Raw genomic sequence first — 72,089 nt, 5'->3', positions numbered from 1 at the left:
ACGTACTAAGCATGTGCCGTAAGAAGATTAAAAAGATAATAAAAAGTGATTTGGTTTTGTCGATTACTTTTTTTTGTGAGGGAAAAGGTGCTTCTGCTTGAAACATACTGGAAAATCTTTTTAAGGATTTCAGCCTGTCTCTTTTCTGTTTAACTATCCTTATTTACATTTTGTCTTTAAGACTATCACACTGTTGCCTATTCGTATCATTGTGTTTTAATTTCCTACTGTCTTACTGACTCAATGTCTTACTGACTTAATGTCTTAGAGTCTTGATGATTTAATGTCTTAATGTCTTAATGTCCTAATCTAATGTCTTAATGTCTTAATGTCTTAATGTCTTAATGTCTTAATGTCTTAATGTCTTAATGTCTTAATGTCTTAATGTCTTAATGTCTTAATGTCTTAATGTCTTAATGTCTGAATGTCAAAATATCTTTATGTCATAATTTCTAAATTTCCTAATTTTTCCTCGTTGACATTGTCTTTGTCGATTTTGCTTGTTGTTTTTTCTTTCTTTTTTTATTTTTTGTTGATGAAAACTGGTCCTCTAAAACTAACCCCGTTCCCAGCACTGCTCTTACTCTTTCCATAATCTCCATCGCACCCATGCTGTTACCTTTTCGGAGTTTATCCACCAGGTTCCTAGCGAAAACCCGCCGATCGTTACGTGTCGCCAAAGCGTTGTATGAAAGAAAAATTCACCATCCTGCGGTGGCTGAAAAAAAAAATCACGGAGACAGTCAGCCTTGCGGCAGTGTTGCCAACCAGCCAACCACGGTGGAGCAAGTGCAACCAGAAAAAAATATCAATTATTTATTTCTTTATGTGGCTTCGTAATTTCTTTCCAGCAGTTGCGCCGAGCAGCTCGGTAGAGGAAATGCTTGTATTTTCAGCTTAGTCTTATTTTCATCTTATGAAATTGAGAGTTTTCCAGAATCACCCACCTCAACCCTTTAATCGTTTCTCGGGCCATGATTGCGGTACCTGGCAGTTATTTTTTTCATCCTTCGCCGACTTGTAGGCGGATATGCGCTCGGGGTTTATTTTTCCTCATTTTCCTGCTATTTGGGCGAAATAATTACATGAATTAATGAAAAGCAAATAGAATCCCGTGTGCCATTCTGGCGAAGAAAAAAAGGTAATGGCATTTTATGTGCGGTGGCTTCCCATTGCGAGGAAGAAAAAAAAAAGAATGTCAAGCGGGAAACCGAGGTGGAAAATAGCACAGTTTGTGTGTGTTTATGTGTGTTCGAATCCATGAATGCGATTGAATGTACGATTATGTGCTGTGAGAGGAAAATTATGTGTTTGTTTTTATTCAAAGATTTTCGTGTTGATATTGTGAAGACAATTAGGATCAAAGAATGCTAAAGTGATTGCTTGGTTGAGATTAACCCATTGATACCCGAGCCTAAAGTTGGTAAAAAAAGTTGTTGATACAAAAATAACTTTTTTTTAAAAAAAAGCTCATAACTTTTCAGCTGGGTGCTGAATAGTGGATTGCAAAACGGTCTCAATTTTGAACTGTCAAAGCGGAACCAATTTACTGTTCGCCAAAACTAGGGAGTATTGTTATCGATCATTGAACATTGTTTTTTTGCAAGAATGAAAAATGTGTGGCTTTTGAGGACCTGAAGTTGAAGTCAACAAATTTTAAGAAAGTTGAAGGCGAGATCGTCATTTTTTTAAATTATGAATGGAAGTTGTTTATGGAGACGATGCGGTTGTATCCATGCAGAAGCTTCTTAATTATTTGATTCTGTTTGAAAACCAACTGGGTTTGTAAAAATCTTCGCTAAAATTAGTGATGTTTTGTTGCTGGAACAGGAAGAGCTGTAAGATTCCAAAATTAGCCAGGGAATTTATCTGCGACATCGCAGAATGACACTCTCGCCGCAGTTCTTCGTCACCCGTAAAAAAACCTTTTCTAACCGAACAAAACTTGAAAACACACACAATTTTCCAGCAAAAAAAAATTAGAAGTCTAGACAAAATAAAACACATACCACTAATAATAAAAGAGCTCATTTACCAGTAAGAAAAAAGTCATGCTTGTGCTTGAACAGCCCCCTACTTTGTAGATGTAAACAAAGTGGGAACATTCGAAAATCACGTTACGGATTCTCTCTATTCATCACCCAGCTTTTCAGCATTGAGTTTTACAGAGTCTACAAAATTGTAGAGTATTAAATTTCTAATAAGAATCACACTTATGGGAACATTTGAATGAACAAAGCACACCGTGCAGACTAAACCGTAAGAAACTTGGGGTTTTCATACATCTTTTAGATTTTTCCCGTATAAACTTTACCTTCGAGTATCAGTGAGTAAATGTTGATCGATTTTGCTAGGGCAAACAAATTCCTATAAAAGCATAAGAAACAAAATTCAGCTTGTGGAGCGAGATTTTGAAAGTCGGGAATTTGGGATTTTTATTCAAAAAGGCGGAAAAAGTTCGAGATCCCGAGCATACTAAGCAGCATAACAAGTCTTGTTTGAAAATTGTTTTTTTTTTGTGTTAAGAATAATTTTGCATTTTTTACTTTATATTTGGTTACACCAAAGAGTATTGAAATGTGGTCAAAGACAAACTTATGGGAAATTGGACGAGCTTTTCGGTAAAAATATTTTCGAAACTGAAAAATCAAGTCCGTCATATAGAAATTGCCAAAAACCATCAAAAAACCTATTTTAACATTTTTATTTTAAAAACCGCTGTAACTTCACAAGGATTGGACTTAAAACAATGGTCAATATGGAGATTTTTATGTAAAATTGTCTGGAGAATCGATTCCCGTATTCGGCTTTTGAAAATTTTGACGTTTAGAGCACTTTTCAAAAAAACAGTTTCAGTAAATGATTTTTGTATTTTTTTAGGTGAGTTGCTCCATCCTGCATTTTTCGTGAGTCTTTTTGTAACATCTTAGGCTATTTTCACAAAAATTTTGAGCGAAAAAAAATCGTGAGCTCACCTTCAAATTTGACTTTTAAACTTAAAAATCAAAAAATATCATAAAAAATGAGTGTTTTTTTTCTTTCAGTGTATTTTTTTCGGAAAGCCCGTCAAATTTCCTACAAGTTTGTCTTTGACCACTTTTTGATACGATGCAACGGCTTCGAGATACAGCAATATTTAAATTACGAAATACAAAAATATTTAAAACACTTACGCCCTTCTCAAATGTCATTATCGAGTGTAACTGGCTCCATATACACAAAAATGGCTTATATATGCCTAGGATAACATGTCTACAAAGTTTCATTGAAATCGGAGAGGGTCGGGTACAACCGATTCCCTATTTGACATGTAATTGCTCTTTATGGTTTTTATGTTAACAGCTTAAAGAATGCTACACATAAAAAAAGTTGAATTTTGGAATGTTGAAAATTTGGTAGGTTGAATACTACCTCTTTTTTGAGTAATATTACATAAAAAATGGGTAAAAATGTAAACCTGATGAATATCAATCAAAAACTGATGAAAATTCATCATATTCTGAGGTAAAATTAATCATTTTTTTTGCCACAAAATCTGTCACCATTTCCTGATGAATATTACCATCATTTTTTTCTGTGTATTCATTAACATTTCCTTCCAAAATTGTGCGGTTCATAAGAAAAATCGAGTGTCCGGAATTCGAAGCAAAAACGTCCAGATTTCGAATCAGCTTTTATCAGTGTCCGGGATTCGAAGCACAACAAGTCATTTTAATTTCAAAATTTTTGATAAAAGTTTATAGAAAAGACATATTTTGCATGCATTCTCTTAAAGCTGACTGTTTGTACTACAACCTGATAATATTTCTATATTTCCAACTTGTTACTTATTTTTTTGCCAGCTATAACAAAAATAATATGCTACTAAGAGTCCGGATTTCGAATCATGACGTTACCAGAAGTGTTTTTTAATCTGTTCTCAGGGCATTAAAATATACTTCTTCAACTTTTAACACAATAAATTTCAAGACATTTGATACAGTAAAATCCAGTTAAAAATATTTAGCAATTAAAAAACAGGGTGCCTCGATATCTCAACACTTTTTTGAACAAATATGTTCGACATTTTGGGGATGACTCGTTCAACCGGTCAACCATTTCGTATTAAAAAAAAAAACAAAATTTCAAAATCGGGCTTCGTCATGCACACAGGATATCCCAAGTAACCGCGAGGCACTAAATAGCGGCATTAAATCAGCATTATATTGGCGTTTAATATCAGCAAATAATGCTTCAAGACATTTAATCAGCACTTTTCCCAAAAACAAGAACATACTGAAATTAATAAACTAACGTAAATTTTTAGAATTAAATTTAAAGTACCGTAAACCGGGGTGACTTTGAAAGGATTTCAGTTTGTTTTTGGAATATTTTCCAACAGGTAAGGTTTTTCTCAAGATTATTATTTTTAAAACATGTACTGGGGTAGGCCACACAAGGTCCATGCACTATTTTGGAAAAAAGTTGTTTCAATAGTGTTTAGAAAAAGAGTTACGTTAAAAATTCTTAGTTTAAATTCCGGGGTGACTTTGGTAGTCATAGTTTTTCTTGTTGAAATCATATTTAAGATGTTCAAACTTTATTTGTACGTTAAATGTACCATCACTAAAGTAGCTGATATAGATTTTAAGAAAAAAAAAATCAATGTTTATATTTAGTTAAGAAGTTTATAAGCTTTTTAACAAAATACACTTAAATTTTAGGTAAAATTGTTAAAAAGTCGGAATTTTGTCTGAAATTTGTTAAAACTATTTTTGTTTATAAAATTATCGATTAATATTGCATTTTATACAGAATTCGAAGCACGAATCACATGTTTTCACATTTTGTATAAAATTTGTTCTACTGAAAATGCCTATAAATCAGGAGATTTTTTTAAATTATTTTTCAAAAACACATATTATTTGTTATTTACAAACTTATTTAACCTTCTTCTAGTGGAAAATTTTCCAAAGAATCCGAAAATCCATTCCGCTTTCCGATTCAAAATCATGATCATTGAGAAAATTATGACACTTTGAGAAGCTTAAAATAATGACTTTCATCAACATTTTCTTAACTATGGTAAACTAACTTTTTAAACTTTTCAAAATTTTATGAAAAATTCTTTTTGATGTACTTTGCACCCTTCTCTACCACGGTCAGTATGGTTCTTAACCATTCCGTACGTATTTTAATTGTACTCTTTATTTGCGGAAAAATTGCAAACTTATCAAAGTTACCCCGGCTATCAAAGTCACCCCGTTTTACGGTACATAAAATTAAATAGGAAACACGGAAGAAAGAAAAATACATGAATTCTTTAATATTCAATTATTTTCCAAGAATAAAGCTGTTGAATATTGTGTCAAACGATGATATTTGAAATTTAGCTATTTTTATCTTTTTTTCTATAATCGGAACAAATTCAAAAAGGGGATTTGAGTTGCCGGCCACCCTGAATTTGTTAAAATTTAGGAACAAGTTTTAAAGTTTGAATAATATTTAACAAACTCAACAAACTTAAAGATTTACAGTTTGAAACTTCTACATTTTAAATATTTTATCGTTCATTGATTCAAACTTTTTATAATAAATTACTGAAACTAAAGATCCTTATCAATGCAAGTGCCCATCTCCTAATACTCTGGCCAATCACACCAGATATCACAACATCAAAGCCGAGTACCAGTATCGCAATTAAAAAGTCAACAACCACAGTGTAAGTGAGAACCGTTTAACAACTTTTGTGTTCATCTTTCTTTTGTAAGCGATACATTATACTGGTTTCGGAGGGCTCTTCAAACGGAGCTGAATTCGCCACTTCCTGCCCAAACAGCATCGACGACGATCAGCCCTCAAGACTTGAAAAAGTGCATTCAAACGCCGACCACAAGTACCTTTATACTTATTAATTTAAACTAATTAGCCACGGCACATTGATCATATCCCCAGCATCCAGCAGCCACCAGGCAAGTCATGGATCATCATCCGCACCGGGGCTAGCAAACAACAATAAAATCATAACAAGTCCGATCAAAATCAATGAAAATGAGAAATAAATGCGATGATAATGATGAGGGCGATCTGACACTGATTGAGGCGAACCTTCGCCAACACATGGCTGAAAACTGACCCCGGACAAGGGTGGTGTTAGGAAGGGGGCCCCATCAAAGGACAAAGTGAAATTTTCCTGTGCAATGATTAATGGATGGCGAACGCGGTGTGTGTTTGTTTCTCTCATATGTGTGTATGGTAATTGTGGGACAAAAGTTGTTTTTCTTTGTGTAACATTTTTTTTCGCATATTAACTACCAGGCATTTGAGGAGGCAATTGCTCAGAAAATGGGACCCTCAATGGGCTCGGTAGCGCATAGTGTGTACAAGAAATGGTCAAAATTTCCTCACCAAAAATTTTATTTGTCCAAATCTTCAAGTTAAAGCCAAATGTGCATCTATCACAGTGCTTGTCAAACGGTGGCACAATACGGGAAGAAAGTGAGAGTCTCTTTCTCTCGCTCCCAAGTTGGCGGAGGCCACTACTTCAGAAGCATCCTGACTGGAAACAATTGACCCTCGTTTCGTAGTTTAAGCATGGAGAAAAGAAGAAAAAAAGCACTGAATGAAAAAAAAAAAACGAAACGCTAAAGATCCAGAAGTGGCCCCGTTTAACAATAAGAGCGAGAGCATCGGGGATAAAAGATTCCCATGATTTTCTTCTTTATTCTCGTCATCTTGTCGTGTGACATCATGACGGGTCTAACGCTGCCTTCGTCCTTAATTAAACGATCTGTCAAGCCAGCCGAAATGTCTAGCTGTGGGATTAACTTGTGTCAAATTATGAGCAGCAAGCAGTCGGCGAAAGTGAGATCCCGAGTGGGATCAATGGGAAGTGGTTGCATCACCAAATTGAAAAGAAAAAGATAAAAAAAAAAACAAATAAAACTTACCACAATGACACGCCACATAGTGGTGGTGCGTAATTTGGAACAAACAATAGAATTGTGAGTTTGATTGTAGTTCTTATACGATGTGTACTCTCCAGTTGATACGAGTCACTTTACTGCCCTTATTTTGAGTTTTGTGGTTGGCTGAAGAAATCAATTCTTTCTTGAAAGGGATGAACTATTTCAATTATCAAATCAATGGAGTTATATTCAATGCATCTATTTTTGTGGTTCTAAATTATTTTTGGGGTACTTGTTTGTAATCTTATGGTATCCCTGGGTTTGTTTATTTTGTTTTAAAAATAGAGTTAACTGTTAAAGAGTTTAACAGTACTTTATGGTTTGCATTTTTTGGTATTGGACGCAAAATAAAACCAAAAGAATACAATACAATACATCATTAATTTGTAGATTTATGATTTGATTTCAAGATTAAATTTTCAAAAGGTCTTATTTGCTTAAAAACCCCATGACTCATAGGTTGTTTTGAAAATTTACTCTAGATTTGTAACCCGCAGCTCACAACATGAATTGGGATTATAATTTTATGAAAAAAGAACAATTTTAGAGCTTAAGTGTCCTCGGAAGTTTGTTGCAAAGGTAGAATTATCATTCTTGGTTTTGTTCAATGCTCAAGGTTGGAGTGCGCATTAAATTGAAAGTTGTTAGGCAAGTCAAAAGAAATGAAATGATTAAAGCAATTCAAGAATTTTTTTAATAAGTATTTAATGTTACAGCAGTTTAATCCTCTACAACCGAACCCCACCTCATGATGGGCATATATTTTGACTTAAATTATGTGACTTTTTCAATGTTTTTAAAGATGTCACTCTCTCTGGGGTCAACTTTGGCTATGTTTATTACTAACATTTTGTGCATTTTATGTAAAAATTAATATGTAGTAATTTTTGTAATGTCTAAGATTATGTCTCTATGCATTTGCAATGATAATGGCAAAAATAAGATAAATGCAAATAAAAATACTAAAACTTTCGTTGTGAGACGATTTAGGGGATCCCTTTTTCAGCCTATTTCTATTATCGGCCTATCAACACTTTGATCATGAATTACAGCTTAAATAAAGTGTTTTTGACTGTTCCAAAGTAATAAATAGCTCAAATAAAAATGAGCAAGCAACTCATCATTGTTGATACTTCTGAAAATTTTGATTTTATAGCGGAAAACGGCAAAAGCGATGAGAGTTGGTCGATCGTCTTAGTGTGATTAAAATGGGTATATTTCCCTTACTTTTCCTATCATTCTCGAAAGACGAAACGGGAAAAATATATTGAAAAGTACTTTGATTCTTTTGAGTGATGAAAAGTTCATCTTTACGGCACTTGTATCGAAAAGTTAAAGTTATTACAAATTGACACTGATCATGACGGTAAATAAAATTCAAGTGGGGAATCAAATCTTGAGTTTTTTAAAAGACATTTGGGTAATTCTCTACCAACTCACACGAAATCGGGAAAAGTTGCCCCGACCCCTCTTCGATTTGCGTGAAACTTTGTCCTAAGGGGTAACTTTTGTCCCTGATCACGAATCCGAGGTCCGTTTTTTGATATCTCGTGACGGAGGGGCGGTACGACCCCTTCCATTTTTGAACATGCGAAAAAAGAGGTGTTTTTCAATAATTTGCAGCCTGAAACGGTGATGAGATAGAAATTTGGCATCAAAGGGACTTTTATGTAAAATTAGTCGCCCGATTTGATGACGTACTCAGAATTCCGAAAAAACGTATTTTTCATCGAAAAAAACAATAAAAAAGTTTTAAAAATTCTCCCATTTTCCGTTACTCGACTGTAAAAAATTTTGGAACATGTCATTTTATGGGAAATTTAATGTACTTTTCGAATCTACATTGTCCCAGAAGGGTCATTTTTTCATTTAGAACAAAATTTTTCATTTTAAAATTTCGTGTTTTTTCTAACTTTGCAGGGTTATTTTTTAGAGTGTAACAATGTTCTACAAAGTTGTAGAGCAGACAATTACAAAAATTTTGATATATAGACATAAGGGGTTTGCTTATAAACATCACAAGTTATCGCGATTTTACGAAAAAAAGTTTTGAAAAAGTTACTTTTTGCGTTTCTCTTTGTTTCGTCGTCCGTGTCTGTCGCGGGTGACCATGAACGGCCATGATCGATGACGACCAACTTTTTTAAAACTTTTTTTCGTAAAATCGTGATAACTTGTGATGTTTATATGCAAACCCCTTATGTATATATATCAAAATTTTTTGTAATTGTCTGCTCTACAACTTTGTAGAACATTGTTACACTCTAAAAAATAACCCTGCAAAGTTAGAAAAAACACGAAATTTTAAAATGAAAAATTTTGTTCTAAATGAAAAAATGACCCTTCTGGGACAATGTAGATTCGAAAAGTACATTAAATTTCCCATAAAATGACATGTTCCAAAATTTTTTACAGTCGAGTAACGGAAAATGGGAGAATTTTTAAAACTTTTTAGTGTTTTTTTCGATGAAAAATACGTTTTTTCGGAATTCTGAGTACGTCATCAAATCGGGCGTCTAATTTTACATAAAAGTCCCTTTGACACCAAATTTCTATCTCATCACCGTTTCAGGCTGCAAATTATTGAAAAACACCTCTTTTTTCGCATGTGCAAAAATGGAAGGGGTCGTACCGCCCCTCCGTCACGAGATATCAAAAAACGGACCTCGGATTCGTGATCAGGGACAAAAGTTACCCCTTAGGACAAAGTTTCACGCAAATCGAAGAGGGGTCGGGGCAACTGCTGTGTGAGTTGGCGGAGAATTACCCATTTTCAATTTTTGCATTTTAGTTGTTTTGAAACCGCTTTGTGCCAAGGGTATTCAGAAACACTCAAAAAGGATGACAATAAAATTAAAAAACTCTAGAAATGTTTCATTGAAAAACTCCAATTCAAATGTTGTTTTTCGGTATGTTTCAACTCATTGCAAAACTTATTTTTTTCTCGACACTCGTTGTATTTTTATGACTTTTAAGGACCAGAAAGGGTGTTTTATGTTTTATTTGAGGGAAAAGCCCGTTTGAGTGGAACGCCTACCGATGGGTCCTTCTCAAATAGGCACAAAACCTCTTACTTTTTTATTATCAACAGATTTTACAATCCAAATGACATAGAGGCTATTTACAATCAAGCTTAAGTTAACAAACTAAACTAGCACAATATATGTTATTCAATGTTTAATGCAAAGGATGATTTCTTCTTACAATCGTTTTATTAAATTACAATATTAAACATATTAAATGTATTTAAAATGCTCTTAAAGTTATTATTATTCGGCAGCCATGCAAATCGAATTCATTTTATTGAATTTTCAACTGATTTTTTTTTTTGAGTTGAATATGAAGCAATTCCATGTCAAATAGGGAATCGGTTGTACCCGACCCTCTCCGATTTCAATGAAACTTTGTAAACATGTTATCCTAGGCATATATAAGCCATTTTTGTGTATATGGAGCCAGTTACACTCGATAATGACATTTGAGAAGGGCGTAAGTGTTTTAAATATTTTTGTATTTCGTAATTTAAATATTGCTGTATCTCGAAGCCGTTGCATCGTATCAAAAAGTGGCCAAAGACAACCTTGTAGGAAATTTGACGGGCTTTCCAAAAAAACAAAAAAATACACTGAAAGAAAAAAAAACACTCCACTTTTATGAGATTTTTTGATTTTTAAGTTTAAAAGTCACATTTGAAGGTGAGCCCATGATTTTTTTTCGTTAAATTTTTTTGTGAAGATAGCCTAAGATGTTACAAAAAGACTCACGAAAAAGGCAGGATGGAGCAACTCACCCAAAAAAATACAAAAATCATTTACTGAAACTGTTTTTTTGAAAAGTGCTCTTAATGTCAAAATTTTCAAAAACCGAACACGAGAGTCGATTCTCCAGACAATTTTACATAAAAATCTCCATATTGATTATTGTGCTAAGTCCAATCCTTGTGAAGTTACAACGGTTTTAAAAATAAAAATGTTGATAAAATAGGTTTTTGATGGTTTTTCGCAATTTCTATATTGTTACCGGAAAGCTCGTCCAATTTCCCATAAGTTTATCTTTGACTACATTTCAATTGGATGTATGGGCTTACAGATATAAGCTTATTTACTATCTAGGTTACTATACTACACTGGAAAAATATTATGTTTTCATTTATGAGCAATGTAATTAGCTTATATCTGTAAGCCCATACATCCAATTGAAATGTGGCCAAAGACAAACTTATGGGAAATTGGACGAGCTTTCCGGTAAAAATATTTTCGAGACTGAACAATTATGTCTGTCATATAGAAATGGCTTAAAACCATCAAAAAACCTATTTTTTCAACATTTTTATTTTTAAAACCGATGTAACTTCACAAGGATTGGACTTAAGACAATGGTCAACAAGGAGATTTTTATGTTAAATTGTCTGGAAAATCGACTCTCGTGTTCGATTTTTTTAAATTATGACGTTTAGAGCACTTTTCAAAAAATAGTTTCAGTAAATAATTTTTATATTTTTTTGGGTGAGTTGCTCTATCCTGCATTTTTCGTGAGTCTTTTTGTAATATTTTAGGCTATCTTCACAAAAATTTTGAACGAAAAAAAATCGTGGGCTCACCTTCAAATTTGACTTTTAAACTTAAAAATCAAAAAATCTCATAAAAGTGGTTTGTTTTTTTTCTTTCAGTGTATTTTTTTTGAAAGCCCGTCCGAAATCCTACAAGTTTGTCTTTGACCACTTTTTGATACGATGCAACGGGTTCGAGATACAGCAATATTTAAATTACGAAATACAAAAATATTTAAAACACTTACGCCCTTCTCAAATGTCATTATCGAGTGTTACTGGCTCCATATACACAAAAAAGGCTTATATATGCCTAGGATAACATGTCTACAAAGTTTCAATGAAATCGGAGAGGGTCGAAAAAAATGTACCTAAAAAATTTTTTTTTTTTGGGCTGGATTTGCTCAATGTTTTCTAACGTATTTTTTTTGTTTTTATAACTTATTAAATTTGTCTAAAGATGACACAATGAATTTTTTAGATTTTTTACCTCAGTAAAATTGTATTTCAAAGAAAAATATTTTATGAATCTGTACTGTTGAATTGTTTTTTGATTAGATTTAAAATTGTAGATTCTACTTCTAATTAAAAAATGTTTTGAGTTATTGTAACGTCAGTAAAATTTTATTTCAAATAATATTATTATAAAAATTTGTACTACTGAATTGTTTTTTTATTTGATTGAAAATGGTTGATTCAACGAACTCGTTTAAATATGGATTCTTTTTTGATTTTTTTATTTAATTTTTTGGGTTCAATAAAATAGAATTTTTTACCCTTTCAGGCATTTCAGTCTATTTTGACCCAAAAATCATGATTTTGAAAAATAGCCTATAATTTTCGTATGTGAGGGTCATAGTCATTTTCCATTCATTAGATAAAAAAATATATTTTTTTAAACGTTCGGCTTGAAAGGGTTAAGTGAAACAGTATTTTTATCCCTTTTTATATGTTTCTTGAAAACTTTTTCTTTCTCTTATCTATTCAATAGTTATAAGTAATAGTACCTTCGATTGAAATACGACGTAACACACAGCTGAAAGGAACTGCAAACTCTGTTATGTACCTAAATAAGCTTCTTGTAGCTTTATTATTCATAATTATTCAGTTTTTTTTGGTTTTTTTTAGCGCGGAGCGCTGAAAGTCCCATTTTTTATTTTCAAAATTTTTTATCTCATAATCAGGAATCAGATAAAAATCCAGACTTGGTCAAAACGGTATTTTAAAGTTTCATACGAGTTTTTCAAATGTTTGGCTGATTTTTTTTAATTTGAATTTCAAGTTTGGATACCTTATTAGACACACATATTTCCAAAATTGTTGCTACTTAGCCCCTCCAACAAAAAATCAATTCAAGTGACTTCGTCGCCCAGGCTGAACACGTGCGGGGGCGTTCACTGTGGTGACGACTACGACGACGACGTTGTTCAGCCCAACCCTCACACACGTGTGCCGGGGACTGGCTCAACAGCACTCATCTTCAGGACCTCGAGTGCGCGCGTTTTAAAATGATTTTTGATAGACCACTAATTACACACTTCATCGCATCTTCAACGCTCAGCCGCTGTGACTGTAATCTCTGCGTTCGGTTGGATGGCTGTTTCTGATTTATGCTGTGATTTTGCAGGCAGCATCACCTTCTCCTAGGGGGAAACATGTGCGGCGCACTTGAGGTTGAGATTTGCTCAATGTTGCTGCTGCCGCCGGGGGGAAATGGTATAATAATTAATTTCTCTTCCAACTATGTTGCTCAAACATTTTTGCCACCACGTCATTAGAGAGGACTTCCACCTCCATTTACCCTCTTCACCAACCTTCAACAGAATCGCGTGGCCACGAGCAGGATAATAAATCACGTGGCAGCAGTGGTGGTGGGCCATTAGGGAGGCCCACGTGGAAGTGGCTTGGGAAGGAACGAAGGAAGATTATTTTTCACCCAATTTGTGTGTGCCAAACAAAATGGAGCATGCCAACGACGACCCTGTGCTGCGAGTTGCCAAGACGATTTCCCGGGCACATTTGGATGGTCGAGGAGTCCTTCCACGAAGCGTGGCGTGGGCGCCGAGGACACTAATGTCACCTTTTTATCTTGTCCGTTTACAACTTCCGTTCATTTGTCTCTCCTGGTTGGGGGGGGGGGGGAGATCTTGGGCTGGAGTTTCTTTTTTCCTGGTCCTTTGGAAGGTTGTTTTTTTTTCTTCAAGGGGAAAAGCACAAGTCTTGAATTGGACCTGTGGTGAATTTCAATTTGAAGCTTAAATTTTTCTCGTGTTATCTCGGGTAACTTTTCAATCCATCTTGTGAAGTTGGTGTGATTTTGTTTCAGATTTGTTTTCAGTGCAGATTTGGGGTGAAGTACGCAAATTGATAAGGGAAAAACATCTTAAATTTGTTTTGTTATGTGGAACGGTAATTTTCTTCTTTTTTGCCTTCCTCACGTTACTGAGGAAAGGCTATAAAATCACTCGAAAAATGAACTTCTCAATTAGACCTCCTTGACCCATCTTCATGTATACCTATCGACTCAGAATCAAATTCTGAGCAAATGTCTGTGTGTGTGGTGGGATGTTGATCAAAAAATTGCAACTCGATTATCTCAACATTGGCTGTACCGATTTTGTACGTATTGGCCTCTTTCGATCCGTCTTGTGGTCCCATAAGTCGCTATTAAAAATTATGCAGTTTAGTTAAGTACTTCAAAAGTTATGCTAAAAAAACGATTTTAACAAAAGTCCGGAAGATTGTTAAAAGGGTGGTTTTTGTAAGAAAACCCGTCATGCTATACATTTTCAAAAAGGTATTTAAAAGACCTTTCCAACGCGTCCAACACATTGAAAATCTGAAAACTCTATCAAAAGTTATAAGCACTTAGGTGTTATTTATACGCTTTTTGGAGCCCGGATCTCAGATATGTTCATGAAAACGTAGTCCGGATCTCGCATGCGACCTGTCGTTGGATAGGTTTTCAAAAGAACTTTCCAACGCGTCCAAGGCATTGAAGATCTGACAACCCTATCAAAAGTTATAAGCACTTAAGTGTTATTTACGCACTTTTAGGATTTTGGATAGCATCCTTTAAATGTGAGGAAGGCGCCAACCACCTAAGGGTGGATTAAATAACGTTTTTGCCTTCCTCACGTTACTGAGGAAAGGCTATAAAATCACTCGAAAAATGAACTTCTCAATTAGACCTCCTAGACCCACCTTCATGTATACACTAAAACCCCCGTTTACGCGCAGGCGTTACGCTTTTCGTTTGGTTGATTTCTCGAAAACAGTGTAATGTTTCTACATTCCTTTGAAAGCAATTTGTAGATCTGCATAAGACGTATAAATCTTTTTAAAAAAATTGCAAAAATATTGCGTCGTTCCAGAGAAATCGACGAAATACAAAGCGTAATGCCTGAGCGTAAATCGGGGTTTTAGTGTACCTATCGACTCAGAATCAAATTCTGAGCAAATGTCTGTGTGTGTGGTGGGATGTTGATCAAAAAATTGTCACTCGATTATCTCGACATTGGCTGAACCGATTTTGTTCGTTTTGGCGTCATTCGATCCGTCTTGTGGTCCCATAAGTCGCTATTAAAAATGATAAAGTAAAGTTAAGTACTTCAAAAGTTATGCTAAAAAAACGAGTTTAACAAAAGTCCGGAAGATTGTAAAAATGGTGGTTTTTGTAAGAAAACCCGTCATGCTATACATTTTCAAAAAGGTATTTAAAAGACCTTTCCAACGCGTCCAAGACATTGAAGATCTGACAAATCTATCAAAAGTTATAAGCACTTAAGTGTTATTTATACGCTTTTTGGAGGCCGGATCTCAGATATGTTGATGAAAACGTTGTCCGGAACTCTCATGCGACCTATTGTTGGATAGGTATTCAAAAGAGCTTTCCAACGCGTCCAAAACATTGAAGATCTGACAACCCTATCAAAAGTTATAAGCACTTAAGTGTTATTTACGCACTTTTTGCATTTTGGATAGCACCTTTTAAATGTGAGGAAGGCGCCAACCACCTAAAAGTGGATTAAGTAACTTTTTTTAATTGGATTTAAAGGGCTTAATAATAAATTTGTGCTTACAAATGTTCAAAAAATCTTTGATGGAATATGAATATTTTAATTTCAATTTAAATTATCAATTCTTGCAAATTAGTTTCAAAAAGAAATAATTTAAAAAATATAATAAAATTGCGTAAAAAACAATCATCGCAAATATTGTAATTTTAAATTCGATACATATCACTTAATCATAAGACATATGATAGGAAACACAGCAAAGCCCTGCCTGCAAAGCCCTGCCTCCAATAAATAAATTTTGAGTTTTATTACTTTTATTAGGGGTTAAATGGCAAAATCTGGATTAAGGCAATTGTTTTATGGCGCGGAAAATGTTTAATTTTTAAGCACTCACCGTGAATATACTGCTGCTGCCGTTGTTGGTATCCCTTTCTTTACTGTGCTGTGGTTTTGGCACACCATAAATACAGTCCTTGCAGCAGCAGCATGGAGCCCTTGCCGCCATTCGCACATACTCATAAAATGCTTCTTATTGTTTTCCGAAACATTATTCTAGGTAAGTGGGGTAGGGCAGCAGCAGCTTCAGCTAAAAAAAAAGTTGAACTCGTAAAAATACACGCTGTCATGGTGGCTTAAGATTTTCAGAAGGTTGAATTTTGAGTGAGAAGGGCCTATTGTAAAAATTTCATCAATTTCAAAAATACATAGATTTTAGGATGTAAGAAAACATGAAAATAAGGTTATATTTCAAAAAAAAAAATGTATTTTTAGACCTTTTTCGTTTGTAAGACGAGAAATTCTTTAACCCCTCGAAGGGTCTGAATCTACCCTAGATGACTATACCGAGGAAGGAAACCGAGTTCAGAGGGCACTCTCCCCGCACCGGAAGAAGCCATGCGAGGAGAACACGGTTTTCAGCACTTTGTGCATCCTGTGGACTGCGGGAAAGGGGTTCAAAGTATCGTAACGGGACTTCGAATTGAGAAAAAATTGAGGAAACATTTCAATTTTCAGGATTTTTTGCATAAAAATATTCGTAGATGATCACCGTCATGTGATCTTCACGAGCCCTCTGAATATGTCCTTTGTTTTGAGCACATCCTTGCCAGAAATTTCTTAGGCCGTTCCGCGGGAAACTTCACTCGTAACTCAATTTCTTCATCTTTGTTAGATAATGCAATTTTAAATATCGGCGAGGTTTTTAGACATTGATAGCTACTACTGATTTTATATCGACTGAATTTTCTTAAGTGGCATTTTAAAAAATCTGATCAAAATCAAATTATTCGCTCTACAGCATTGCCTTGGCGTTCTCGATTGCGAGATTCCTACTCGAAACTAGGTGTTCGAAGGCTTGATTGATGAGGCAATTGCAATCCTCTTTTTACATCTTAGCTGCCATCCACTCCGGGATTCGAACTGATGACCTTTGGGTTGTTAGTCCAACTGCCTACCAGTGACTCCATCGAGACAGGATCCAGGGAGACGACTCCTAAACCTGGACTGAGCTAACGACCTTATCCCTAGGTTAGACCGGGGTCAACATTTACTTCCCCGTCCGACGGAAGGCGTGATCAGACAATTCTCGTCTCGAAAAATACTACCGGGACCTTCTGGGATTGAACCCAGGCCGACTGGGTGAGAGGCAACCACGCTTACCCCTACACCACGAGGTGGCATTCTATGGGCATTAATTCTAACCATAAGAAAATAAATCACTCATCTTTCTAGAATCATACACTCTAAATATTTTTATATATTTTTTGTATACATCTATAAATTTCAAGTCAGTAAAAACATAATCTTTTCCAAGGACGCGATGCCCGGATCATCATAATGCAAGCAAAAGCCTCGTCACAACAATCAGCAACTTCTTATCCTTACTCGAAACCCTCACCACGGATGGAAACTCGACGGGGGGATAAGTTTTCCTACAACCCCACACTCCATCACAACAAAAAAGTGAGAGTGTTCCCAGCAGATAAAAGTTGACTCCCCCTCGGCGAACCCTTCTCAACGACGCGTCGTTGACGACGACAAACCCAACCCATCTTCCTCAAAACCCTGAAACTTCAGTCATCTTGTCTCGTGCCGATAACACTCGAAAATCCATCAATTTTAGCATCGCATCATCCGCCATATCGCCGTCGTCGTCCTGCCAAGTTTTTGTGTGTCCCAGCGAACCGGTCTCGGTGCTTATCACAACGCAGCAACCCAGTGCCGGTGCCAGTCATGAATATTTTAGCCCCCAATCTTTCGTAAGCCATAGGCGAACTCCAACATGGCCCCAGGTTCCATGATGGCAAAAATAACGCTCGCGCCTCAGCACGACCAACTCGAGCGGTTGTTTTATGCCACTTCCGTCTTGAAGGTGGTTCTCCTTCTCAGGATTATTCCGCTAGGGTAGTTCACTTTAATTTGCAAAAGGTTAAGGATTTTGTTGAAATAATCATTGAAAAAAAGGAAGGTCTCGTACCGTCTTAGCCCCATTTATTTATTTTTTTACATGCAAAAATATATTTTGAAAGTCGTTGACGATTTGTACTGCCCTATCCCTCAACCCACCCAAAAGTTAAGGCCTAATTCATTTTTGCACCATGTCTGACATAATTGAGTTTCACGCAGCTAAGGCAACATTTTCCCTCCCAATCGCTGTCCCCCTGAGAGAGAGAGCGCTGGAAAGAAAGCAAGAAAGAGTCTACCTTTTTCTTCAAAATCCTGATGGGTTTCTGGCGGCGGCCACCACCACCACCACCACCGTCGTTGTTGATAAGAACCGGCGCAGACGCACAGATTTTCGTGGGACAAACCCCCGGTCGGATTTTGGCCGCATACGCACACCTACGGGCTTCGCCAAAGTACGCACTTCAGCGAACCTGGCGTGCCCTTCACAGGAGAAGTTGAGGGTGGTTGGTTGCAGACAGCATTCTCGAGGGTTTGGGGAGTTTGGGAACAGTTTCGTCTATTGGGGTGAGGTTTTGAAGTCAGGAGGACGACCAATCAAGATCTAGAACAAAGAACGGGTGAGTTCGCCGGGGTTGCCATATGAAATCTGGAGTTTTGGGGAATTATGTTTTGAGAAGGTTGGTCGCGCTTGAAAATTATATCACCACTGCACAGTGGTCCAGATCGCAAAATGTAGAGGAAAATTGATTTTCCGAAAAATGGTGAAGTTTTGGTGCTTTGGTGTGTTGAGAAGAGTTGTTGCAAATGGAAAATGGTAACTTTTAGTTTGGTTAAAAATTAGGGTGATTTTGAAAATCTAACTTTTCAGGAATATTTTTGGGAGGATTTTTTTGTCTTCTAGAAAGTTGTTGGGCTTGCCAATCCAAGCAACTTTGTCGAATACACCAACATTTTATCTCGCAATCTACGCCTTGTACGACCAAATTTAGAGAAAGCATCTGAGCAAACCTTAAAAAATCAGTATTTTTAACGTAGCAATTCAGGATTCAGTTTTAGAGAAAATTGATGTTGAAGGCACTTTTAGATCTCTGAAAAACAAACGTTTTTATTTTTTGACATGTCAATTTGGACTCAAGCGTCTAAAGTGACAGCCATTCTAAGGTAATAAAGATGCAAATTTAAAACTCAAATATATCTCAAAACCACCAAATTTGAAAGAGGAGATCTTGCACTATAAACGCTGTAAAAATTCCAAGGGTATTTTTGTTTGAACTTGAGATATCTTTATTTGAAAATGTCTAATTTTCATGAAAAGTGTATGGGACCACCCAAACGAAGTTCGAAAATTGTCCTAAAAAGTTTTTCTATTTAATTTGCCCGATGAATCTGAATCTCCCTTAAGAATTGGCCAAATGTCATAAAATTTATTTTTGGTCATATTTTGGGTTGATTTGTAAAATTATCTCAAAAGATCTCAAAATATAACCAAAAAACGAAAAAATCTAGGAATAGAATGGATGGTATTTTCATCTGATACTAAAAAAATGGCCATTTCAGATTTATTTGGTAACTTGGCAGCATTTAATTTTGCATTGTATTTTTGCCTTCCTCACTGAGGTAAGGCTATGATCCTGCTCTAAAAATGAACTTTGCATAAAAACGTCGTAGACCCACCTTGATGTATACATATCGACTCAGAATCGAAAACTGAACAAATGTCTGTGTGTATGTGTGTGTGTATGTATGTATGTGACCAACAAACTAGCTCATGTTTCTCGGAACTGGAAGAACCGATTTGACCCGAACCTGGTGCATTCGACTTGGTTTAGGGTCCAGGAATTAGATTGTACTGTCCAAATGTATCGCTAGAACCGAAGTTAGGAGTTTCGATAAGTAGTTCAAAAGTTATGTATAAAAATGTGTTTTCACATATATCCGGATCTCACTTAAATGTATGTAAACTATGTCCGGGTCCATCATCCGACCCATTGTTGGTTAGGTTATCAGAAGACCTTTCCAACGAGCCTTAATCATTGAAGATCTGGCAACCCTGTCTCGAGATATGCCCACTTAAGTGATATTGATGTACTTTTTGGAAGCCGGATCTCACTTAAATGTATGTAAACTATGTCCAGGTCCATCATCCGACCCATCGTTGGTTAGATTATCAAAAGACCTAATGATATCAAAAGAGTCTAATGATTACAGGTTTCGCTTTATGAGCGGAAGGTCGTGGTTTCAAACCCACATGGCTCGGCACATCCTTTCCCCTGTACTCTTCACATGTATAAGGACCAGGGTTAACAAGTAGGCACAGCGAACATTTTAGTGGGCGCTGTGACATTGTACTGCACGCGAAAAAATCTCGTGCTGTGCAAGTGCTTGTCAGTTACACGCAGTGCATTAGATTTTGAGTGCTTATGGCAACCGGTGTTTATTTGAGCTGTTTTCCTAAAATTGCGTCTGAAGATAACTGAACATAGTTTTTTTTTTTTTTTTTTGGAGCTAATGAAACTTTGCCAAGCCCAGTTGAAATGAATGCTAAATAAATCCTGAAGGAATACCTGGTGATCAGGCGCAAACTGCCCTCTGAGAGGGATCTGAATCCGTCGCTGTTCCTGCGGTAGTTGCGTAAGTTCAGGAAGGCCACCGGCGGATCATCTCCGTCAAGCTCATCCCGTGGAAGACAATTCTACGCGTCATCTTCGATTAAGTTAGTGTTTCAATTTCCGTTATGGAACTTACTACCGTGGTCCGTGAAGCAAAAACCTGGTTGTAATTTGTTGTTCAAATGAAATAACCTTGTAAAGCGGAAGAAAATTGAGACATTTTTGCGTTTGTGTGCTGGAATAAAGCTAAATCTGATATGAATTGTATTTTCATCCAGAAATACGCCACAGAACTCCATTACGGTTGTGTCCAATTCCCATAATAAGGACATTGATCTAGAACAAACTGAGATTTTCGTATGAATACAAAGAGACGAGTTCGGATGTAATCACTTTTTAGAAGTTATTGCAAGGATATTATATTTGGGAATCCCAGCCAGTGTAAAAGTGTGACCGTTGTCCGTTTGTGATCTTACAAACTGCTTTTTGCCATAACCATGTCCGGGGAAATTTTACTACAATCGTCCCGTTAGTTAGATTATTTGACTTTTTATGAATCTTCTTATGGAAATTATCCGCTCAATAAAAAAACCTCGAGAAATTTGCCGAAAAAAAATAAGCACGCGTGCAGCAACGTGCTTATGATGTGACGTGCTTACGGGAATGTCAAGCACGCCAAAATCAATGTGTGCTGTGTTCAACCGTAGACACTAAACATTGTGGGTGCTTTGATTCAACGAAAGCACGGCTTCTATGGTTTTTGCACTGCACTGTGCTTAAACATCTACCCTGATAAGGACCAACTGTTCTCTGTATAATTGCCCTGCAGAGCTCCACGGCCCGATCGCAAAAAGTGCTTTGAAGGGACGAGTTTTTCAGAAACCAGAATTTAAGGGCTAGCTGGGTATAAGTAAACGTAAAATGTGCACTTCGGTTCTAGCGATACATTTGGACAGTACAGAGTGGAAAAGGCAGAGCCAAAGAGGATTGAAAAAACATTCAAACCTCTTCGGCGGCGAAGTTACGGTAGTGGATCGCTCGACACACTCGCTCAACAATAGCGTGTGTGCGTGTCCCATCTGCCTAATAACAGAAGAAGCCTTTGTGATTCTATAAATAGAATTGCAAGTCCGCAATAGATCTAATTCCTGGTCGCAGTGGATAGTGGCATCGAACAAAGAAGAGGAAAAGACCTTTCCAACGAGTCCAAAACATTGAAGATCTGGCAACCCTGTCTCGAGATATCCCGACTTAAGTGATATTGATGTACTTTTTGGATGCCGGATCTCACTTAAATGTATGTAAACTACGTCCGGATCCACCTTACAACCCATCGTTGATTAGGTTATCAGAAGATCTTTCCAACGAGCCTAAAACATTGAAGATCTGACAACCCTGTCTCGAGATATGCCCACTTAAGTGATATTGATGTACTTTTTGGAAGCCGGATCTCACTTAAATGTATGTAAACTATGTCCGGATCCACCATCCAACCCATGGTTGGTTAGGTTATCAGCAGATCTTTCCAACGAGCCTAAAACATTAAAGATCTGGCAAACCTGTCTCGAGATATGGCCACTTAAGTGATATTTATGTACTGTTTTATTCCGGATCTTAAAAATAGATGAAATTTTTGTACAATTCCATCATATCAGCCATTGTTGGTAATAAGTGAGGAAGGGTCCAACCACATAGGTGGATTAAGTTAGTTTTTATTAATAATAAGAGAAAAAAGATTTTGTACCCTAACTTAAAACTATGATAAACTTTTCATTTTGCATTCTAAGTTGGTTGAGCTCAATTCAACTGAGCTGGTTTTAATTTAGCTTCAACAAGTAAAAAAAATCCACTCTCTTCTCACGAATAATAGTGTTTGCCTATTAAAATAGATAAATAATTCTGCAATTTGCAAACGTATAGCGTTCAACAGTTCATCATGGAAATTGCTGCCACAGTGAAGCAACCCTTGAAGGAGCCTGGTGGAAGTGGTGTATAAAATGGAAAATTTTTACAACCTCATTCCGGGGCCCGACCAGACCGACCCGGCAAGGTGGAAGGGAAGAAAATCATTTCACAAAAATGAATGAGCGGGAAAAATGTAAAAATGTAACTGAAGGACCGTGGAAAGCGTCGTCGTCGTTCTGGTGCAATGTATACTTAATGAATCATCATTATCCCGGGTGCGGTTTGCAAATGAGCTTCGAAGAAGATGGCTCTTCTGGTGGTGGGGAAAAATTGTGGCCATCGCGCGCCTGGATGCAGACCCAAAGTTGGTTGGCAAGGCCTCTTCCGAAAGATTGACGAAGCTCCATGAAAAACTGGAAGAGCCATTCCATAACGACGTAACCGCAGACTTGTGAGGCTTTTTTAAGGGGGGTGGAATGGGTGAAAGAAAATATCCTTCTGTTTATTAATATTTGCAAAGTTGGATTTCCATGGTGGAAAAGTACTGAATGCAGATGAAACTCATTTAACATTTGTTTTCAAATACAAATTAAATTAAAAATATTTTCAATTTAAATTATCAATAATTATAAATAAAATAATTTATAATTGAATTAATCCATCTTTTAGGAGTAACAACTAAAAACTACTAGTACCATTGGATAGGTGGATGGAACTCGCTGAAAACCCTGTTCCGAGAAGTTGGCAAAACAAGAGTACCTCACTAGCAACAGCAGAGGCAGATCAGCGTTGGAGTGTGCAAAGAGACGAAAGGAACCGTGAAGTTTTGAAGCGTGGCTCCGACCTCTTGTACCGACGCCACAAAATGCAACCAGAAGAGATAAATGTCACTCATTACGAATGCACTGCTCTCCGTTGTCACCGGTGGAGTTGTTGCAGTTCTTGTGGTTTTGCAGCAGCAGCAGCAGCCGACCCCGGCACTCGACGAATGCACTCGTGCATGGTTGACAACCTTCATCATATTTTTTTTTGTTTATCGCTGACAGTAACGACCCCGAGCAGGGGTTCTCATGCGGCAGTGTTGAGGTGCCCCGATTTGGGTAAAAATTTTAGTGTTTTTTTTGTCTATACATGAGATGAACTCATGCTACATATGAGCTCTCTATGACAGAGGAGAATGGGGTAAAACGATCGTATTTTTTTTTTAAATTGCACGCATTTTCGTAAAACTTACCGTTTTGAGGGACTTTGAGTTCATTTCATGTATAGACAATTAAACGCTAAAAGTTTTGACCAAATCGTGACACCTCGAAACGACCATACTCATAATACTAATTATCTGGGGAATTCATTCGTAGTCCGTGGCGCACGCCTGTGGAACGCTTTGCCTCATCGTCTGAAAAATCTTACAAATTTCCAGTTTTTGCTTTTTGGGTGTTTTTGAACCGCCTTGAGTCAGGGGTATTAAAAAACATCCAAAAAGCAAAAACTGAAAATTTGGTTTATTGGACCTTTTTAAAAAAAACTCCAGAAAAACAAATACAAATACCTGTTATGCACTTAAAAAAAACTAGCTCTTAACGGAGCACATCAACTAGATCTTTTATACTAAATTAAACTTACCACAATGTTTGACTATTTTTGAAATTAGATTGTTGCAGGATTGAGCCCGCAGGCTCTACAATTTTGGAATTAGAAGACAATTTTGTTGGTTGCACAAAGAGAATTTGAGTTGTAGTTAGAAAAAAGGAATATTTCAAGTGCTTATTGCGTGATTTAAAAAAAAAATCGGTCTTTTTATGTCAACTGAGTACATTTTTGGACTCGACCTTCATCGATTTGTACCAAACGTGGAGTTAACGTTCATCTATCGATAGTTTTAAGAGAAATTCCAAGTTTGATGCCACTTGGATCATCCCTCTATTTCCGATGATTAAAAATAAAATTGCCCATAGTTTTGGAACTTCTAGACCAATTGAATTGAAATAGATACTGAAAAAAAATGTTTTTGCAATTCCGTCAGAAAACTTTTTATGATTCTTATCATTCTAGAACGACGAAACAGCATACTTTTCTCTACCAACAATAACAGATTCGAATAAAAACATATTTCAAACAATAAATACCGACTAGTTCTCCTTTTAGCACTTGTTTTGAACAGTAATACTTTTCAACATTGTTTTGATTTAAACCGTGCACCGCGGTGGATTGACTGAATACAGGGACATTTGACTAACAATTCCATTCGAAGGGTGTTTTTCGGAATTTAAAAAATGTTTATATGAAACTTGTTGCAAAGTTTGATTTTTTAGCACTCGTCGTATTAATTCAACTCGGTGAACCTCGTTGGATGATATGCGATTCGTGCTGAACAATTCTAGTTTTTCGATGGAATTTCGTACCAACCCGGAATATCGTTGTTGGAAAATCCGTCGGCATCCGAACCGGTCCACGATTCACAAGTCAACCTATCCCGAGCATGGGTAAATAACAAGGGAAATGTGTAATAATACCTTTCTCTGGTGTCAATACCAAATTTTGGTATTCCTGGACTCTTTCAAATTTGTTTTAAGGATCATGCAAGAGCAAAATTTGGTATCATACAAATTAAAGGTATTGTTTTGATATTGCAAAATTGCACAATTTGTCAATGGTAGGACACCACATTTTGGTATTCTTTTGGTATTACAGTATTTTACCAAATTCCTCTGAAACGATGGGAAAACTTTGAAAATTTTTGACAAATAATTAATAATGCGCTAAAATGACTTGAAACCCAAAAATGTTAAAGCTGATTTTCAATTTTTGTTTTATACCCAACAAGATTTTTTTTTTTAAATCGTTGAAATTTCTTTAAGTCGGAATAACCATTTTCTTTGAAAAACGAGTCAATTGACAGATTATTAAATTTTAGTGAATTTTAATCCAATCTCATTTTAATAACACCTATTTTTCAATCTTGTTATTTTTCAGAAGCTTCAAAAACTTCAAGCACAAGCCGTTCATCAATGACAAATGCATTCGATGTGGTGAAGAATATCACCAAAAATAACATGGAATCATCAGGTGAGTAGATTTGGCTGTTGCATATGGATCATTTCCGTTTAATCACTAACTGCAACTGCTGCACTAAAAAATGGCATGAAAATACCACATTTTGGTATTACTTGTGCAAAAACCAGCGACCAAAATGTGCCCTTGGTTGCCCAAAAATAGACGGTAAAATACCATGAAATCATACTCAATCCTGCAAGGGCACATTTTGATCCCTGTCATGCCCAAGTAACACCAAAATTTGATATTCCCGTGTTATTTACCCCTTCTCGGGATGTGCCATAAAATTTCCGATCCTTTGGTACCCAAATATGTAGATTTTCTATTGATCCCACGTTTTTAAACCTGAGCAAAAAGTAAGTTTCATCCACCAGAACAAAAAAATTAGATAGTCTTCATTTTCCATACATTTTTTGAAGGTTGCTGTTTGGCTATTAAAAGAACCGTGGATCGGTTCGGATGCCGGCGAATTTTCCGACGACGAAATTCCGGGTTGGTACGAAATTCCATCTAAAAATCAATTATATCGATACAAAAACCTCCAAAACGGCATAACATCCACTTCAAAATGTTTATTTGGCAACTCTACGGTAATATAGCGACATTTAGATACATTAAAAGTTTGAAAAATTATGATTTATATAGAATTTACAGAGTTATCTAGACTTTTACACTAAGTAGTTTACTTTATATTCAATCCAAATTATTTTTTAAATCAGTCAAGGATGCCTATTTGGAGTTGGGACACACGATTATTGATGATTTATCAACAAATAACTGTATGTATGTAACTTTTTCGAAAGGTGTAAAAACTTTTTTTGCATCTTTTTGATGTTTGTAATATTTGTTGTATATTGTTATATATTGTTATATTGTTATATAACTTTTTATAGCAATTATCTTTTCATGAGCTATTTGTAGCAAAATGTACGGCTTGAAATTCTGAACAAAGCTTATTACTAGGATTCTGTCAAACTGTAAATTGTTTACATGTTTCATCAAAAAAGTGTCCAAGGGGTGTTAATACTTTTTAATATATACTGTAAGTAATTTCAAAAAGATGAAAATTAAATAGATCTTAACTTTTGGGTAAGTTGAGCCAAACAACATGAGCGTAATAATAAGACTAGATCAATACCAAGTTGTTATGCTAGCACAATATGATACTCCCGTGTTGTTTTCCCCTGCTCAAGATATCAAGATATTAATATCTTGATAATAGCATGGTTTAGAACCACTGACCTAAAAGACCTACCTAGATACTGCAGGTTGCAGTCTGGCGAAAAATAAATGGGTGTATCAGGGCAGGGCGGTAGATGCAAAGCAAAGGCTCGAGTCGAGAGAGTGACGGGCGATTTTCACCATCCATCGCGTCCCATCATTACGATCAACCTTCCCCCGGTGCGTTGATTTTTCACCAGGCAGTGCAAAAGGGTCCATTTGGGTGACGCACGGCACAAATTGACTGTGGATCGAGGGGGAGGGGGGTCTCATGACTTCATGACCATCGCAGTGGAGTGCATCGTGTGGCCTCAGTTGCAGCTCATTTCAAAAAATGATACCGCGACTGCACCTTACTTGGCTGTAGGGGCGGCGTTCGACTGGAGTGCATTCTTGGCACCCGCTGAACCGTGCCCAGACGGCGACATTGACAGGTCGTCTGCTTCAGGGGACATTTTCAATCGTGTGACTGCGTAATTCAGTGTGAATTTTTAAATATTTTGATTTTGTTAATTCTATTTATTGCTAAAAACACTAACCTATATGATCTGCTAATCGCATCATCCTTCGAAGGGAAACTCATTTACGACCATGTTGCTGTTTATCGGCTTTTTTATTCGACCACGAACCCAAAAGCCATCCCCAGAGGCTATCTGGTCCCAAAAAGGTTGTCCGAATTACGTAATACTAATATTCTGTTTTATCTAAATTACAGTGCACGAAAAAAAGAACTTCTGTTTCTTCCCCTCTTGGTTGTGAAGTTATCTTCTCTGGAAGATTCGGCCTCTGCACGCCCGGATGCTTTCCTAGATCCTTTCAGCAGCTAAGAAGTGCCGGGGCCAGCGGAGAAGATGTTTTTCGTCATCTTGCGAGCGCCCCCTCCACCAAGAGGAAGCAATCTCCCTGGCCCTGGTTTCGGATCCAAAGTGACAGACAGGACAGGACAGCGCCGGCTTCTTCTTTTGGCTAGAAATGTCAAAAGGGATGAAATTCCGCCGATGCGGGGGAGGAGGAGGGGTCCATTTCTTGAATCGATAACCGGAGACCGGAGCAAGAAGAAGACGACTATCGGGAGGGAAAACTTGCAGGAAAATCAGGGCGGCTAAGAGAAATTTTGAGCAGAAAAAATACGGTCCAGAGGAGGGCTGTAGAGTGATGAAAAAAAAACATCTTTTAGCTTCTTGTGAGTGGCGAAGCGAAAAATAAAGCAGAGGAACTCAGTCACCGGATATTGCAAATGTCCTTTCGAATAGATAGCCATAAAAGTCGCCATTCCGGAGACTGGTCTCTCGGCGGATGGCTTATTTGTTACGGCCTGCCGGACGTTGTGTTTCAGACGTTAAGATGCCACAGGAAGAACTGGGATGAGACATTTGGATGTTATATAATAAGAAAGCATATAATTTTCACTTAATTGTGTACAGAATATATCATTTAGTTTTAAGAAAGTACAATACTAGTTTGGTAGATTGCAAAAGGTCATAATGCTTAATCCAAAAAGTTCGCAAATGGGGACATTAAATAAAATTTGAATTGGCACTACAACCAGAATTGTCTCATTTTATGATTATTTGATGATTCCGAACTAAAACATGTGAGCAATTTTCCACCAAACCCGGCAATGGATTTTACTTATATTTTTTTTTATTTTGCCCAAACTTTGTTGGGGTTTTTCCTATGACCAAAGAAGATATTTTGTGTCATTGGTTCAACCATACAAGTCTCCATACAATTTTGGCAGATGTACATACAAAAATGGTACGTAAATATTTAAACAGCTGTATCTTTTGATTGAATTTTCTGATCAATTTGGCGTCTTTGGCAACGTTGTAGGTATTGTTGAGGACTATTGAGAAAAATTTGGCACATGGATAAAACATGGCCGATTTTTAAAATAACTTTTTTTTCACAAAAACTCAATTTTCCAAAATACGTAATTTGGATTTTGGAGATTGTTTTGATATACTTTAGGGAACAAAAGGAGTATGGACCAACATTTTGCCAACGAGTTATGATTTTTTTAAATAGTGACTTTTGCAAGAAAATTAAATCTTGTACTTAAAATTGTTTGACCTTATTTTTGGAAAAGTACTACACATTTTTTTTTGATGAAGTACATCGTTTTCAAAATATAAATTCAAAGATAAATTTTGTCCGATAAATTCCGGTTAACTGACTTTTTAAAATATTGTCCATGATTTTCCTGAAAATATTTTAATCGAAAAGTTCACAAAATTTCCTTCAATCGCCTGAGAAACATTGGACCTCTGCTTGCTGAGATACAGCGGCTTAAAAAAAAGAAACAGGAAAATTGAAGTTTTCTAAGTCTGACCCAAACAACCCTCCAATTTCTAATGTCGGTAGCTCAGCAACTAATGGTCCGATTATCAACGTTAAAAAATTAGACATTCGTGAAATTTTTCGATCCTATCAAAAACAATATTTTCAAAAAAAAAAATAATCCAGATTAACATTTCAAAAAAAGCGTAAAATTGAATGTTTAGCCCTTTTAAAATGTTGAGTTGAATTCATAAAAAATGAGGTCACAAATTTCAATAACTAGATTGAATTTTTATTAAAAATTACTACTTAAGGGGTTACATACATGTAGAAAATCACAAAATTTCATATTTCAGAAAATTTATTGAAACTTTCATAAAGAGATTTCGTGATTAAACTGAGTTAGAGACGATTTTCAGCTCAACATTTTGCCGTGCGCAAAGCGGACTGTCGAATTTTCTGAGCGTTTTTCTCGAAACACCGAGTTGATTTACGGGTGCCACGATATCTCGAGATGGGATGGACCAAATTGGCTGAAAATCGGGGCGAAGACTCTCAAGAACTATCCCGTGTGCATGACGAAGCCCGATTTTGAAATTTTGCTTTTAAAAAAAAATACAAAAATCAAAAACTGACGATTTTTTATACGAAAAACACAAAAATATTTTTATCTTTTTTTTAAATAAGTTTTTTGAAAATCGGCCTTCGTCATGCACACAAGACCGGTTTAAAAAGTCTTCACCAAAATTTTGAGCCGATTTGGTCAAGGCAGGGTTGAGATATCGTGGCACCCGTGTTTTGAAACTGCTAACTTCAAATAGCTACATCTTGGCAATGTACAACCAAATGTCTTCAAAATTGTTTTGATAATAGATGAAAATTTATATTTTAATTCCCTGAAAACAGATTTTAGATAAAATTTAGTTTGTGCTCACACCAGCCTCTGACTTTTCTGTCGATTTACATGTATGTAACCCCTTAAAGAAAATCATAACTCGTCGGCAAAATTTTGATACATACTTCTAAATTGCTTAAAAGATGCGTCTCCTAAAGCATTAAAAAAAAAAACAAAATTTTTCAAAAATATAGATTTTGGTAATTGAATTAAAAAAAAGTTAATTAAAAATCACCAATATGGTTTCAGTGTAGCTATTTATTTTTGAATAGACCTCATCAATACCTACAAATTTGCCGAAGACACCAAATCAAATTTCGAGAAATGATATCATTGGCCAGGAGTGGATTGCTTCGATGACAATTTTGAGCCGAGAGTTATACATGAAGCTTGGTCTCCGAGCTTTTCATAAAAAGTTCATTTCAGCTCTTAATATTTGCAAATACGTCCCTGATGCTGGTACGGTACCTAAACCCTACTCCTGGGACCACCAGATTGTCCTCCAACCACTCTCAGCCGTTGTCATCACCGGCATCGCAGTCATTTCGGTCCAGATATGTTTATATAATTAACATCCGGCGATCAGGACGATAATGGCCACCGCCATTTCGCCGTTTCTCCCCTCTTCAGGGGACAGTTTTAGCGACGACAGAAAGCAACAACAAAAAAACAGGACATTAGGCCTTCTTCACGGGACTTGGCGACGACGCTGCTGCTGCTTCGTTATGGTTATTAATGTTTATGTGGCACATTTGGCCAAGTGTGCCGGCGCTGTCAGGCCAGAGGCCCATTCCGGAAACACATCATTCGGCATGACCTCGACGCACACGTTTCGAGGATTTTTTTTTCTCCGCCAAGGACCAATTCGTAAGCAGGGGCAAAAAAATGGATTGCGATTCCGGTTTGCTCATTTCCGGCCCGTGTTCTTCTGCTCGCCGAACTGACGGATACAGCAAAGGATACTTTGAGCGTGTGACAGGCAGCGACGGCGGCGTGTGCGCACTTCTTCCGGAAATCAGCAATTACCAATAAATTATACATTCGACGAGCAGCTTCTTGAGCGAACCGGGGGGCTTGAACATCAGCGGCACTATTGAGAGCTTAGATTTATGCTAGACGAGAATTAGGGTCTTAGCAAAAAAACGGCTCTTTTATCGAGAGCAATTCCATAGCAAATTGCAAGAAAAAGTGAAACTATAATCTTTTTCATTTGTTTGTTTGAAAATTTATTGTGGTTAGGTTGTGTATTGAAGAGACATTTGGCCCTTCTTACTTCTCAGAAAAAAATAAAATAAAGTTGTAGTGAAAAAGTGGCTAAAGCATTTTGAAAATGAAAAAAGAATTTTGAAAATATGCCGATGAACTACAAATGCTTTGCACTAGACTTGTTACGAGACCAGCGAAATTTAAATTCGTCCATGCGTTTCAGCTTTCTCTAATTTTATGGCTGAAAGGAGCAAAATAATGCAAGATATGGGTTCTTTTTCGGACGGTGCTGGTTGGCCATCCGGAATCCGGATCGTGGAGGAAGAAATAACGGACTTATGGAACGACGGTGGCGAATAAAAATATAGATATGTATGTAGCTATGTCCCGCACAAATAATAGATGATACTGAGCAGTGGTGGCAAGCGGATGCATTAATCGGACTTCCGGCAAAAGCTGAAACGGGAGAATGCATCCAGCCAGGATATGCTGGCTGGAACGTCGTCTCTTTGCTAGGGGTGGATAGCCTTGGTCTTGGCCGTATACGAATTGCAAAAATGCTTTCATCCGTGGCGAGGGAGTGATTCCAGGCTAATGGTTCGTGGAATTTCTGGCCAAAGCGCTGCAGAGAAAAACTCATAAACGTGGGATTGGCATTAAATTTTTCGGTGGATTCCGAAAAATGGTAAATGTCGTAAATGCAAAAAAAAAACAAACATAAATTTTCACACATTAAGTTACTACGTTCAACCGGGTCATCAACATCAAGTATCTCCAACCTTATATGTGGTATGACTTCCCTTGTTTCAATATTTTCTTTTTCTTTTATGAGTTTCAGACTTATATAGGGGAGTTTGGGGTAATATGGACAGTGGGGGTAATTTGGACACCCCTTTAAAAATCACGTTTTCTTCGGATATAAAGTGAAAACGGCAATTTAAGTGATAAGGCTAGTACTAGTAATGGCCTAGGAGTATGGACAAACCAAAAAAGTTGGAATAGGTTTAGTAGTTTTGGTATAATGTGTAAAAGTTTCCAAAGGCCGGTTGGCACTGCCTTAAATTCTAATATTTGAAGGTTGGGAAATAAGGTTTTGCAGGGGTTATATGGCAAAAAAGTGGAAATTTTTTGTTTAAGGGGGTTGCTTGGACGATGCCTGAGATATGTACGCATAAAAATTGTGCATTTTATCCATTTTTATCATCAAAAATCGCAATTTATGATAGAATATGCTATGGGGGTAATTTGGACATGGCTTGTGGGGTAATTTGGACATACCTGAAAGTCTACCTGTCAGGCAACAAAAAGTAACTTTCATGGTTGGATGAGTTTTTAAAGGGATTTAGATAAATTTAGTGGGATTTAATATGTCAAAACAATCAAAAATGAATGTGAGCAATGAGAACTTTCACAAAACCCCTATTTTTTAATTTAGATAAATTTATTCCAATATTCGAATTGATGAAAATCTGATTACTGTACATTTGGCGTTCAACAAGATTCTAATGTTGATTGGTTTTAATTAACTTCTTTGACATTTCTAATTTCTATGCTGGTTTACAATAATATTTAAATTTGAAGGGCTACAGAATGTAAAAATTAAAAAAATGATATTTTCAGGCTAATAAATTCTATATAAAGATTGATTTATATAAACATAAATGATACCTTAATCACTAAAAACAAGTATAGTGTGCCTGATCCAGCATCAATGTTTAAATCATTTCAGTATTAATGATTAAATTATGTATACTACACTGAACTATTTGTTATCTTCCTATTGAATTATAGTTCTATCACAAAATCATTATTTAAACCATTGATGAAATATTGTGAGCAACACTTCAAAATATAAAGCAATAACAAAACCAGGTTGAAGGATAAAAAACATGCTCAAAAAATCAAATGTTAAACTTATTCTTCAACAAGTGTCCAAATTACCCCACAAAAGGTGTTCCTATTACCCCACAAGGTATGTCCATATTACCCCACAAGGCATGTCCAAATTACCCCACAAGGCATGTCCAAATTACCCCATAGGGGTGTTCATATTACCCCCACACAAAAATGTGGGGGTAATTTGGACACCTTTTAACTTTTGCGATAAAAATGGGGTTTTCATCAAAATTTATCGAAATGAATGACATTTTTCCATCAAATATGGTCTCTTTTATCCTCTGTTGTCATCCACATTCCTTTAAAATATCTATACAGCCCGTAACAGAGCAATTTCCTGAGGGTGTCCAAATTACCCCACACTCCCCTACATACCTGTAAAATATATGTGTTAGACCGTCACCGTCGTGCTAAAATCTCTCATTTTGGGCCAAATTGAGTTAAGAACGCCATTTTGTGCATCTCACAATGCATCAATGGTCACAATGGTCAAAAGGTGACCTTCACAGATCCCCAAAATTCGATTTCAACTGAGGTATTCAACGAAATTTTTATCACTTTACATGTGAAAGTAGCTTTAATCTTGTCGTGCTATCTTGTCACTCCCTGAAAAATGATGTAAGTGCGACAAATGGCCAAAGGGATTACAGGTTAGAACGCGTTTGACGCACGTACAAGTCAGACTGCCGAAAACATTTGTAATTATAACTCGGGACTCCAGCAACCAACTTCGGAACAATGCACATGATGATCAGCCAATCAAAACGTGTTTGTTATTGTTTACATTGAGTGCTTTCGTTTTTGTTCATCCAAGGTCAAACATTAAAACGCGTTTTTCTCGTAACGTCGAAATGACGGGTGCGACAAGATAGCACGACGACGTCGAGACGCGAAATTTCAATTTTATCGATATCTTAAATTAATTCCGGGACTCGTGGTGTAGGGGTAAGCGTGGTTGCCTCTCACCCAGTCGGCCTGGGTTCGATCCCAGAAGGTCCCGGTGGCATTTTTCGAGACGAGATTTGTCTGATCACGCCTTCCGTCGGACGGGGAAGTAAATGTTGGCCCCGGTCTAACCTAGAGGTTAGGTTGTTAGCTCAATCCAGGTGTAGGAGTCGTCTCTCTGGGTCCTACTTCGGTGGAGTCGCTGGTAGGCAGTTGGACTAACAATCCAAAGGTCGTCAGTTCGAATCCCGGGGTGGATAGAAGCTAAGGTGTAAAAAGAGATTTGCAATTGCCTCAACAATCAAGCCTACGAATACCTAGTTTCGAATAGAAGAAAATCGCGTTGCATGTAAAGTATTTTAACCATTAGTGGACCTCCTAGTAGAGCCGAACCACATTTTTCACAATTTTTTAATATTTTAAGAACTTTTTCATAACCCTTTGTACAAAACAATGAAAACTGAAGTCTTTTGGATAATTTTGACTATTTGTTTCATCAGTTTATTTTTTTTTTGAGCAGAAAAATAGCCATTTGAAAAAAAAGTTTTTTTTGCCTGTTATGGACTCCCTTTTTATGATGAATAAAAGATGGATTTTGCTCACTTTTCATCATAAACAAATATGTTTTGTTAACAAATTTGGCTTTAAACAACAAAAAAACCTAACAGACATTTAAACACATTTATATCCGAAAAAGATCAGAGAAAACGTTTCAAAAACCATTGTAAACATAACATTAATTTAAAAAAAAGTTATTTTGATGCACATTTTTTCATATTAATTCCATAAATGGTAAACCAATAAATTTGTTTACAGTTGCTGATAAAATCACGCATGTTTATTTAAAAAAATGTTTTGTTCATAATTTATTATTATAAAATATCATTTCAAACTGCAATTATGATACTTCAGTTAAGTACAATTAACTATAGTTTTGATTAATTTTAAATTCTTACGGCTTCAGCATTTTTGGTACTTTTAACATGAAAACAGCTATATTTATACTTACATTTGAAAAAAAATGCGTTTAGGTTGGCATTTATTGTATGTTTAAGAAATACTTTTGCTTTAATACGCAGTTTTCTTCATTTTTGAAAGTTTAATCAACAGGGGTTCACTTTTGGAAAAGTTTGGATTTTCGTTGTCGTATATTGGACCCCCCTAATTTTTGCTCGAAAATGAGCAGTTCTTCGCTTTTGTTAGTAAAGTTTCTTAAACTTACATTATTTCGACTTGCTGAAGTTAAATAATCAGTCAAAAAATGATTGGATAGTTAATTCAATCATAAAATATAAATGCAGTTTTGTTGTGATAATGCTAGTGGCCATGGCTGATTTCAGATGTTGAACTCAAAACACTTATTTTGGTGAAAAGGACAATTCAGTATCAGTTTAATGATGCTGAACATGCCAAATAAAAAAAATTGTAGACAACAACACGCTTGAAATTGTGATTTTATTGATTTTTTCATCAAAACCCCTTCAGAGGGTCCACTATAGGAAAGGGGTCCACTAATGGATAACGTACCCTATGACGATAAGCTAAGCGCGTGGCCAATTGTCAAACGGTAATTGTCTGTACAGACCATCTTCGCATAAATGTCCCATATGCAAAAACAGCATGCTAAGACGGAATTTTCACCAGTTTTGATGAAAGATGTAGGTACTGTTTATTTCCATTTCCAGTAAAACTACACAAAACAAGAATCCAAAATGCAAAACTATTGCTGACAGGATTGAATCTTCCTATAAATTTACACCAACAATAATTGAGCAAACATCCATCGCAGCACTGGGGAGCCCAAGCAAAGTCAACACTGTTTGCAACAAAATCAATCTATTATCCTTGGCAATCGCATTCAGCCTTCTAGCGCCTTCAATAATTCATGCTTCTACTTGTGGGTGGCAGCAGGCCATTGAAACGCCACTTTACCGTTCTCCATAATGCATAACACCCACCTCTCAGCCACCCACTACTAGTCAATGTGTGCACAAGGAAATGATTATGGTTTCATGCATCGATTCCTGCAACATTCACATATTTCCACCGAGCTCACTTACGCAGAGCACAGGAAAAACTTTTCACATTTTCGCAATTTGTTTGATATTACATAATTTAACCTTTGCCTGGGCTGTGTGCAGACCAAAGTTCCCGTCGTCGTACCGACGTCGTATGACTCTGCGGTGGGCGCTTCCACAGGTGGCACACATCAGCTGCCACCCACCGTGACTCCCCCTTCCCATCTCAAACCCACCCACACACGTAGTATACTTTCAGGGGCCAAAGTTTTTCGGTGCTTTATGGGTATGTTACGAGCGGAGAGAGTCTACAGATTTTTTTTTTGCCTGTTCTGTTCTGCCTTCTAGCACAGAGAGAATGAGTGGCTGCTGCCAAGCAACGACGCATTAAAAATTCAAAACCGGAAACTTTTCATACTTGGTGATTTTATGACTTGACGCGCGCGCACGCCTTCGTACAACAGAGGCAGCGTTTGCAGGCGCAGTTTTAGGTATTGACTGGGTGCAGAATCGTAGATTTGTTGGCAGGTACAAGGTGGGCTCAAAACAACAAATATCATAAAATATGGCATAACATGTTGGGTTATTGAAAACGAATCATCATTTATCGTACAAACTGAATTCGAACATTCCTACTTGAAAAATGTTAACAGATTATCCATAGTCGAGATAAAAATTATCTTAAAAAATCAGTACTTTTTTTTCTTATATACTTGATTGTTAATTTGAGTTATTAGAGTTAGTATTCAAAAAAAGAAAAACATATGGGCCAATGACCATCGGGTCATTCCTTCTCTCCCAAATAGTTTTATCGAGAAAATTGTGAAAAATCTCAATTTTCAAACTGAGATATGAACCACAAATCAATAAAGGATGATTTTTTGCGAGAAAAAACTGCAGTGCTGTATGTATATCAAAATTTTACAAAAAAAAACAAATAGTTTCAATCATACTTCAATTTAATATCACTGCAAAGATATGCATTTATTTTTTCGTTTATTTGCACGTCTACAAAACACGTTCTCCGGGCAAGTTTCAAGGCAAAACATGTATTGTGCATGTCTTGTACATACTTTTTGGGAGCCTCAAAAAAAAAAGTGGTACGTATATTTTCGAAAATATGTACATTTTGAAGGAATTTTTTAAGTGGTTTGGTGTCTTCGGTAAAATTGCAGATATTGATGAAGACTATTCAGAAAAAATGCTTCTATGCTGCTAATGCTACAAAAATACCTTGAAGTCTTTTAGGGGACAAAAAAAGCAACTTTTGAGCTTTAGAAAAATGCGTAGAAAAAAAAATGCCCTCGACCTATGATTTTTTTTAATTTAATCAACTTTTTTTGACTTCAGTTTTAAAAGCAAAATTGCAATCGAAAAGTAATTAACTGGTTTTTGATAAAGTGTACCGCTTTTAAGATAAAGCTACTTTAAATTTAATTTATGCTGAAAATTCCAGTTTTTCTATTTTTTAAATTCCATTTCTAAAAATATTTTTTAGAAAAACTGAGACTGTCGCTATGTTTCTAACAAATTTGAGCCCAAACTGGTGCATATTGAATTTATTATGTCAAATTGAACATTGGTAAGGTAACTTTTAAGTTTTCATTTGAAAAATTCACAGGGAAATGTGTATTGGACCAAGTACAAAAACTAACATTAAAATGTATTTTAATTATAGTTTAAGGTACAAAAGATATTATAATTTGATCAAAATTCAATAAACAAAAAAATCAAATTTACTATAAAACTGGAGATATTTTTTAATTCCGCTTCAATAACAATTAAAACTTGTTACCTTAAACGAATTTATACTACTCTCAGTGTTCCATAACATTCAGTTTGTAGTTAATTTGTATTTTTCATTTGTGTCAAAGTTGTCTACCCCGTTTTACGACAATACATTGCTCAAATAAAAGTTTGCAAGCAACTCTCCTTTGTTGATTTCTCTGAAAATTGTGCTTTGAGAGTGAAAAACTGCTAAAGTGATGAGAACTTCCTAAAATGAGTGTATTTCATTTCGGCTACTTTTTGAATGCCAACTGACACTTTTGGTTTACTAATAGTAGTTTATGTCACAAGTGGCAAAAAGAAGATTTTTTCAGTACGATCCAACGAGGTTCACCGAGTTGGAGAATTACTACGAGTGCTGGAAAAAAATAAGTTTTGCAACGAGTTCCATACAACTTTTTTTTGTAATTCCGAAAACACTCTTTGAGTAGAATTATAAGTCAAATGTTCATGAATTTATCATCTAACCATTTAAATAAAAAAATGTTGAAAAGTATTACTTTTCTAAAAAAGAACTGAAAAGTTAAACTTTTCAGTATCCATTTTAGTGTTGGAAAGTAAAACTTTGCAGCATTCATTTTGAAAAGTGTCACTATTCGATTCTGTTATTTTTGGTACAGAAAAGAAAGCCTTTTCGTCGTTCAAGAATGCAGGAAAAGTAAGAAGTTTCACGATGGAATCGAAATAAACCTATTATAAATCGAGTTTTTGTGAAAAAAGAAATAAAAAAGAAGAAAATTTGAAATTATCTTCAAATCTCTAGATTTTGCCTTCCTCACCTTACTGAGGAAAGGCTATAAAATCACTCGAAAACTGAACATCTCAATTAGACCTCCTAGACCCACCTTCATGTATACCTATGGACTCAGAATCGAATTCTGAGCAAATGTCTGTGTGTGTGTGTGTGTGTGTGTGTGTGTGTGTGTGTGTGTGTGTGTGTGTGTGTGTGTGTTGGGATGTGGGTCTGTGCACCTAAAAATATGCACTCGATTATCTCAGCACTGGCTTAACCGATTTGGACCGTTTTGATCTCATTCGATTCGTCTTGAGGTCCCATAAGTCCCTATTGAATATTATGAAGTTTAGTAAAGTACTTCAAAAGTTATGCTAAAAAACGATTTTGACTAAAGTCCGGAAGATTGTAAAAAGGGTGTTTTTTGTAAGAAACCCCAGCATGTTATACATTTTTAGAAAGGTATTTAAAAGACCTTTCCAACGCGTCCAAAACATTGAAGATCTGACAACCCTATCAAAAGTTATAAGCACTTAAGAGTTATTTGTACACTTTTTGGAGGCTAGTTCTCAGATATTTAGATGAAAACGTATTCCAAATATATCATGCGACCTATCTTTGAATAGGTAATTTAAAGACCTTCCTACGAGCGTGTCTATTTTGGATAGCATTACCCTTTGAATGAGAGGAAGGCACCAACCACCTAAGGGTGGATTAAGTAACTTTTTTTTTTGTACTTTTGGAATCCGAAAAAAAAACAATTTAACATTTCAACTATATTTTTTTCTTCAACGCAATTAAATAAAAATAAACAATTAGTGTTGAAAATGTAAATCATGTGACAAAACCCTTATCAGCAGAACACAAACATGTTCATTTTTATTTTGTCAATTTCACCTCGGTTTATAGTCTCAAATTTGCCTTCATCTTCAATCTTCATTTAAAATTATTACAAAGCATTGAACCCACCGCGCTCCATGCTACCGCGGTGCCACTAACTTTCCTGTTGCATATTATATCCACTAGACAGGTGCGCCCAACGACGCGACGATCTGCCGACCCGGGAGGGGGCTCCACACATGAACGCACGGGTGTGGAAGTCTTGCCGCGATGCGGTTCACGAAGCACCCCCATCCGCGGGCACACAGATGCAGTGGCCCATTCTGTGGCTGAGGTTACTTTTTTTTGCCGAAACCGGAAGTAACAGGTCACGGAGAGATATTTTTTCGGGTGGGGACTGTTATGTTGACAACACAAACAACGACCAATGGAAGTGGGATTGGATTTAGGTTTGGCTGTTTATTTTTTTTGAATGTTGACAAAGTTTTGGATGATGGCATTTGAAATTTGTGCTGGAATAAAAATGCTGGGCTAGTGCAGAAATATTCTAGATAATCTTTTCAGTAAACTACACCCAAAATTCAGAGTCGAGATAATCGTTCTCTCAAAATTTATTGAGGGCTCAGTGCCAAAATCGATAGAATAATGGTACCAACTCACACCATCATAACGAATGAGTTCATTCGTTAGTTGAATCAATAAATCTCCAACAAGTGTCATACATCGACTTCTGACTTCTCCATGGTCACCAAGCTGTGGTGGCCGAGGCAGCTAAGTCATTGGATTGGTTTATCAAAGGTCTCTGGTTCGATTCCCGTTGTCGACACTTTTGGTTTTTTGTTTGACGGATGAACTTTTTTTGCAAATGAATCTCGAGAGAATAGTTCTATCGCCCATCTCGAGCTGTGTTCTCTGCGTCCGTGAATGGTACCACTATTCTCTCGACTCGAGACCATCATTCTCTCGGACTAGCGCTGCCAGTTTTGGGTGTACTTGAAAATTAGATGCACTAATTTCATTTCGTAAAATTTTACCATAATGAAAACAAGATTCACAGCTTGAAGATTATTTCAAAAATTAAATTTTGAAAAATTGGCTTTGGCAATAGTTGTGTGAGCGATAGAGAATAAAAGGTTAAATAGATTAATGTTGTACTCAAATCCTACAAAAATATTTGATGTAAATAAAAAATGGAAACTTCCTTGTTCTACTGCACACAATTACATTATATAAATATTTGAAAATTAATTACATTCAAGTGTGTTTAACCAGCAAAAATAAAGCGCTACCCCGATTTTTGGCAGCAAATACCCCTTCAAACTTGATACCTTCTCGTGGTTCAGTTGATGAACCCAACCAACTCTGCTGGGACTGCAATCTAATTACAAAAACAAACACCCGCTGCGAGTCAGTCCTTGGCAGTGGCAAAACATCTCAATCAAAAACAGCTGAACTTCGTCCAACCCAACCTTCAGCCGTTCAAACGTTCCCCCGAGGATGGACCCGACGACACAACTCCGCCGCGTTCGGGATATAATTCAATAAATAATTTATGCAATAAATTTTCACTTAAATCAGATCAAGTACAACTTTAGCACCCTTCCAGACGAGAAATTTCCACCACGTCGAGGGGAAGGCGAAAAACATTTCCCTGGTGACTTTTTGACGCACACGCAACATCATCATCGCTTCAATTCAACCACCCTCCCACCCACTTGTATAGGCAGAGGTTTTATGTTGCAACCCTCCGAAAAATCACGGCCTCAAGTCGTCGAGCCGTCGAGTCAGGAACAACCGTTGAAAATCAGCGAATCCCACATGGAAGCGATGCGATTTTCGCACTAGGAAAATCCCGGGCTACGCCACGCAACATCGCCACTTCAAGTAGGGGGTGGGATTGTTCTAATTTATTATTCAATTATCATCATCAGCGGCAGTCAACTAAACTCGGGGCGGAAGGTCCTGCTGCTGCTGCCACGTGGGACTTTTGCGATGGTCTGGGTTGGGTTGGGGTGGTGAAACCCTGGCTGTGTGGACACGCCGGAGATATAAAACCGAAAATAAAATTTAAGATGATTGCGTCAATATGGTTCGTGTTTTCGAAATTCAATTACCGTTACGCAGATTTCCGTTGGATTTTGCTTCGGGGTGAGCTTGAAGAAAAAACACACAAGCTGGTTTATGGATCATTTGCTTCTGTAAATATTCATTAGTGCAATAAATATTTTATGAGTGGTTTTAGGGGATATCCAAGATATTTATTAGGAAAACGAGTTGTGGTTTAATAACGTAGAATCTTTGATATTATGAACCACTTTATAACATTTAATACTTATTCGTTAACGTACTCTGCAAAATAAGATATTCCCACATTGTCATCCGTTTCCGTAGTGTAGTGGTTATCACGTCCGCTTCACACGCGGAAGGTCCCCGGTTCGATCCCGGGCGGGAACATGTTTTACAGTTTTATCGATAGGTAACGTCATGATTCGAAATCCGGACACTTAGTACAATATTATTTTTGTTATAGCTGGCAAAAAAACATGTAATAAGTTGGAAATGTATAAATATCATCAGGATTTAGTATAAACAGTCAGTTTTAAGATAATGCAAGTAAAATATGCCTTTTCTAACAATTTTTCATCAGAATTTGAAAATTAAAATGACTTGTTGTGCTTCAAATCCCGGACACTGTTAAAAGCTGATTCGAAATCCGGGCACTTTTGCTTTGAATTCCGGACACTCGATTTCGCTTATGAATCGCACAAATTTGGACTGAAATGTTAGTGAATGGCATTCTTTAGGTCTCAAATAAGCTGTTAACATCAAAACAATCGATAGTTTACATAAAAATTTGCTAGAATTTAAGGAAATCAATAACATAAATTTCCGCTTTGCCTTCCCGGTGCTTCGGAGGCCTATGAAATATTTCCGTTGAAATGTTTCGCATTTTTGGTAAACTCATAATTTTATTTTATTTAATTGTTTTGGCATTCACTACAGCGTTCAAACAAACTTTAAATGAAAATTGATGTTAGAATTCATCAAATAACACAGTTTTGACATTTATAATGCGAACTTATATCCAAATAATTGATAAAACAAGTTGAAGTGTCCGGGTTTCGAAGCGTCCGGGAATTCGAATCATGACGTTATGCAAATATTTACTAATAAATAAACGTGAGCTAAACACTAAAAAAATATCAAAATTGGGACTAAAAAAATGTCTGATCAAGCCTTGCAGGCTTGCAAGCTGACTTTTGGCTGGGCTTGGGACACTTATACGAACATGTGAACAACAACTTAATAATAAAATATAACCCAGTTTCCGCCCGGGTTCGAACCGGGGGCCTTCCGCGTGTTAGGCGGATGTGATAACCACTACACCACGGAAACAGATATTTTTTAAGAAGTGGAAATTAAAACTTAATAAAGCTGATGAAATGTCAGTCAAAAAATCACGATATCGCAATGTTTTTTTGATTTTTTTTGGTTTCATAGCTTTTAAAACTAAGGTCAAAAGTTTGTTTATATTTTCCAGAAATGTACTTTGGTGTCTTCAAAGCAATAATAGGACCCTGAAACCCCTAAGCTGAAAATTCAATGAAATTGGCTGTCTTTCACTATTTACACAAATTATTCAACAATACTATTGATGTATTTCAGTTTAAAACACCTTATAGCAGTGATTCCACGTCAATATAGCAGGACGTAAGAAAAAGTGATCAAATTTGGCACCAATTTAGCCTGGGAGTTGTCCAAGGTAATTATACATGAGTTAGGATGGTTCGAAAATGGGCCCGAGGCCTTCAAATCAGCAGAAATGGTTTTCGTTTGATCTTTTCGTAAGTTTAGATAACGTCATGACACTTAGTAGTATCTATTTTTTTCAACAGGATGTACACCCAAAATTCAGAGTCGAGATAATCGTTCTCTCAAAATTTATTGAGGGCTCAGTGCCAAAATCGATAGAATAATGGTACCAACTCACACCATCATAACGAATGAGTTCATTCGTTAGTTGAATCAATAAATCTCCAACAAGTGTCATACATCGACTTCTGACTTCTCCATGGTCACCAAGCTGTGGTGGCCGAGGCAGCTAAGTCATTGGATTGGTTTATCAAAGGTCTCTGGTTCGATTCCCGTTGTCGACACTTTTGGTTTTTTGTTTGACGGATGAACTTTTTTTGCAAATGAATCTCGAGAGAATAGTTCTATCGCCCATCTCGAGCTGTGTTCTCTGCGTCCGTGAATGGTACCACTATTCTCTCGACTCGAGACCATCATTCTCTCGGACTAGCGCTGCCAGTTTTGGGTGTAGTATAAACAGTCAGTTTTAAGAGAATACATGCAAAACATGTATTCTAACAATTTTTCATCATAATTTTTAAATTAAAATGACTTGTTGTGCTTCGAATCCCGGACACTGATAAAAGCTGATTCGAAATCCGGACAGTTTTGCTTCGAATTCCGGACGCTCGATTTTGCTTATGAATCGCACAAATTTGGACTGAAATGTTAGTGAATGGCATTCTATAGATCTCAAATAAGCTGTTGACATCAAAACAGTCGATATTTTGTATAAAAATTTGCTAGAACTTAAGGAAATCAAAGCCATTAATTTCTGCTTTGGAGGCTTATGAAATATTGCAGTGAAATGTTTCACATTTTTGCTAAACTTATAATTTTAATTTATTTAATTGTTTTGGCATTATTTACAGCATTCGAACAAACTTTAAATGAAAGTGTATGTTAGAATTTATCAAATAACACAGTTTTGAAATATATAATGCGAACTTATATTCAAATAAATTATAAAACAAGATGAGGTGTCCGGGTTGAAGCGTACGGGAATTCGAATCTTGACGTTATGATTTAAAAATATTCAAGTTCCTTTCTTCTGCGAAAACTAGCTCGGCTAGGACCATCCCAACAACCAAACAAAAAAATATGGGTTTTATTATTTTAGACTGGAATTTCAAGACTGATGTTAGGTTGGTTCACATTTAGGGTGTTTCAGAAAATCTGACATTTCAGGAAAATTCCTGCGATTTTTTTTCGCTTCTAGAATATTGTTGACCATGCCAATCCAAGCAATGTTGTACAAGATACCAAGAGATTTTCTTAACAATCGTTTCCGTGGTGTAGTGGTTATCACATCCGCCTAACACGCGGAAGACCCCCGGTTCGATCCCGGGCGGAAACAGGATTATTTTTATACATACAGTATGTAAAAAAAGTATTTACACCCCTTGGGCACTATGCACATTTTGTGATGAAACATGTAAAAAATTTAAAGTTTGACAGGAACCTAGTACTACGTTTTGTTCAAAAACTCATACCAAACATTTTGCTACAAAAAACTCATGAAAAGATGATTTCTATAAAAAGTTATATAACAAATACTATTACGAAAATAAAAAAGGCGCAAAAAAAAGTATGTACACCTTTCAAAAAATTAACATAAATAATGTTATTTGTTGACAAATCACCATAAATCCAGTCTCCCAACTCCAAATAGGCATCCTTGACTGATTAAAAAAATAATTTGGATTGAATATAAAGTTTACTAACTACTTAGTATAAAAGTTTATATAACTCTGGAAATTCTATATAAAACTTATCTAAACTTAATTTTGCAAACTTTTAATTCAACTAAATGTCAATATATTACCATATAATTGCTAAATAAACATTTTGGAGTGGGTATAACACCGTTTTGGGGGTATTTGTATCGATAGAATAGATTTTTTGTTGGAATTTCGTACCAACCCGGAATTACGTCGTAGGAAAATCCGCCGGCATCCGAACCGGTCCACGATTCACAAGTCAACCTATGTGGAATCGGAAAGGGCATAAAATTTCCGATCTTTTGATACCCAAACATCTACGTTTTCTTTAAAACCTACGTTTTTAAATACCTGGGCAAAAAGTAAGTTTGATCCACAAGAACAAAAATTACGAAATTTCATACATTTTTGGCAGGTTGCTCAAACGAAACCATAACAACGTTTTTGCTTAGGCATTTAAAAACGTAGGTTTTAAAGAAAACCTAGATGTTTGGGTATCAAAAGATCGGAAATTTTATGCCCTTTCCGATTCCACATAGGTTAACTTGTGAATCGTGTACCGGTTCGGATGCCGGCGGATTTTCCTACGACGTAATTCCGGGTTGGTACGAAATTCCAACGAAAAATCTATTCTATCGATACAAATACCCCCAAAACGGTGTTATACCCACTCCAAAATGTTTATTTAGCAATTATATGATAATATATTGACATTTAGTTGAATTAAAAGTTTGCAAAATTAAGTTTAGATAAGTTCTATATAGAATTTCCAGAGTTATATAAACTTTTATACTAAGTAGTTAGTAAACTTTATATTCAATCCAAATTCTTTTTTTAATCAGTCAAGGATGCCTATTTGGAGTTGGGAGACTGGATTTATGGTGATTTGTCAACAAATAACATTATTTATGTTAATTTTTCGAAAGGTGTACAAACTTTTTTTGCACCTTTTTTATTTTCGTAATAGTATTTGTTATATAACTTTTTATAGAAATCATCTTTTCATGAGTTTTTTGTAGCAAAATGTTTGGCATGAGTTTCTGAACAAAACGTAGTACTAGGTTCCTGTCAAACTTTACATTTTTTACATGTTTCATCACATAATGTGCATAGTGCCCAAGGGGTGTAAATACTTTTTTTACATACTGTAAATAAAAAAAAACAGGAAACTGAAAAAAGTGACGAGAATAGGTTGAAAAGCTTTTCCTATACTGAGTCAAATTCAGCAGTTGGTTTTTTTGAAATTCACATTGTTTTGCCACTTTCATAGCCAAAATTGAGGTAATTTTACATCATTAAAGTGGTTACATTACAACTTCGAATTTTAAAACTTCCAAATTTTCACAATTTCTAAATGTGTATGACGTTGAATTGAACTAAACGCACCAAAACGTTCATATTTTATCAACGATTTCATTTCTTCATATTGGACACTAAATCCTTTTCCAAAATCTGGTCATTTGCATAATCAACAATAGATTTTAAAAACAATGTTTCCGCCCGGGCTCGAACCGGGGACCTTCCGCGTGTGAAGCGGACGTGATAACCACTACACTACGGAAACTGATGAATTTAGTAATTTAAAACAAGTTTGTCTGAAACCCACAAATCATGTGGAAGCATAAGGTTAAAATAGAAAATAAAATTACAGGAATTGAAAAACTGTTGAATACAACAATTTGAAAAAGTAACTTTTATTTACTGATTTTTATTACCTTTTATGCCAATCAAAAATGTAATTTGTTGTTGTTTTTATGTTGAGTTGAACATTTTCCACTACCTAAAAACACTTGTTTCCGTAGTGTAGTGGTTATCACGTCCGCTTTACACGCGGAAGGTCCCCGGTTCGAGCCCGGGTGGAAACATCATTTTTGGGCTGAGTTGTTGACCATACTTTGAAATAAAAACCTTACACCTTTTTTTTTGTTCATAGCTTATTTTTTTTAGGTCCTATTAGGTGCTGCGACCAGGTTGGGACCAAGGATCAGTTTAATATATAATAAAAACAAAAATAACTCCTTATACTCCTTACTTCGAGATCATGTAACTGACGAAGGTTACTTGCAAAAGCATCCTGGTGTAAGGGTTGTAATTGATTGAGCCTGAATGCATGCAAAAAACATATCAAAGCAATGCTTTTTGTCGTTAGTTTCCTGACATTTCCGAAAGTGATCGAAAGTCATGGTTTTGATTTACGACATCTAAGCAGGATCTGTTGAGGTTATATGAGCATCAATCCTTTTTTGCATCTACCATTTTTTTGTGTTTAACTTTACAGCTTTTTTTCCAAACTTGATATTTTATCAATAAGGACTTATGGGATCTCAAACTGGGCCAAATGGAATAAATTCGTTCAACCAGTTCCTAGATATTTGACTGTAATTTGACAGAAAATGATTCTGAGTAGATATTAGGTATGTCATTTTGCGAGTCATATTATAGCCTTTTCTCAATAAGAAAGGCAAAACATTCAAATTCTCTTACATGATACGTAATCAAATCGTTAGTAAAAAATGTTTCCGCCCGGGATCGAACCGGGGTATTTTAAGGTTTAATTCTTCTTTGAAATAGGAATGTAGTAAACTATTTGAACAAGTGTTTAGTAATAACTTTTAACTTCCGTTAAGGCCTACTAAATCTCATTTATGAATAACAGATAAAACTCCAATTCAAGCCAACAATTACCACCAACATTTTCCCAAATCTTCTTTTTTCTCGCAAACAAAAATTTGTTATTTCCCACCACCAGCTGGCTGTCTTCGCCAGGAAGGACATTATTTTGAAAACTTCTTCTTGAAGACTGAGTCGCTCGCTCTCTACGTGATGTCCTGGCGTCTTGGGGCAAAATGCAAAGCCCCTGTAAAACTTAGACGCCCTCGGTCTAAGCACGGTCGCTCTCAAGACGATGCCGCCTCACAGACACATGAGGTGGGGGTCAGAGTGAAAGATTATAAGAAAATTAGACACGAATGATATATTTACCTCAAGCCCGGGGTCCGGAAGTTGGCCGGGATTTTGCGAAGAATGGCGAGCAGCAAACTTCCATTATTTTGTCAGAAACGAAGGAACCGTCCGACCAGCCAAGATTACGAGAAATTAGGAAGTTGGCATTTCCTTATTTTTATTAATTATGATTAGCGAGAGGGGCTTCGTTATGGGGGCGAATGATTTACGACCTTAGACGGGGAGGCGTCCAAAAAGGAACGGACTTTTCTCCAGTGGAAGCACTTTTCCGTGTTTCACGTCGCTGAGTTGGTCGAAGATTTGCGCCCTCCTGACACCGCACCGGAAGTTGCATTAGCAAATGGCGATTGGAACAGCATAATAATCGCTGGTTGGCTGGTTCCTTCATCTTTTGCTTGCCGAAGAAGGAAAAGCTATTTCTGTAAGAATTTGAGCTGAGGTGAAAGCGATAATCTTGATAATACACGATTTTCATCTTTCGTTGAGGAAAAATTGCTTTCTTACAATGGCTTGTTGGACGTCAACCAGACTCGAAATGCTAGTTAAAATTTGTCTAATGTGATGTATTACATTTTCTTAAACTTTAACTTTACTTTGAACATTGTATTGAAATCAACTTAAATTTTGGTGAGTGAAAGTTCGAGCACAAATTTACGATTCTTTTCCAAAATAGAGCAAAGAAACCATTTGCAACAAGTGTAGTAAAAGTAATTACACTGCCATCAATTTGCAATTCACCTCACACAAAGCCAAGGATAATCTCAATTTTCATTCAATGCGTTATCAATCAGGATGGGATCGCTCTGACTGGTAAACCGCACCCATCATCTCCAAAGTATCACTTCAGCAGCTATTGCCCGATACATCCATCGTGTGAGGACTTTCTTATCAATTTGAATATACATATAACACTGATGGTGATACAGTGACGACGAGAAGTGCTGGAGAATCGGTTGCCACCCCCATCCCGATCCTTCTGGTCCAATTTAATACGTTTCCTACCCGGGGCAAAATCGACCCAGATAAGCCGGATTAGAACCGGCATCCATTGAAGGTGAGTGATGAGTTTGGTCCCTGAGCCGTGATGCACGTTGACTGATTGAACGGATCGATTCGATGATGTCTTGACTGGCAACGAATTCACTGTCGTATGAAGCTGGGCCATCACTTGGAAGAATGATTCGACCTTACAAGTACAAAAAAAACTTAACCAGGAAAATCACGAAGCATTTCATAAAAATCTGTTTCCGCCTGGGATCGAACCGGGGGCCTTCCGCGTGTTAGGCGGATGTGATAACCACTACACCACGGAAACGGTTGTTTATACTATTTCTATGGACAAACAATTTTGTTTGAACTCCTTTGTGTCATTATTTTTTAAATCATAATTTAAAAAAAAAATACATCAAACGATCTAAAATCAACCGTTTCCGTGGTGTAGTGGTTATCACATCCGCCTAACACGCGGAAGGCCCCCGGTTCGATCCCGGGCGGAAACAGATTTTTTAAACAATTTTGTGGCAGTTGAAATATTTGTGTAGTCAAAATTTCTGCAGAAGCACATTTGCATAACCAACGGCGGCTTTCAAAAATTATGTTTCCGCCCGGGCTCGAACCGGGGACCTTCCGCGTGTGAAGCGGACGTGATAACCACTACACTACGGAAACAGTTGACTTTGTCATCTAAAATTTGTTCACCCAATTCAAGTGGTCCAAAAGATAACAAATGCATTTATATCTTTTTTTTTTTGTAAAACAAATTTTTAAGGTGCAATGTTTTCAAGATGAATCCACCTGACACAATTCACATAGGGAAAAATGGTCCAAAATATAACAAATGCATTTATATATTATTTTTTTCGTAAAACAAATTTTTAAGGTGCAATATTTTCAAGATAAATCCACCTTAAATTTAATTTTATAAACGTTTGCATTTCTTCATTTTTATTTTGAATTGTATTTTTTTCGAACGGTCTGAACATTTTCTTTCTTTGTCTTAGAAACATTGAAGTTTGGAACTCTAGCTGCTGAATGCTGAAATTTGTATGAACCAATCTCACCTTCAGATCAATGTAAACCCTGATAAGCAAAATAAAAGTAAGAAAATACAAAATAATATTACGTGATTATTAGGGTTAGTGAAATTTCACGATTTCGCGGACAGCGTGAAATCCGCGAAATTTGGCTTTTTCCGCGAAATCCCGTGAATTTTTTTGTATGTGTGAAAATGTAACAATTTTCTCAAAATAATTTATCAAACTCGAAAGGAATAAAAAATAATCTCATGAACTACTGTAGAATTGAGTGAGTGAATATCCTGGTTTAAAAATTGATATAGGGTTTGTGATTTTTGACGATTTCATGGACGGCGTAAAATTCGTGAAATTTATCAATTTTCTCAAATCATTTATTTTGAATAACAACTTAATAAATATTTCATCCAAAAAGACTTTTTAAGTAAATTTTATTTGTTTTCAATTAAAAAGCTTGAATATATATGTATGTCAAGCTGAATTTAGTAATAGTTGCATTCGCTGTATTAAAATTTTTACCGCTATTTTATTTCAAAGGTTTATTTTTGAAAAATAATAAAAGAATCAAGCTTGGTTTTATTCAAAATAAAATGAAGAGTATTTTAATCTTTGGAATCACATTTTAAAAACAAATCAATTATTTTTTGGGCCTGTTTAATTTTAACGATATTTGTTTATTTTGGAGCATAATTCCCGTGAAAGTAAAAAAAATCTACTTTTATTGTTTTCTTTTATCTATCACTTAGAATAAAAATTTCGATTTTGTTATAAATCTGTATATAAATTTGTTATAAATCTGTATATAAATTGATTTTAATTGAGTTTTTGAAAAGTGAGCTAAAACTCTAAAAAAATATGTTGAATTGGCTAAATGTTGCAGAAAATTCAATTTATTTTACTCATTTTGACTGGACAACATTGTTAAATCTTGCTTTGATATGAAATTCATTAAAATGTAAAGAGATATAACAAAAGCAAATTTGTGAAAACATTTTAGCATTATTAGTCGAATATTAAAAGAGCAGTTCAGTAAATGAGAATACGCGTGCCCTACGTATATATAAAAAATCCATAAACTAGGAGTTTTTTTTTTTTAAATTGGGAGAGTTTTTTATGGGTCGCATTCAAGTTTAGTGATTTTTTTTAGTTTATTGAAGAATAATATATAATGAAGCGTTAAAAAAGAGTATCTGTGATTTAAACAAAGGATTTTAAATATTATTTTAACATTTTTTAAGTTCCGCGAAATTTGCGTGTAATTTGATGTTTTTAAATTGAGGTCCCCGTGAAATTTGCAATTTTCAAGCGTGAAAAATCACTAAGCCTAATCAGTGATTATCATCCAATTGGCCTTTTTTAAAGATCAAACTTCCAATTCAATCAATTTGTCTTGAAAACGGTGTACTTTATTAAAATTTCCTGATGGGACCATCCATAAAATACGTGGACACTTTTTAGAAATCTCAGAACGGACCCGCCCCCCCCCCCCCTCGGGGGCAATTTCCATACAAAACTATTTTCCCCAAAGTACTATTTGATTTCAAATACAACAACAATGAAGTTTACAAATTTCCAACCTTTATTTTGAAACTAAAAAATGATTTAAAAAAAATCAATTCAAATAGCAAGGGAATTGTACATCTTTTTTTTATTTTTTTATGCGAACCTCACATTTAAGTTAAACCTTTCAGCAGTCGGGATATTATACTATCTGAACATTTTTTAAGCGAATGAACTAACTTTTTGATTGATTGAAAAATCTGATGCTATATATGATATTTTGGTCATTTGCATAACCGACGAAAGTTTTCTAAAATGATGAAGAACTTAATCAGGAAAATCACGAAGCTTTTCATAAAAAACATGTTTCCGCCCGAGATCGAACCGTGGACCTCCCGCGTGTGAAGCGGACGTGATAACCACTACACTACGGAAACAGTTGACTTAACATCTTTGAAAGTTACTGACTCAATTCAAAAGATAACGAATAATAAATTAATGTCCTGCTTACTTCCTATTATGTTATTTGTTAATAGATTTCAGTTGAAAACGATTTTTATGAGCAGTAATCAAAAGTCAAAATGCCGATATGCCAACATTAGAGGCACGATGGAATTAAATTCTGTTTTCCATTATATGTTAAACCAGCCATTCTGTACTTTTTTCATTTTACGTTTTACATTTTTATCACTATTTGTTCAATGACAATGTATTTATATGAATTATTTAAAACTTAAAACAAATTTTTTAAGTGTACTGTTTTCTGGATAAATTCTTCTAAACTTTGATTTTTTTTGATGTTTTTGCATTTTTTTTTTTGTTGGTGGTTTCAATGATTGCTTGAATCTAAAATCTTCTATTTTTCTCAAAATTTGTCTAAGAAACGTTGAAAATTTATATTCTTGTTGCTGATATAAAGGCAAAAAAAAAATAAACGAAACATGTTTTTTGGTTCTCATCCAAATAGCAAAATTTGAAAAATAAATCATTAGGGCACTATTGAAAAAATGACCAACTTCAAAATTTTTGCAAAAATCAAACTTTAGACCTGAAATTTATCTTCAAAGTGGTGCACGTCTTTTAAATTTCTTCAGTGTACTGTTTGATTTAATATCCGATTCTGCATCTTAAAAAAAAACCAATAAAAAAATCGATCTTTATGTTAAAGTTTTCCTTAAATTATTATTTGACATATGGCAACGCTATCAATAAAAATGGCCTTTGCTCTGGTCTGGACACTGGTTCGCAAACATTTTTTTTAAATCTACAAAATTAAACTGAAGAATTCAACTTTTTATTACAGGATGGTTCATTATCTCATTACTGTCGCTATAAAAATTGTTTCCGCCCGGGATCGAACCGGGGGCCTTCCGCGTGTTAGGCGGATGTGATAACCACTACACCACGGAAACAGATGTTTATTTTTACAATCAATTTAGATCAAATCCCATAATAACTGTGATTTTTAGAATCGATTTACTTAAAAGTGCTTGCCAAAAATCTAGTTGTTCCATTCCCACAAGCCCAACTCATGTCGGGAAACTTCCACGAAACACATTCTACCTGAGCAGCAACCTTATCCGAAATGTCGTCCACTCATTAACCACCCGAGCCCGATGCTTCCAGGAAATTTCATCCCTTCGGGGGTGGATTGTCACACGGGTCTCTCGTGGCGACCTTGCATCCCCCGTGTGCAGCATCCGCTATGAAGCATGAAGGCAAAATTCAAAAAAAAAAAAATCTTTGTGCTCTGCGTGTGTTGAGAATTGATCCTTTTTTTCGTTGCTCTCCTCCAAGTCTACTCCGAGCGGAAACCATCCTTCAAACCAACATAATTTATGAATCAATCGGCAAGTACTGACAAAGTGGACCAAAAAGTTCCAGGTAGATCCAGCATCCATCAGCATTACTCTGGTCTTTTTTTTTGGGACTCGACACATTGATTCTGGGCGGGCAACCGACGGAGGACGAAAGATTAAAATTCATCAACCCATCTAATGGCGAACGCCCACACATTCTTGATTAACACAAAAATCTTACCAAAAAAAAATCAGGAATTCATGACCGCGGTTGGCATTTTTGTAACTATTTTTGATTGCGTGCAGAAGGTATGGAGCGGAACCACGAAACTGTGTGTTTGGTCCGGCCAGACTGCATGGCATCAGCCAGTGATAGAACCATCAACAGAGAGGAAGACGTGAGACAAGATGGATGGAAGATGAGTTATGATGATATTTGCTGGGTACTTGCGTCTCATGCCCCAAACGTAGTCCTCGAACGAAACATGAAAGAAAAGGGTTCTCCCTTAAAGTTTCGTTGCTTTTAAGCGTGATGAAATCGGAGGCTTAATGGTTGTAATAGAAGGGAGGGACACCGCGGTGAAATTAATCATGCTGCAAAGGTTGTGGAGGTTGTTAATGAAGGTTGAAAATGTCAAAACTTTACCAGGTTTGGACACTTCCCTGATTGATAGCAATTTAAATCGGTGCTACGTGCCAAAACAAACTGAATTGACACGACTCAGGAAAAAAACATAACTTTACATTCGTTGTAACAACAGTTTAATTAAAAAAAAATGAAATTAGTTTTCTGGTGTAATTTTGTAGCATATCTTACGACTTTGAACCTCAATCCCTGGCGATTAATGCGCGCAACCAATCGTGAGCTTGGGGAAATATACCCATTTTAAGCCTAATAAGCGGTCATGTTTGAATGATGCTGGATAATATTGGGCGTTCCTTGAAATTTACTAGAACCAAGTACATAAACGAGTAGAGCAACTATTTGTGAACATTTCTGTTTATTTTCACTTTTATTAAAAGTTGTGCTATTCCTTTACAAGCATTTAAACAAAATATTTCCCAAATGCATTCTAATCAGACGAGAATGCATTGCATTTTTCAATTTTCAGCTTAAGAAATTGCTATCAAACGTGTCTTTGAAGTTGTGTATACGAAAAATGCAACACGATTTTGATGACATTGATTTTAAGCAATTGAATCAATGAGCAACAAAGTACAATTGATCTGTCATAACCAATCTGAATCTGAACGCTCTGAGCTGATCAGAGATGAGAGAGAGAGCCGAAGAGAGAGTATTCAATAGCAATTGGTGTGGTGGTAGGGTATTTTAACCATTAGTGGACCCCCTAGTAGAGCCGAAGCACATTTTTCACAAATTTTCAATATTTTAAGCACTTTTTCATAACCCTTTATACAAAACAATGAAATCTGAAGTCTTTTGAACAATTTTGACTATTTGTTTCATCAGTTATTTGTTTTTGAGCAGATAAAAAGCCATTTGAAAAAAATGTTTTTTTGCCTTGTTATGGACCCCCTTTTCCTATAGTGGACCCGGGTCCATAATCCGATTGTGGACCCGGGTCCACTATAGGCAAACTGTTATTTTGATACCAAATTTAACCGATATTTGATGTTTTGATGCATGGTGTAGGTCTAATGATAGCTATAATGAATAAAAGATGGATTTTGCTCACTTTTCATCATAAACAAATATGTTTTGTTAACAAATTTGGCTTTTAACATGAGAAAAAACTAACAGACATTTAAACACATTTATTTCCGAAAAAGATCAGAGAAAACATTTCAAAAACCACTATAAACATAATCATAATTAAAAAAAGTAATATTGATGCAATTTTTTTCCATATAAATTACATAAATGGTTGACAAACTAAATAATAGATTTGTTTACAGTTGCGGATAAAACCACGCATGTTTATTTAAAAAATGTTTTGTTATTGATTTATTATTATAAAATATCATTTCAAACTGCAATTATGATGCTTCAGTTAAGTGCAATTAACTATAGTTTTGATAAATTATAAATTCTTACAGCTTCAGCATTTTTGGTACTTTTAACATGAAAACAGCTATATTTATACTCATAATTGAAAAAAAATATGCTTTTAGGTTGAAAACAACAAGCATTTATTGCATGTTTTAGAAAAACTTTTGCTTGAATACACAGTTTTCTCCATTTTTGAAGGTTAAATTAACAGGGGTCCACTTTTGGAAAAGTTTGGATTTCGTTGTCCTATATTGGACCCCCCTTATTTTTGCTCGAAAATGGCAGTTCTTCGCTTTATTTTAGTAAAGATCCTTAAACTTACATTATTTCGATTTGCAGAAGTTAAATAATCAGTCGAAAAATGATTGGATGGTTAATTCAATCATAAAATATAAATGCAGTTTTGTTGTGAAAATGCTAGTGGCCATGGCTGATTTCAGATGTCGAACTCAATACACTTATTTTGGTAAAAAGGACAATTCAATGTCAGTCAACATTGTTTTAAATGATGCTGGACATGCCAAATAAATGATTTGTAGACAACAACACGCTTGAAATTGTGATTTTATTGAATTTTTCATCAAAAACCCTTCAGAGGGTCCACTATAGGGAAGGGGTCCACTAATGGATAACGTACCCTATCGACCGGTTGGAAATCTTCAGAGTAGATTTGCGTCGCGTTTTATATGTGGGTAATTCTCTACCAACTCACACGAAATCGGGAAAAGTTGCCCCGACCCCTCTTCGATTTGCGTGAAACTTTGTCCTAAGGGGTAACTTTTGTCCCTGATCACGAATCCGAGTTCCGTTTTTTGATATCTCGTGACGGAGGGGAGGTACGACCCCTTCCATTTTTGAACATGCGAAAAAAGAGGTGTTTTTCAATAATTTGCAGCCTGAAACGGTGATGAGATAGAAATTTGGTGTCAAAGGGACTTTTATGTAAAATTAGACGCCCGATTTGATGGCGTACTCAGAATTCCGAAAAAAACGTATTTTTCATCGAAAAAAACACTAAAAAAGTTTTAAAAATTCTCCCATTTTCCGTTACTTGACTGTAAAAATTTTTGGAACATGTCATTTACTGGGAAATTTAATGTACTTTTCGAATCTACATTGACTCAGAAGGGTTATTTTTTCATTTAGAACAAAAAATTTCATTTTAAAATTTCGTGTTTTTTCTAACTTTGCAGGGTTATTTTTTAGAGTGTAACAATGTTCTACAAAGTTGTAGAGCAGACAATTACAAAAAATTTAATATGCAGACATAAGGGGTTTGCTCATAAACATCACGAGTTATCGCGATTTTACGAAAAAAAAGTTTTGAAAAAGTTACTTTTTGCGTTTCTCTTTGTTTCGTCGTCCGTGTCTGTCGCGGGTGACCATGAACGGCCACGATCGATGACGACCAACTTTTTCAAAACTTTTTTCCGTAAAATCGTGATAACTCGTGATGTTTATAAGCAAACCCATGTTTATATATCAAAATTTTTGTAATTGTCTGCTCTACAACTTTGTAGAACATTGTTACACTCTAAAAAATAACCCTGCAAAGTTAGAAAAAACACGAAATTTTAAAATGAAAAATTTTGTTCTAAATGAAAAAATGACCCTTCTGGGACAATGTAGATTCGAAAAGTACATTAAATTTCCCATAAAATGACATGTTCCAAAATTTTTTTACAGTCGAGTAACGGAAAATGGGAGAATTTTTAAAACTTTTTTAGTGTTTTTTTCGATGAAAAATACGTTTATTCGGAATTCTGAGTACGCCATCAAATTGGGCGTCTAATTTTACACAAAAGTCCCTTTGACACCAAATTTCTATCTCATCACCGTTTCAGGCTGCAAATTATTGAAAAACACCTCTTTTTTCACATGTTCAAAAATGGAAGGGGTCGTACCGCCCCTCCGCCACGAGATATCAAAAAACGGACCTCGGATTCGTGATCAGGGACAAAAGTTACCCCTTAGGACAAAGTTTCACGCAAATCGAAGAGGGGTCGGGGCAACTGCTGTGTGAGTTGGCGGAGAATTACCCATGTGTTTACAAACAAGGTTGCCGGGTTGCCGGATATATCTGAGAATCCCCGTCTTTTTGTGTCAGCCATTCTGGAAGATTTATTATTACCTGTTTCATATTTTGACAGATTTTACATTTTCTATAGCGCAAAAATGATCAAGATCCCAAAAATATGGTGTCTTAGGGAAAGTTTTTTTAAATTTAGTGAAGATCTTAGTTCCGAGAATTGGTAAAAATTTAATTGTTACTTCGCCTTTCAAGGGTAAAAAACTACAACAGCTGATTTTCTCCGCTCATTTTGACGATTTTTTCCATACAAACTTCAAGCGATTAGAGGGAGAGGTTCTGCTGGTCAGATTGAACTCAAATTAGGAATTTAGCCTAGTGATGGGTTAATCTTTGATTTCAGGGGGTAGCCCTGAGTTAGTCCGGATTTGAACCACCCAAGTGTCCAATACCTCCTGGCGTGAGGAAAATGATGGGAATGTATAGGGGTAATTCTCCGCCAACTCACACAGCAGTTGCCCCGACCCCTCTTCGATTTGCGTGAAACTTTGTCCTAAGGGGTAACTTTTGTCCCTGATCACGAATCCGAGGTCCGTTTTTTGATATCTCGTGACGGAGGGGCGGTACGACCCCTTCCATTTTTGAACATGCGAAAAAAGAGGTGTTTTTCAATAATTTGCAGCCTGAAACGGTGATGAGATAGAAATTTGGTGTCAAAGGGACTTTTATGTAAAATTAGACGCCCGATTTGATGGCGTACTCAGAATTCCGAAAAAACGTATTTTTCATCGAAAAAAACACTAAAAAAGTTTTAAAAATTCTCCCATTTTCCGTTACTCGACTGTAAAAAATTTTGGAACATGTCATTTTATGGGAAATTTAATGTACTTTTCGAATCTACATTGTCCCAGAAGGGTCATTTTTTCATTTAGAACAAAATTTTTCATTTTAAAATTTCGTGTTTTTTCTAACTTTGCAGGGTTATTTTTTAGAGTGTAACAATGTTCTACAAAGTTGTAGAGCAGACAATTACAAAAATTTTAATATATATACATAAGGGTTTTGCTTATAAACATCACAAGTTATCACGATTTTACGAAAAAAAGTTTTAAAAAAGTTGGTCGTCATCGATCATGGCCGTTCATGGTCACCCGCGACAGACACGGACGACGAAACAAAGAGAAACGCAAAAAGTAACTTTTTCAAAACTTTTTTTCGTAAAATCGCGATAACTTGTGATGTTTATAAGCAAACCCCTTATGTCTATATATCAAATTTTTTGTAATTGTCTGCTCTACAACTTTGTAGAACATTGTTACACTCTAAAAAATAACCCTGCAAAGTTAGAAAAAACACGAAATTTTAAAATGAAAAATTTTGTTCTAAATGAAAAAATGACCCTTCTGGGACAATGTAGATTCGAAAAGTACATTAAATTTCCCATAAAATGACATGTTTCAAAATTTTTTACAGTCGAGTAACGGAAAATGGGAGAATTTTTAAAACTTTTTTAGTGTTTTTTTCGATGAAAAATACGTATTTTCGGAATTCTGAGTACGCCATCAAATCGGGCGTCTAATTTTACATAAAAGTCCCTTTGACACCAAATTTCTATCTCATCACCGTTTCAGGCTGCAAATTATTGAAAAACACATCTTTTTTCGCATGTTCAAAAATGGAAGGGGTCGTACCGCCCCTCCGTCACGAGATATCAAAAAACGGACCTCGGATTCGTGATCAGGGACAAAAGTTACCCCTTAGGACAAAGTTTCACGCAAATCGAAGAGGGGTCGGGGCAACTTTTCCCGATTTCGTGTGAGTTGGTAGAGAATTACCCATAGTTTAAATCAAATTTGGGTTCATCAGGCCATTTCAAATTTTATTTGAAGTTTTTGTCAACGCCTGAAAAAAATCCATGAAGCTTCATTGATAAACTCTCAATTTATTTTGTTATTTATAAATTATATAAAAATAAACCGTACAGTGATCCAAACAGCTCTCAAACCCTGCATAGCTTATCAACAAACGCAACAGTATCGGATTTATTCAACTCACAATAGAATGCACTTTAGGCACCTTTCGAGCACGTGTCTACTGTACGAGGTCCTCGCAAAAGCTCCCGGACAAGAGCATCAAGTGCCATTAGAGATATGGGATTTAGTATTCACAGGACGGTTTCGTCGCTGGCGATAGTCCGTGTTCCCGGTAACTGGACCTAGCCGGTGGCCAGTCCAAGAAGCGCCCAAGAGGAAATGCGTTAAATGTGTAACGGACTTTCGAACACACAAACACTCAGTCGGTCCGATATCCTGAAGCTGGGTTGGCTGATCGCCACCACCATATGGCCATCACCGGTACCGGGTCCGTTATTGACCAGGGAGTTGTAAAATTCCATCTGAAATGGACTTTTTCAGATTGCTCACAAAGGCGTAAGTGAACACGAACCGGAACGTTTTGTTTGGATCCATCTTCTGCACTCCTCGCACACCATCCGGCTGACACCTTTCACTCACCATTTTGGCATGGTGGTCACTTAATTCGATACTGAGCTAATAATCTAATTTAAATTGATCAGAAAATTAGTAAAATTCTCTGTTAAAAACAAAACAAAAAATCAAATCCAAGAGAGCCCAAACTAGAATACTTTTTCCAAAATTTGCCAAATTCCGTCACCATGCAATTTCAGCCGGCATTCAATCAATGTGCACATTACGTTACGCCGAAGGGGGGTCTCCCCCAGTGGAATTAGATTAAATCCCCGTGGCAGCAGGCGGAAGGGGCAATCTGCTGGGGGGACCGGATTCCGGACCTGCCCAGCGTTTATCGCAGTTTATCGCTATTCAAACAACATTGTTAATAGAGAGTTGTTTGTAATACTTTGAAATAGTTAAAAACTCTTTATGATAGTTGTAACTTATGTTCAATGGTCTGATAAGCTGAACTGTAGGCCCCAAATTTTCTTTTTTTCGTTTTGTAAAATATCTGTTTCCGTGGTGTAGTGGTTATCACATCCGCCTAACACGCGGAAGGCCCCCGGTTCGATCCCGGGCGGAAACACATTTTTGTGTTTTTGTTATTTTTAATACAGTCCAGACTTGATTATTTAAAATTCATCCGAAGTTCCAAAAAAACTTCGGATAATCGAAATCATGAATTAGCATTCATAACACCTAATTCGAGTTTAGCTACCTCTGATTGCCAGTGTCATTACCAAATGAATTCACTTCAATATTTCTTCCAGACTTTCCTTTTGACGGGTGCGACAACGGTTTGCTATGATACCGGTTTTTCTATGCGCACCATTTCTCGTCACGAAAAAAACCCGACACAGCTCGGTAGCTTGATCGGTGCACCGAAACCAAAGTTTGGTGTGACGGCGGTGTGGATCGGGTACACAAAACTGACATGGTTTCTGCGCCTACCACACGGGAGAAGTTTAGAACTCTTCATGCCTAGCAAGCCAGCCGAAAACATCACTTCTTAATGGTGTGGTTGTCAAAGGCACTGCATTAGTATTTTAAAGGTTCTTGGTTCGAATCTCGACAGTTATTATTTTATTTTTTTGAATGTTTTTATCTATTCAGAATAATTCTTTAGGAATAGAATTTCGTAGTGGCATGAAATATAAACTCTAACTTCTAGTGCATATAATCCTGAAATAGGCATTTTCTGCCTGCATAATACAGAACGTTTTCTCTATTCCACTACAAAAATCCATTCAATTTTTAACCCTTTGACTAGTGCGTCGCAGGTTCGAAGAAGTTTTTTTTAATGTATGTAATCACTAATTTTGATAATAAAAATTGAAAAAAAAACCTCAAAAATATTTGAGTCAGGATTGAACCAGGAACCTCGTGATTTAGAGACGGAGATCACAACCGCCAGGCCACCCCGAAGATGTGAATGATGGCTAACAAACCTCAATCAAAACAATGTCGCCTCCGGTTTACTTGGATCAACCATTCTGTTGAGTTGCATCCTTGGTATACAGTTTGGGTGCACCGGTGGTGTACCAAGGTGCTTTCGGTACAGTTGCTATGGTGTGACAATAAACAGCTCGGTTTGGTTTCTAGAGTGACACGAAAACCGCACCACGGCGCACCCGATCTTGGTGTTCAGTGAAGCCACAATCATATTGGAATACAAATTTCCAAGTCACTTTAGTAGAACATTTCTGGGGTAATATTTTAGCCTGAAGACCCATATTAAAACACTTTCTATTCCGTTGTAAAACTACAATCTTTCTTTCAGCATCCATTTGGGTGTTGAATGATTTAACTTATCAGCACTTGTTTTTTTTAAACTTTTTTTTGTGATTTTTAAATTTTCATTTTTTGATTTGGAAGCAATTTTGCATAAATTATTTTTCCTTGCAACTGTCATACAAAATGGGTATGATAATGGGATTTTCTGATCGATTTGGTGGCTTTGGCAAAGTTGTATGTTATGATTAGATCTTTTCCGAAAAATTGATGCATGGAAAAATCCGTTTTTTTAATTTGAACACTTATCACTAAAAGTTAAATTCTAAAATACCAAGCACTTAATTAATAATAAATTAAGCTTTATTAATTTTGTTTGACTAGCAAAGACATTTTCTGAGCCATAGTGCGTGATGGTGCAAAATCTAGTTTAGAAGATGAAAAATTAATTGAAAAATCTTATTTTTTAAATATCAAAAATATGGTTTTTTGTAGCAAAACTGAATTTGCACTAGAAAAGTACTCTTGTAGTAATTTTGTTGATAAAATTAACCATTTTCAAGTTATAGCAACTTTCAGGAATAAATTTCCGATTTGTTTTCGTTTAATTGCATTATAAAAACAAATCTTGAAAAAAAGCAATTTCCCATAAGTTTGCCTTTGACAGCTTTTCAATTGGATGTATGGGTTTACAGATATAAGCGAAAATAGAATATTTTTTCAGTGTGGTAGAAACCTGAATACTAAATAGGCTTACGCAAATATTAAAACGAGTCAAATTAAAAAGTTACCAAAGGCAAATTTATGGGAAATTGGACGAGCTTTCCGTAAAAAAAATTACTAGGCGGAAAAATCATGTCTATCACATAGAAATTGCCAAAAATTACCAAAAAGCTTATTTTTTCGACATTTTTATTTTTAAAACCGCTGTATCTTCCCAAGGATTGGACATAAGACAATGGACAATGCACAATATGGAGTATTTTCTGTAAAATTGTCTTAGGAATCGATTCCCACTATCGGTTTTATTTTTTCAAATGACGTTTAGAGCACTTTTCGAAAAAACACTTTTAGTAAATGATTTTAGTTTTTTTAGGAGAGACATACCATCCTGCATTTTTCGTCAATCTTTGTTACATCTTAGGCTATTTCCTCAAAAAAAAAAATTAAAAAAAATCGTGACATCACCTTAAAATTTCACTTTTAAACTTAAAAATCAAAAAATCTCATAGAAGTGGCGTGTATTTTTATTTCAGTGTATTTTTTCGGAAAGCCCGTCCAAATTTCTACAAGTTTGTCTATGACCACGTTTTGGTACGCTGCAACGGCTTCGAGATACAGCAATATTTAAATGACGAAATACAAAAATATTCAAAACACTTGCGCCCTTCTCAAATGTCATTATCGAGTGAAACTGGCTCCATATTCACAAAAATGGCTTTCTTAAGCGTAGGATAACATGTCTACAAAGATTCATTGAAATCGCAGAGGGTCGGGTTCAATAGCACCAGAAAAATTTCTGATTTGAGCTGGAATTGCACAATATTTTTAATGAATAGATCAGATAATTGCACACAAATTTATTTTTTTTACATTGAACATCGAACCAAATCAATCATTTACATCGATTCAAATTCTTTGTAAGGCGGTATCTCAAAACTTTATTGCTCGATTTTCTAAGTTCCCGAGAGAAGATTGTAGGAAAAATTGTCAGCTCTTTTAAAGAATATAATTACACAAGGCATAAAAAATTTTAAAAGGAGAATAACCAAATATTTTTGAAAAAAAAACAAAATGGACTCCAAAGTTCATGCTTACCCTCAAAATTAGCATGTGTTGACATTGATAAGTCGTTTTTATCTGGAATACCTTTAACTTTATGAAGTTACGTGAGTTATTGATGAATTACAATATATGAACTTCTGAATTAAAATGATTAAATATCGAGTAACGTTATGGAGTTGCAGTCTATATTGATGAAATTTTTCTAAATCATCTGTTTCCGTAGTGTAGTGGTTATCACGTCCGCTTCACACGCGGAAGGTCCCCGGTTCGAGCCCGGGCGGAAACAAAGTTTTTACTGTTCTCAACAAAATATGCAAGTTTGTCAATAAAACTGTAGGTGTTTTTGACAAATGTATGCAACAGCGACGAACCGGCCTAGGGGAACAGCATCTAATTCCAGCGTGCCTCTAATGTTGCCATATCAGCACATTGACATTCAATTACAGCTCATTAAAAGCGGTTTCAGCTAAAATCGAGTGATAAAGAGGTCAATAAGAAGTGAGCAAGCAAATTTCTATCAAAAGATTTGCAAATTTAGTATGTTGAAATAGTGAAAATCAGCGAATTGGATGGAGTAAGGAGCGTGTGCTTAACCTGTCGAACATACGAGAATTTCCCCCAGTTCTCCAAACAATCTTTGGAGAAAAACTATTCGGCCCTGTCAAAATATTTTTGATAATTTTAAGGTGCATGTGTGAATGAGGACCCTTAAATTGACAAGCCATCCAGCTAAAAAAAAATCAGACTGAAACTTAATCAAATCATGCTCTCTCCCTAGTGAATTCCAAAATCCAAATCAGTTCGTCTATGACAAAACAATTCCCTCCCATGCACAGTTCTCTTCATCATCACTGTTCTGCAAGCGCAAATCCGATAATCCTTAATGAGGTGCAACAGGACGAATCAATGTGGCATCAGCTCACTCTCTCTCGCTCAACCCTCTAAGTTGGGCAAAATTGTTGTTGGATTCATCAAACTTTCAGGTTTAGAACCGGGATTCCAGGGCGGTGTGTGTAATGGAGGGGAAAGAGAGCAATGATAGGATATTAAGCAAATCCCAAATCGGTACATAAATGAAAGGATTAAAATATTTATGAAAATTGCTTTCTTTGATGTGTTCATCATACGTATAGGTCGGTCTCTGAAATGAACCGGATCGTGGCTAAGCCCCTCGGTGCGGCACACACCGGGTCTGCCAATCTCCTGGGGGGAAGACACCGGGCGCTGGCAGAAATGATTAACTGGTGGCAGCGGAATTTTTCCCATTTTCATCAATCCATCCATGCGCAACATTTTGGCACTCCCCGACCTCGGCGGGGACCCGTCGCCGGGATCATAACATCATCCTCGCGTCCGTAGCGCGCCATGGGAGCCTGCACTGACAGTGTCAGCGTCGTGACATTTCTGTCCGGATGGTGGACACTGTACAAAAAAAGTAAATTCATAAATAATCTTTAAATCTATTTAAAATGACATCATGATGTTACTAATAGACTTTAGTTGAAAATTAAACTTTACATCAATCGCATGTAAATTTATATTGAAACTTCAAATGTTTTTATCACTGTGTACAGTAAAATAGTAGTCCCCGTTCTTGGACGTGGAAAGGTGCACCGGAGAGTTAATCCGGGGTGGCGTCCCGCTGTGAGATTATTGGAAACACCTTATGACAGAATTTTCCACCTCTTTTGCCGTGGTGCAGTGGCTGGCTGGTTGACGGTTCAAAACAGCAGGATTTGTGAAAGAAATCCCTCTTGAGTCCTGGCGATTATTAGTGGTAGGACGACTGGCAGCAGTGCCAGACAGCGTGGTGCTCTTTCTCGCACTTGGAATATGGGGTTTCATTTGTTCGATTGCTTGCCAGAGAGCGAGGTTTGATGTGGGAGAGTTGATGAGAATGGTACTTGTGAATACCAGGAATTTTTATGAATGGAATTTCGCATTTTTTAGATCTAGATCATTTGATTTGATTTTTTCAAAGTATACAAAAATCTTCTTATAAACCATATAAATCTGCATTGAACTTTTATTCAGTCTGATTTGAAAAAAAGTCTTTTGCTTAAAAAAATAACTTGATAAAAGATACAAATAAATCAGTTGTTTCCGTGGTGTAGTGGTTATCACATCCGCCTAACACGCGGAAGGCCCCCGGTTCGATCCCGGGCGGAAACATTTTTGTTTAGCTTATGCCAAAGTTGCTTAAACATACACAATTTTTTAGTAGTCAGATCACATATTAACCCTTATTTGATTCATATCATCATTATCATCATAATCATAATCATATACTTGTCAGACTCATTAATATTGTTATCATAACAAAAGTGGTGCAGTAATTTGTGCCTTAAAATTAGCATATTCCTCTCACAGCAGTAAAAGCTATGTTTCCGCCCGGGCTCGAACCGGGGACCTTCCGCGTGTGAAGCGGACGTGATAACCACTACACTACGGAAACAGTTGATTTTATGGTTCAAATTTGTGAGCATCGAGATAGGCTGGGAAGTTATTTGAAACTGAAATGGTTTTAATTTTCAAGAAATAAATCCATAATTGCTCAACATTTCAGTTTTTTTTCAAGTAGTTTCTGGTAGTTTGTTTAATTGTTCGTATGAGCTATTTGAAATTTTACTTTGTAAATTTAATTTCAAAGCAGACCTGTGGAGACAGGGTGAGAGTTGTTGATAGTAAGTATTTTTGAAGGAAATTTCATAATACGATACATTATAAGCGCGTGCACGTCATTTTTTATAAATGTTTTCTTTAGTATTGATGAGAAACAACAAATCGATGCCTCTGCGCTTTCTTGTACTAAGCGTGCTGTGATTTCTATCCAGTTAGCATAAGAAGCACAGAGGCATCGAAAAAACAATCTATTTTTTCATTAGTTGGCTTGAAGAAAGCATGGAAATTGTTTAAATTCAAAACATTTGAATTGGAAATTTTTCAAAAATCTTCTGAATTACTAAGTTTTGAAGCGTTCAATTTCCCGTGGTTACAAAAATCACGGCAAAAGGAAAATTTTCAACAAACTTCCTGAGAAATCCAGGGAAATTTGAAAATTTAAGATTTTTCTGATCCTGCTTTTGGTTGATATTTTGCAACAAAATTGTAAATAACAGCAACTTTAATGGTCAATATGATACGAAGTTGTTTTTAATTATTTTTTATGGCTTTTTTTTTGTTACATGGTATATTTTTTTTTGTTACATGATATATAATAAGGCGTTATTTTATTATGTAAGGCAAAATTTTGGGCTATCGTAACAAATCGTAACAGATGAGCGATCCCCCTACCTCCCATGTAACGCGTAACTCAAGGTCTTTTTGCAATTTTGTATGAGTGCTTATATGAAAAAATGTCGTTACGTAACAGAACTTTTCATCACACCCCCCTCCCCCAATTTCTGTAACATTTCGAAACAGATTCCGACACCCCCCCTCCCCCCCCCCTAACTGCGTTACGTAATAAAAAACGCTCCTTAAGTGACTTAACCTAAAATAATTTTCAAAATGCAAAAAGTCGTTCGAATTAAACGATACACTCAAACCCCGATGGTTTGACACCAACTGTTGGCAAACGAACGGGGTCACTTTTAAGTTTGACACCACTTTTACGCGGAGTTCACACACACTACCAAACGTTTGTTTTGATAGTGTGCGTGAGCGCCGTATAAAAAGTGACAGTTCGTCACTTTTTAGTATGACTTTGACCAACCAACGGGGTAAAAAAGTGTCAAACGAAAAAGCGACCAACCACTGGGGGTTGAATGTAACTTTTTTTCATTTTGACGCCTTTGATAGCTTTAGTACTTCAAATTTAAACTTCTCGAATACTATTAAACAAATTCTACTTGCACGGGTTGAAAAAATAATAATTGGTTTACAAAAACGGTAAAAATCTAATTTTGATATTTTCAGTTGTTATAACAACAATTAAAAATAGTTTATTTTCATAATATAGTAAGCAACAAGTCCAACAAATAAGCAAGTTGTGAATGCTTCAGGAATAAATATTATCTGAAATAAACTTTTACAAATAATGTACAGACTAGCTGATTTGTTCATTAGATTGGAATTAATACAATCAAGTTAGGTTGTCTCACTATTATGAAGATTTTCGAAACATTTGAACATTCGAAACAATTCGAAAAACTGATAACGGGTACAGTTGAAAACACAAATTTATTTTTGTCACTTCTTCACACAAAAAATTAAGCGGCTAGAAATATTATTTTTGATTTTTTGTGTGCTTTAGATATGATCAATCAATGATCAATTTCGTTTTGTATACAAAGGGTGTTCATCTACGAATAGTGACAGGTCATTTTTAGACGTGTGACGTTACACATGTGCAAGTGTAGTAGTAAAATCGATGTTTCGCCGAAAAACGTCATAGTTCGAATTCTCGGACGCTTCGAAACCCGGACAACTCATCTTGTTTTATCAATTATTTGGACATAAGTTCGCATTATGAATGTCAAAACTGTGTTATTTAATGAATTCTAACATCAACTTTCATTTAAAGTTTGCTTGAACGCTGTAGTTTACCAAACATGTGAAACATTTCACTGAAATATTTCATAATTCAGATGATGATTTTTAAAGTTTCCATTGACAGACTTTTCGTGCGCGAGAGAGGAGAACCATGGTCTCTGCCATTTTTCCCTTGATGAGCGTCAAATTCTTTGGTGAAGATTCTTCCATCGCTGCTTTAGTGTTTATTATGCAGAATGGTTCAAAAACATGTGTGCAAAACTTTGTTGCTGGAAATTTATTAACAGAATGACAGAAAATTATAAATTCAGAGATTGGAAAAGAATTGTTGATTTTTTTAACGTGAAGACTTCCATCATTGTCATGATTTTTCGTTCAAAGATATAAATTTTGCGTCGCTTTCAATATTTTGACAAAATTCCTTCAACAAGTTGTTTAGAATAGTGCCCTACACATGCTGATTCCATTTGGTAATGGTTATCCCATTCCTTGTGAATTTATGAAAATCGTCATTAATCAATGATTACCAACTACGACGTCAATGATTGTACCGCAAAATTATATAAATTTTTAAACGCATTTGATTTAGATCGAAAATTCTTTCAGTGGCTTGAAGAACTCAACAACCGGCACATGCTGATTCCTTTTGGTGCTGAAATTCGTAAAATTGAATTTAATACAGATTATTTTATAGTGATGAATAATTTTCTTAGAAAATGATCAACGGCTTCACCTTAATCAAGATTTAAAATTATTTTTCAGTATCAATATAAATATTAATATATAAATTGATTGGCATCTAAGTTAGAATAAAATTAGTTTATTTTTATCTAAAATCAAATTCACGTTGATTGATTACCGAAAAGTTATAATTTATTATAGTCCTATGGAAAAAAGTGATGTTGTTTCCATCGTCATTAAAAGATCTTTAAATGTTAGATAAAAAACCTGTCTTTTGAAGAAAAAAATATCACTGTCTGGGATGAGAAAAAACATCCCAGTCCACTTCCCAAGGAAATATTGCCGTGACCAGGATTCGAACCTGGGTTACTACGGCCACAACGTAGGGTCCTAACCACTAGACGATCACGGCTGTTTGGGAGTTGATAGTTAGCAGTGATGTTAGAAATTTCGTTCGCCCCGTCCGTCGCAATCAGTTCCGTTTTCGATTAAATTAATTTTGTTTCAAATGTTTTTAGAGCCCTCTCACGTTACGCTTGGTTGAACAAAATTGCACAGCTACAATTAACCTATTCTTTTTCTATTTTGGTTCTCTGCTTTGATCGAAGCTTTATCCACTTGATTTTTGGCTGCTTTGAAGTCTAAAATTAAATAACGTCATGATTCGAATTCCCGGACGCTTCGAAACCCGGACACTTCAACTTGTTTCATCAATTATTTGGATATAAGTTTGCATTATGAATGTCAAAACTGTGTTATTTGATGAATTCTAACAGCAACTTTCATTTAAAGTTTGTTTAAACGCTGTAGTTAATGCCAAAACAATTCAATTGAATTAAATTATAAGTTCACCAAAAATGCGAAACATTTCAACGGAAATATTTCATAGGCGTCCGAAGCACCGGGAAGGCAAAGCAAAAATTTATGTTTTTGATTTTCTTAAATTCTAGTCATTTTTTATATAAACTATCAATTGTTTTGATGTTAACAGCTTATTTGAGACCTAAAGAATGCCATTCACTAACATTTCAGTCCAAATTTGTGCGATTCATAAGCAAAATCGAGTGTCCGGAATTCGAAGCAAAAGTGTCCGGATTTCGAATCAGCTTTTAACAGTGTCCGGGATTCGAAGCACAACAAGTCATTTTAATTTTCAAATTCTGATCAAAAATTGCTAGAAAAAACATATTTTGCAAGCATTCTCTTAAAACTGACTGATTATACTAAATCCTGATGATATTTCTACATTTCCAACTTATTACATGATTTTTTGCCAGCTATAACAAAAATAATATGGTGCTAAGTGTCCGGATTTCGAATCATGACGTTAAAGTGTTTCGATTTTGTTTTTCACATTTTCAAATATAGATCATCATCAGCATGAAATTTGGAAGAAAATAACAAACAAACATTGAAATAGTTTTGTACAGTTATGTGTACCGTAAAACGGGGTGACTTTGATAGCCGGGGTGACTTTGATAGGTTTGCGATTTTTCCGCAAAATGAAGAGTACAATTAAAATACGTAAGGAAAGGTTCAGAAACATACTGACCGTGGTAGAGAAGAGTTCAAAGTACCTCATGAAGAACTTTTCATAAATTTTTGAAAAGTTTATAAAGTTAGTTAACTATAGTTAAGAAAATGTGGATGAAAGTCATTATTTTAAACTTCTCAAAGTGTCATGATTTTCTCAATGAACATGATTTTTAATCGGAAAACGGAATGCATTTTCGGATTCTTTGGACAATTTTCCACTAGGAGAAGGTTAAATAAGTTTGTAAATAATAAATAATATGTGTTTTTGAAACACAATTAAAAAAAATCTCCAAATTAATAGGCAAATTCAGTTGAACAAATTTCATGTAAAATGTGAAAACTTGTGATTCGTGCTTCGAATTCAGTTTAAAATGCAATATAAATCGATAATTTTACAAACAAAACTATTTTTAACAAATTTCAGGCAAAATTCCGACCTAAAATTTATATGTATTTTGTTAAAAAGCTTTTAAACTTAGTTAACTTAATATAAACATTGATTTTTTTTCTTACAAACTATATCAACTACTTTAGTGATGGTACATTTAACGTACAAATAAAGTTTGAACATTTTAAATATGATTTTAACAAGAAAAACTATGACTATCAAAGTCACCCTGGAATTAAAACCAAGAATTGTTAACGTAACTATTTTTCTAAACACTATTGAAAAAACTTTTTTTTCCAAAATAGTGCATGGACTTTGTGTGGCCTACCCCAGTACATGTTTTAAAAATAATAATCTTGAGAAAAACCTTACCTGTTGGAAAATATTCTAAAAACAAATTGAAATCCTATCTAAGTCACCCCGGTTTACGGTACCCTTCTGCAGCTTGACAAAATCAATAATCCTGCAAATTTAATTTACTCTCCTTCGGGACTCGCACCCAATGTTTCATCAACAACAAATCGAATATTCACGAAATTAGATTTAATTGCCCCCGTGATTCCTCTCGATTGCAGTACCACAACATCACCGAGGAGGAGGATTGCCAACTAACTACGACACATGGGGATCAAGTCCACCGGGGGTGGTGGTGATGGTGGTAGTATGGCGCAATCAACTAATGAACCCAAACTTCAACGTTGACGCTTGGCAAGATTTGCATCGTTCGACGGCGACGACGATGACGCCGCTGCTGCCAGGAGACTTCCTTCCAGGGGCCAACCAGCAATATTAACCCTAGAGAGGGGAAAAAGAATCCCGGTTGCAGAAACGAGCCTGGATGTGCTGTGGGAAATCCATGGAGAATCACGAGAAAAAGCTATTTTAAAAAAGTTTTTTCCAGATAGCTTTATTTTTTTCGATTTTTTTTTCAAGTTTTTCAACAACCTAATCCTCGTAAACAGGACTTTTCGTAACTCTCTCTGGATCCTGGCCCACCAACTTGAAGGCAATCGGCGCAAGTTCCCAGAGGAGGAGCAGAAGGTAGGCTCCTGGAGGAGGCGAAATTAAATACCACCACGCGGGCAGACTGAGTTTATTTGATTCGGGTGGGACCCCGAAACGCAAGCCAGGGGGGGCGTTACACGTCAATCAAGCGTGCATTGTGTAGTTGTTTCGCGCGGGATGACGCGTCGTCCTGGTCCTGGTTCTGAACTTCTGGGTTTGTAATCAACGCGCAACTAGCATGTTCCGGGAGGTATGTTATAGAACGGGGTGGGTTGGATGGAATAATAATAGTGCTGCTTCCCCTCAATTACTTCCTCCCCTTGGAACTTGAGAGGTCGAGAAACCAGTTGATTACAAAATTTTGCGTAGATTTTAATTATGTTGAACATTTGAGGCCAGATGAAACGAAGAACTTATCGCAAAATCAGCAACACCTCCCCACGATCAACAAAAGCCCATTCAGAACTCCCGGGAAATCTTCGGCCGTGTAATCCGGTCAAATGTACCACAACAGAAATTAACTTTTAATTTATGAATGAATGTCCCATTGATATCTGTGAATGTCCTTGAATCGATTGGTCCCGAAAAGCAAAAAAAAAGGACACTTTCCAACAATGAAGCTTTCATTCAAAACGGGGTACAATTGCTGGTGCTCCTTCTTCGATTTCAAGCCACCTTCAAAAATATCCTCGCTGAGCATTGTGTTAAAGGAGGTATTCTGTTTTTTTGCATCCGAAAAATTTATCGATTTTCACCATCATTGGCGGGCGGGGTTCAA

The 72,089-nt window shown here is 36.0% G+C and overlaps 15 non-coding genes across 15 annotated transcripts; 7 read left to right on the top strand and 8 right to left on the bottom strand.

Moving 5' to 3' along the window:
* Positions 1-41,692: 41,692 nt before the first annotated feature.
* Positions 41,693-41,765, top strand: Trnav-cac (transfer RNA valine (anticodon CAC)). The gene has a single exon. It is a non-coding gene; the product is annotated as a tRNA-Val (tRNA).
* An 869-nt stretch (positions 41,766-42,634) lies between these two features.
* On the bottom strand, positions 42,635-42,707 carry Trnav-aac (transfer RNA valine (anticodon AAC)). The gene has a single exon. It is a non-coding gene; the product is annotated as a tRNA-Val (tRNA).
* A 1,740-nt stretch (positions 42,708-44,447) lies between these two features.
* On the top strand, positions 44,448-44,520 carry Trnav-aac (transfer RNA valine (anticodon AAC)). Its single transcript has one exon. It is a non-coding gene; the product is annotated as a tRNA-Val (tRNA).
* A 1,855-nt stretch (positions 44,521-46,375) lies between these two features.
* Trnav-cac (transfer RNA valine (anticodon CAC)) lies at positions 46,376-46,448 on the bottom strand. The gene has a single exon. It is a non-coding gene; the product is annotated as a tRNA-Val (tRNA).
* A 228-nt stretch (positions 46,449-46,676) lies between these two features.
* Trnav-uac (transfer RNA valine (anticodon UAC)) lies at positions 46,677-46,749 on the top strand. Its single transcript has one exon. It is a non-coding gene; the product is annotated as a tRNA-Val (tRNA).
* Positions 46,750-49,090: 2,341 nt separating this feature from the next.
* Trnav-aac (transfer RNA valine (anticodon AAC)) lies at positions 49,091-49,163 on the bottom strand. Its single transcript has one exon. It is a non-coding gene; the product is annotated as a tRNA-Val (tRNA).
* Positions 49,164-49,274: 111 nt separating this feature from the next.
* Trnav-aac (transfer RNA valine (anticodon AAC)) lies at positions 49,275-49,347 on the top strand. The gene has a single exon. It is a non-coding gene; the product is annotated as a tRNA-Val (tRNA).
* Positions 49,348-49,443: 96 nt separating this feature from the next.
* Positions 49,444-49,516, bottom strand: Trnav-cac (transfer RNA valine (anticodon CAC)). Its single transcript has one exon. It is a non-coding gene; the product is annotated as a tRNA-Val (tRNA).
* A 2,229-nt stretch (positions 49,517-51,745) lies between these two features.
* Trnav-cac (transfer RNA valine (anticodon CAC)) lies at positions 51,746-51,818 on the bottom strand. The gene has a single exon. It is a non-coding gene; the product is annotated as a tRNA-Val (tRNA).
* Positions 51,819-52,720: 902 nt separating this feature from the next.
* On the bottom strand, positions 52,721-52,793 carry Trnav-aac (transfer RNA valine (anticodon AAC)). Its single transcript has one exon. It is a non-coding gene; the product is annotated as a tRNA-Val (tRNA).
* A 7,411-nt stretch (positions 52,794-60,204) lies between these two features.
* Positions 60,205-60,277, top strand: Trnav-aac (transfer RNA valine (anticodon AAC)). Its single transcript has one exon. It is a non-coding gene; the product is annotated as a tRNA-Val (tRNA).
* Positions 60,278-63,420: 3,143 nt separating this feature from the next.
* Trnav-cac (transfer RNA valine (anticodon CAC)) lies at positions 63,421-63,493 on the top strand. The gene has a single exon. It is a non-coding gene; the product is annotated as a tRNA-Val (tRNA).
* Positions 63,494-65,306: 1,813 nt separating this feature from the next.
* On the top strand, positions 65,307-65,379 carry Trnav-aac (transfer RNA valine (anticodon AAC)). The gene has a single exon. It is a non-coding gene; the product is annotated as a tRNA-Val (tRNA).
* Positions 65,380-65,589: 210 nt separating this feature from the next.
* On the bottom strand, positions 65,590-65,662 carry Trnav-cac (transfer RNA valine (anticodon CAC)). The gene has a single exon. It is a non-coding gene; the product is annotated as a tRNA-Val (tRNA).
* Positions 65,663-68,722: 3,060 nt separating this feature from the next.
* Positions 68,723-68,794, bottom strand: Trnah-gug (transfer RNA histidin (anticodon GUG)). Its single transcript has one exon. It is a non-coding gene; the product is annotated as a tRNA-His (tRNA).
* Positions 68,795-72,089: the final 3,295 nt, after the last annotated feature.

This window comes from Culex pipiens, chromosome 2, assembly GCF_016801865.2.
Source record: "Culex pipiens pallens isolate TS chromosome 2, TS_CPP_V2, whole genome shotgun sequence".
NCBI classification, from domain to species: domain Eukaryota; kingdom Metazoa; phylum Arthropoda; class Insecta; order Diptera; family Culicidae; genus Culex; species Culex pipiens.
Note: the sequence above shows the minus strand (reverse complement) of the source record. Positions and strands in the feature narration are given on the sequence as shown.